Source organism: Gadus chalcogrammus, chromosome 13, assembly GCF_026213295.1.
Source record: "Gadus chalcogrammus isolate NIFS_2021 chromosome 13, NIFS_Gcha_1.0, whole genome shotgun sequence".
NCBI lineage: Eukaryota > Metazoa > Chordata > Actinopteri > Gadiformes > Gadidae > Gadus > Gadus chalcogrammus.
Window position 1 is genome coordinate 21591643 of NC_079424.1, and position 72089 is coordinate 21663731.

General features: G+C 45.8%; 2 protein-coding genes across 8 annotated transcripts; one reads left to right on the plus strand and one right to left on the minus strand.

The window, feature by feature from the left end:
• Positions 1-20280: 20280 nt before the first annotated feature.
• LOC130401824 (uncharacterized) lies at positions 20281-25226 on the minus strand. The gene is made up of 2 exons (XM_056605812.1): positions 21444-25226; positions 20281-21313 (listed from the first exon to the last, which is right to left on the minus strand). The coding sequence occupies exon 1, from the start codon at positions 23788-23790 to the stop codon at positions 22147-22149; it is 1644 nt and encodes a 547-aa protein (XP_056461787.1). The 5' UTR covers positions 23791-25226; the 3' UTR covers positions 20281-21313; positions 21444-22146.
• Positions 25227-40761: 15535 nt separating this feature from the next.
• Positions 40762-54527, plus strand: LOC130402403 (G2/M phase-specific E3 ubiquitin-protein ligase-like). Of its 7 annotated transcripts, none has more exons than XM_056606551.1 (13): positions 40762-46580; positions 46866-49366; positions 49773-49891; positions 49990-50293; positions 50451-50517; positions 50701-50749; positions 50851-50915; positions 51081-51167; positions 51529-51845; positions 51921-52102; positions 52409-52581; positions 52742-52956; positions 53052-54527. In XM_056606551.1, the coding sequence occupies exons 2-13, from the start codon at positions 49279-49281 to the stop codon at positions 53285-53287; spliced, it is 1902 nt and encodes a 633-aa protein (XP_056462526.1). In that variant the 5' UTR covers positions 40762-46580; positions 46866-49278; the 3' UTR covers positions 53288-54527. The 7 variants fall into 7 exon arrangements, with proteins under 7 accessions (XP_056462526.1, XP_056462529.1, XP_056462528.1 ...); XM_056606554.1 differs by having other exon boundaries at positions 40762-45721; positions 46479-49366; XM_056606553.1 differs by having other exon boundaries at positions 40762-45597; positions 46479-49366.
• The last annotated feature ends 17562 nt before the right edge of the window (positions 54528-72089 follow it).

Genomic DNA, 72089 nt, shown 5'->3' on the forward strand with positions numbered 1-72089 from the left:
ACAGGCGTCTCTCCAGAGACAGAGGGTTTTACGGGACAGAACCGATCCCTTGGCATTGTCTGACGATATTCCGATTTCAGACTTTATTGTCATTGTGCAAACAACGAAATTGGGGTTCTTCATGAGAGATACAGATTCTCATCAGAGGGTGTTCGTTATTTGATCGTCCTTTTGGACCTTATGTAGACAATGCTTACTGTTGCGCATTATGTCCCTGTGACAGAGTGCTAGAGTGGAGGTTGCGCGTCAGTCGTGAATTTCTGCGCGGGGGGTTCGACTCCCTAGTGACGCGAATTTATGTGAAGCTATGTTAAAAAGTCCCAATTCTCATGCATATGGAATACTTATTCACTAAAGCTTATGAAATTATATTTTTGTGCTTATTTCAAATTTCAACCCATATTTTCAAGGCCGTGCTGGCACCACATCTATGGGGGTAAAATGCATGATAGACCGGCGAATTTGAACCCCCGGTCGCTGACGTTCGGGTCTTATACTAATCCACTACGCTACAGCCGCTAACTCTCAGCGGTTGAAAACATGCCACATGCCACATGCTACATTTCTTACATAGGGTGTATTTAAAGTGAATTCCCTAAATGATAGAATAAGGCAGGATGGACGTTGCTTATGCATTTTTAAATCATCATCATTCTATTTGGATTAATGGCGAACAATTCTGAATTTGGCATAGTTATTTTATAGACAATATGCATAATCTTTTCACTTATACGCATATAGACTGCTTGATCTATCGTAAAGGTGAGAAAAATGACGCAAAAAATGCCCCTTTCAAGTGAACGCGCACTGAACCTAAAGCAGAAAACCTGGTTCAACTAATTGAATCCAAAGTGAGCTTCGTGGTACCATTTAACTCTGATTGTGAGTTGCGGCTCTGTCGAGCCAGGTTTTCCCAAGAAAGCCTGGGTATGTTCAGCGAGGTTCGTGGTATACCCCCCTGGCAATGTTCAGCGAATAATGCTGCGTGATTGATTCGGACAAATACACGATTTCAACCCGTATGTAACTGTTGCCATGCAGTTCTGACAGGTACGGTTCGAAACATCGCCATAACCAAAATTGATTGGAGTAGTAGTGAGTGGAGAACTCTATATTTCTGAATGCCGGTATTTAGTGAAGTTATTTTTCTTTAGATACAGGCACCGTGGCAACTCTTCAAAGGACAATTCGGTGGACCACCATCATTCTGTTTGATTCCCACGCATAGGCGTCTTGTATTTTCACATTTGTTCGAGGCTGATTTTAGGGATAATTCCTTCCCCTCCACAATCATACCACAACGAGGGAAAATGGACTTGCCTCAGCCTTACCTTTCCCGCAAAGACGACAAGACTAGTGCCCTTGGGGAGAAGCACACGCCAGAACAAGCGGAGGTATGTTCATCATTATACTTGAGTTGATGTAACTATGCAAGCAATACATTGGTCCAATATTTCGTCACCTCAACCGCAATCTGTATGTATTACCGCGTTGCCGGATTAAAGTTTAATTAAATTTCACAATGTACCAGCTCTCGTTGTGAAGTATAGTCACCGCGCCATTCGTTTCAATGGGAATCTCGACGTTCTATACTTTCAACATAGAGTGTACATATTTATCATTTGAAATTCGTCCCAGCCTTTATACCAAAAATACTATTGGGTATATAGCATATAACCGCGTTTTCTGATTACAGTTTAATGTAACAGTAAGCTGATAACATCGCTGAAAACCGCAACTGCAAATTAACCACACGGAGATAACCATGGCAACCGGTCAAACAAACAATGTTGACGGTCCAAATATTAAAAATCGACTTTGATTCTGGAAAGAATAATCTAATATTCTTTCTGACCCATCCCTAATTAATATAAGGTTAAATTAAGTTTTATTTAAAAGCGCACAAGGTGATATTACTCATTGACAGTGATGGACTGGAGGGTCTGGCATTCGGGCAAATGCCAGAGGGGCCGCGGCCTCTCGTGGGCCGTTTGGGCCGGCCAATCACGGGGCAGCATGCTTGTCGGGCAATAATGCAGCCGCTTCGTCGCAACGCGGCCCCACTTTATCTCTTGGCCCACTATCAAGCATCTATAGTGTTAAAAGCTGCAAATTAGCCATTTGTCTCTAAACCCCTATTCATTTTATGTAACAGGAAACTAATCAGTATTTATACCAGATATGAGTGTCTATATACTACAGTCATGGTTGCCCTTAATATTTACATCGGTCTACATTATTTTGTAGCCTTATTCAATCAGATGTTTAAAAAGTGCGTTGTTTGACATTGAAATTCAACAAATCTGCCTGTATTTTTTATTTTATTATTGGTTTACAAAAGTTATCTGAAGCAATGACTTCTGGGAATTTCTAAATCGAATCAGACCGCGTCTGCGTATTGGGGGTTGTTGGAAGTAGAAAGTTACCAGAGTCTGCTGAGGTTAGACAGACAGTATGAACTATGAATCGAGGAATTAAGCGACAGAAGGGAGGAGCGGAGAAAAAGAGAGCGAAATACTGGAAATTACTGTTGGCTGACAGTGAAAAATGCATCAGTTGTCCGTTGCCAGGCAACGGACAACAGATTACGTAAGGGGTTGTCTATTTTCAGGCAGGTTTCAATCGCCCTCATGTTGCCAAAGACGAAATAATATAATACAGATAACAGATCGCTAGATAACACTTGTTTTTACCTTATATTTGTATTGCATTTAATTGTTTAATCTAATTTAGCTAGTAAACTGAGTGTTGAATGTGTATCATAGTCTAGCTAGCTTGTGTTAATTTAATTTCCTTAATTAAATTTAGAGGATAGATAGATAGATAGATAGATAGATAGATAGATAGACGTTAATAAATGTAATTTGTAAAATAAGTGTCTTGTCGCGCTCAATGAACGAGTTCGCGAATGTTCAAGAACCTTCCACGTCATTCGACGCGATCGACTGTTGCCAGGCAGGTTTGGAATGGATTACTATGGATGACGTAGGGCGGTACAATTTTCGCCCACTGTACAATTTTAACGTGACACCGCCAAGTGCAGCTTCAGCTAGTAGCACCAGCTCTAGCACTAATTTTCAAGACACTGAACAAACAGACCAGGGGCAGGGAGTAAGACAGGAGGACAATGAGGACAGTCAGTCTTTATGCATATTAAAGTTAGAGAGTTCATCACCAATGGGGCTACAAAACTGTGTGTTATTTCCGTGCATGTGAAGTTATATCTGTGTGTTGCGGGCACGCACGTCCCCGTGTGGGCCGCTGGTGGGTGAAAATGCCAGGGCCGTTTTTTAATCCCAGTCCGTTACTGCTCATTGATGAGCTTTTGAGTTACTAGTGTATTTATTATTGAACTGAGTATTTGCTGTTTGAATAGTTGGTGTGTACTCCCTTAATTGGATTCATCTTTTTCTAAATAGATTGCAAGCTCCCCTCTTCTTCCAGCCAACAGCAAGGTTGGAGAGGAGCATCGTACATCTTTTTGGGAAGTGGTTAGCACACCACACATCATGAAAGTACAGGTAAGGATTGATTTGAGAATGGTGGTTCTGTGGTTTGAATGCCATTTTGAAACTTGGTCCATATTTAGGGTAAGGAAATGTACTTCCTTATCTATTCACAGGGTCCCAAATTTTACCCTTATGTCCCAACATTGTTTAAACGAGGATAGTGTGAGTGTGTGAGATATGTATGTTTATGTCCTGAAATTGTTTTGCAATGAAATGTCTATGGCATGGAGTCCTAGTTATTCACAATGGTCTGACTAGTACTATTGCTACTATTACTACTACTATAATACTTCTACTATACTAAACTAATATTGCTACTACTCCACTTCCATATCCCAATATTGTTCAACCGAGTATTGTGTGAGTGTGAGGTATGCAAGTTTGTGCCTTGAAATCATTTGGGCATTAAATGTATATGGCATAGAGTCCTAGTTATTCACGTTGTCCTGACTACTACTACTGTGAATAACTAGTAGTGTAGTACTTCTACTACTTTGCTATTACTACTTCTACTGTTCCTACCACTACTACTACTTCTACTAGATTTTATGTTACTACTACTACGGCTACCGGTGCCGAATTTGATTCTGATGTCCAAATATTGTTACCTCAAGGATTGTGTGAAGTATGCAAGTTTATGTCCTGAAATTGTTTTGCCATGAAATGTCTATGGCATGGAGTCCTAGTTATTCACGTTGGTCTGACTTCAAGTTTAAAAGTGTATTTATTATTGAACTGAGTATTTGCTGTTTGAATGGTTGGTGTGTACTCCCTTAATTGGATTCATCTTTTTCTAAATAGATTGCAAGCTCCCCTCTTCTTCCAGCCAACAGCAAGGTTGGAGAGGAGCATCGTACATATTTTTGTGAAGTGGTTAGCACACCACACATCATGAAAGTACAGGTAAGGATTGATTTGAGAATGGTGGTTCTGTGGTTTGAATGCCATTTTGAAACTTGGTCCATATTAAGGGTATGGAAATGTACTTCCTTATCTATTCACAGGGTCCCAAATTTTACCCTTATGTCCCAACATTGTTTAACCAAGGATAGTGTGAGATATGTATGTTTATGTCCTGAAATGTCTATGGCATGGAGTCCTAGTTATTCACAATGGTCTGACTAGTACTATTGCTACCATTACTACTACTATAATACTTCCACTATTGTTACGTATTTTAAGAATCTAAGCTACCCACACATAGACCCAATGAAGCAGGACCAAACATATAAGCCGTAAATATTATACATAGCCACAAGGGGAGCAAGACCTTATTGAAGGCTGCTCCACCACAGAAGGCATCACCTGAAGAAGCCAAAGCCATTACGTCACCCCGGCCACGCCCACTAGGCCACGCCCACTTGACGGTCTCTACCTGTGGACTAGAGGTAGAGAGCGTCAGAGATTTTCAGCGACAGCCGCGGACAGTCACGGGCCTCTGCCCGTGGCTGGAAGTAGCTAGAGTTATTATCTCTCACACGTGTTCAACACGACTCCTAGACTTTCGTTCCATAGTCGGTTACCATACCGAAACATGCCTACTTTAACATACCTACCCGTGGTTAAATGTTGTATGGTGTATGTGATGTCTTTATGGGATTGTTGATAGACTGTATCCAATCCCGTCTAGATCAATGTTTGTACCACGTGGGAGACATTACCTGTGGTATGGTGAATGTACGGATGTAAAGCCAGTACAGGCCAAGATATTATTTATTACCGGCCACAAACGTTCCAAACTCTTACGGTGGGGTGAAGGATAGGTCAGGTTTTTAACGTTAATCTAGCTTAGTTGCATATTAAACCGGAGGCTAGGCCTTTGTTTGACCTGGAGTTAGAATGGGATTGATTCCTTCCGGCCCGGTTCATGTGAAAATCAAATGTGCAATTTCGTATAGTGTAAAACGCAGCCGTGAGGCAAATTTACGCAGTTTTAAACCAACTGTTTTGTATGCAACTGTTTTGTATCTCCCCCCCCTCTCTCTCCCCCTCCTCTCTCTCTCTCCCTCCCCCTCTCCCTCTCTCTCTCGCTCCCTCTCTCTCCCTCTCGAACTCACTCGCTCACTCACCCACACTCTCTCTCTCTCTCTTTTCTGCAAATAGGTAGGGACTGCAAAGGTAAATCTTTTGTTAAGACTGCATGATCTCTGACCTGGGCAATAGCAGATCTCTCTCTCCCCCTCTCCCTCGGTCTCTCTCCCTCTCCCTCCCTCTCTCTCGCTCCCTCTCTCACCTTGACACTCACTCACTCACACTCTCTCTCTCTCTCTCTCTCTCTCTCTCTCTCTCTTCTGCAAATAGGTAGGGACTGCAATGGTAAATCTTTTGTTAAGACTGCACGATCTCTGACCTGGGCAATGGCAGATCTCTCTCGCTCTCTCTCCCCCTCTCCCTCGCTCTCTCTCCCTCTCCCTCCCTCTCTCTCCCTCTCGCTCCCTCTTCCTCTCCCTCTCTCTCTCTCGCTCACTCTCTCTCACTTTGACACTCACTCACACTCTTGCCATCTCCCCCTCTCTCTCTCCCTCCCTCCCTCTTCCTCTCTCTCTCTCTCTCGCTCTCTCTCACTTTGACACTCACTCACTCACACTCTCTCTCTCTTTTCTGCAAATAGGTAGGGACTGCAATGGTAAATCACCTCTCCCTCTCTCTCCCCCTCGCTCCCTCTTCCTCTCTCTCTCCCTCCCTCTTCCTCTCTCTCTCTCTCTCACTCCCTCTTCCTCCCTCTCTCTCTCTCTCTCTCTCTCTCGCTCCCTCTCTCTCTCTCTCTCTCTCTCTCTCTCTCTCTCTCTCTCTCTCTCTCTCTCTCAATTTGACACTCACTCACTCACTCACACTCTCTTCTGCAAATAGGTAGGGACTGCAAAGGTATAAATCTTTTGTTAAGACTGCACGATCTCTGACTTGGGCAATAGCAGATCGCTCTCTCTCCCCCTCTCCCCCTCGTTCTCTCTCCCTCCCCCTCTCCCTCTCTCTCTCCCTCTAGCTCACAGACTCTCTCTCTCTAGCTCACACTCTTCCTAGCTGACACTCTCTCTCTCTTGCTCTCTCTACCTCTCTCTCTCTAGAGATATGTTCTCTCTATCTCTCTGCAAGCACAAACTTATTGAAGGCAACAAGTATAATATTGACCTGGGTGCTCCTGGCTGTTTTGATTAAGGCAATGGTAGCCTGCACAAAGGGACCCCCGGGGGGTGGGTGGGTGGGTCGGTCCATAAATATATTCCCTTAAAGATCCATCTGTTTCAAATGATAACAATGTTTTGGCAGCTACTTATTCAGCCAATGGTGCACGTATAATTGTCACATTTCACTAGTCAATAGCTGGAAGTATTATATTGTATATTTCATTCCAATATTTGAAGTATTTAGTTTGATTTTGATTTAAATATCAATATCTAGATCATAACTACAGTTTCCGCACGCTCATTAAAGTGCCCTCATCCTCTAAGAATCAATAAATCCATAGCAATAAGTTGAAAACCATCGGTAAAGCAATAGTTTCTAGACACATAATATTTTGGCTATAATTTTGGAACTAATAGCATTCAACATCTATGGGAGAACAATATTTATGTATACATGTGATAATATCTGTAAATCCACTTTATTTGTACAGACATATTACTTTTGGGCAACCAGGAAGGTTCAATATGGAATACTGAAAAGTAATTAACAGTTGTACAATCTTGTAACTCTCCCACTCTTTCTCTCTCTGTCTGCCTGCCTGTCTAAAGGTAGGCCCTCCCTCACCCCCTCATGAAGACACCTTCCCATCTGCGTTACAATGCCCCCCCCCCCCCCCCACAGAATAGCTTTGCCTTTAATGCCCCACTCTGGCGTCGTTTTGAGTACTCGTCGTTAACGATTGTTCATGGTTATAGGTGGGAGGCAAGGTCCTCCACTATCGGTCTCTGTGAAATAGTTCGTTGCTCCGTCTCGTCTGTTCCGCTCGGTGGGGCCCAGCCAAGATGGCCCTGTCTGCTGCAGTGTAGAAAACTGGTGCTGTTGCGCGAGCAAGCGCGTGCGCAGCGCCCGCTTCTGTTTCGGCGGTGGGGCCAGAAGTTTAGTGCCCCAAAGCTCTTCTCATTGGCTGATTTGTAGAAAGGGCGGGGTTTACGGCGGGAGCCGATCAGATCTTGCTAGCTAGCTAACGTAGTTACTGATACAGTTACAGTAAATAACAACAAATGGACGTTTTATTCATTAAATGATGAATCGTGTTGAGTATCTGTCTCATGTGAGATTTAGCACTTGAACAGAAGTTGGAGATAAAACGTTTGGGACCACATCGCCTGACAGATTTAATCATTATTCAAGAGGGAAAGGACAAGAATAGATTGTTCAACCAGGAGTGGTTCAAGCGGAAAAAAATGCTTGTGTTTCACCTCAGCCACACAAAGGAGACCAGACAGCACTGTCCTTAAAGCACAGGTAATTACCATCTTAGCCCAAACGTACTTAAATTTTCACCCAGGATTATCCAGGTCTGAATAGGCAACCACTCTATCAGGCTAGATTCATTGTTAATTGTACAGTATGGTGGCCTGCAAACAATACAACTTAAACCATACTTCTTTTTTTGGTATATTGTGAGTGGTGGCTTTGTATATTGATTGCTGTGTAAAGGGTGTGCGCCGTTGTGTTTTTATTGTTGCCACGTTGTTGTTTTCTTGAGTTTTGATATTGTGAGATCTAATATATGTCTTCAGATTCGCGTTTGAGTTATGACTTGCTACTGTTTTTGTTGTGATGGTAGTAATATGTGGTATTTCTGGATTGCGTTATAATATTTTCCTGCATGGGCCTCACCAGAGTTTCCAAACCAAAATCGCCACTGGTAAACTGCCAGTTTACAGATTCATTCAGGGTCCCAGACTCTGAATTTTCTGAGTCGAATCAGATCTGCCTTTTCAGTCCAGAGATTTGACTATTCGGCGGGGTTTGTTTACCGGCGTTGCTATGGTGACCTAAATTATTATAAGCAACTGAAAACGACGCCGGTTTGAAACTAAAACTGTGATTCTGAAAAAAGTATAAATGCTATCAAAATTCCGTTTGGATAGTATTGAAGATACAAGTGTGTATATTTGTTTAATGGTTTGAACGATGGTAAACGGTTGAAAAAGGAATGAGTTACGATGTCTAGAAGTAGGTGTATCAGAATGGGCTGACGTCTTCAATGAAAACAGCTGAAAACGAAGCGTAAGTGCCCGTCTCGGGAATAAATGCAGAGACCTTGTTAATTGTCACCGGCTGCCGTTGTATTCCCTGTGCACGAGGGCTACTGCATCTGCTGATCACCACAGCAGTGGGCGCTACAGAAGCGCCAAGTGCCATTCAGGCTTACATGGGGATCAGATATGATCCGATGGAAGTAAACGATACATCACCTGAGGGGCCCGACCCTATCCAGCTGTAATATGTAAAATAGTCAACACCTATACTGTTCTAGTAGAATCGCCTGTATATAATGTGGGATCCCGCTCTCCCGTGGGTCAGAATCTCGGAATAAATCACTGGGTCTTGTATAGGGTAAGCCGCACTCGGCATTTAATTGTTCACAAAACAGAATAACGCATGCATACGACTTTTAGGGTCTCCGTGAGCCTCTAAATGGTGCGCTGGTTCGGCTATGCTCTCCAGGTCGCTGTCGCTCGTCTTCTGCCCCCGGATGCCGCATGTCGGCTCCTTATATGGTGGCTTCCGGGTCTCGTCCTCTCCACCGCCGGCTGTTTGCACTCACGTCCATTAGCGTGCCCTAAGGGAGGCTCTTTGTCGCCGGCTAGTGGATGGCGGTGGTATATGCCATCCAGCACGAACCCTCGGGCCCGTCCGGGCCGAGGTTTGAGGGGCGGGATGCCACACTCCCCCACCGTTTGTTCAGGCCTCCGGTAGCCGGGGAATCCACCCAGGCAAGCGTCCCGTCGTGACAGGGCGTCGGCGTTGGCGTGCTCTCGGCCCGGTCGGTGGTCCACCTTGAATCTAAAGTCCTGAAGGGCCAGGAACCATCGGGTCACTCGGGCATTCGTGTTCTTGGCGCCTGCCATCCACTTTAGTGGCGCGTGGTCGGTGACCAGAGTGAACTCCCGCCCTAGGAGGTAGTACCTCAGCTTATCGAGGCTCCACTTGATGGCGAGGGCCTCTTTTTCTACTGTCGAGTAGTTTCGCTCGTTCGGCAGTAGTTTCCGGCTGATGTACATGATTGGGTGCTCCTCTCCTACCCGGACCTGGGACAGGACACCCCCCAACCCGACCTCAGAGGCGTCCGTGTGCACTAACAGAGGGGAAGCAAAGTCAGGGGTTATGAGTAGTGGCTCCGCGCATAAAGCTTCGCGGAGCGTCCCAAAGGCCTGGTCAGCCGCCTCGGACCAGGTGATCCGATCCGGCAGGGCCTTCCGGGTCAGGTCGTTCAGGGGGCTGGCCAGCGTGGCGAACCCGGGTATAAATCGCTGGTAGTATCCCACCAGCCCTAGAAACGACTTCACCTGTTTCTTGGTGCGGGGTTCGGGCCATCCCCTGATGGCGGCCACCTTACTCTCCTGGGGCCTGATGGTCCCCCGTCCCACCTGGTACCCCAGGTACGCAGTCTCCTCCTGTCCGAGCCTGCACTTGGCCGGGTTGGCCGTGAGGCCCGCCTTCCGCAGCTCCCCTAGCACCGCCCTCAGCTGGCGGAGGTGGACATCCCAGCTGTGGCTATATATAATGATGTCATCTATGTAGGCCGCCGCGTAGTCCCGGTGGGGCCTCAGGATCTGGTCCATCATGCGTTGGAAGGTGGCTGGCGCTCCATGTACTCCAAAGGGGAGGACGGTGTACTGGTAGAGCCCCCCTGGAGTTGAGAACGCCGTTTTCTCCCGGGCCGCCCGGGTCAACGGTACCTGCCAATATCCCTTGGTTAGGTCCAGGGTCGAAAGATACCGGGCTGGACCCAGGCGTTCGATCAACTCGTCCACCCGGGGCATGGGGTAGGCGTCGAACTCGGACGCCTCATTCAGCCTCCGGAAGTCGTTGCAGAACCGGTGCGATCCATCTGGCTTTGGTACGAGGACCACCGGGCTGGACCAGGCACTGCGCGACTCTTCGATGACGCTGAGCTGTAGCATTCGGCGGACTTCGGCCTGGATGGCCTCTCTCCGGGCCTCCGGTATCCTGTAGGGTGGAACTCTCACTTTCACCCCCGGCGCCGTCCGGATGTCATGATGGGCGACTGTGGTCCTCCCTGGAAGCTCGGAAAACACGTCCCGGTGCTGCATGACGAGGTCGTCCAGGTCTCGCTTTTGGGCTGGGCTGAGGTCCTCACCCATCGGAACCTCCGGGATCTCCTGTCGGGCCGCCAGCGCCAGGGGGGCGGGGTCAGGGGGTTCCCTTCCCCCTCGCCACTGTTTCAATATGTTGATATGATAGAGCTGGGTGGGCTTCCGCCTCCCCGGTTGTCTAACCCGGTAGTTCACTTCTCCCACCCGTTCAACCACCTCATAAGGTCCCTGCCATTTGGCCAGGAATTTGCATTCAGCTGTGGGGACCAGGACCAGGACCAACTCTCCAGGATGGAGGGTACGCAGCTGGGCTCCCCGGTTGTAGACCCTCGCTTGGACCTGCTGGGCTTGCCGGAGGTGTTCTCGGACGATGGGCCATGGGCCATGCGGTCCCTCACCTGCTCTACGTGGTCCAGGGTGGTGCGGTGGGGTGACGGCTGGCTCTCCCATGCTTCCTTGGCGATGTCCAAGATGCCGCGGGGCCTCCGTCCGTACAGCAGCTCAAACGGTGAAAATCCGATGGATGCCTGGGTCACCTCCCGGACTGCGAAAAGCACATGGGGTAATAGCTGGTCCCAGTTCTTACCATCTATAGCCATGGCCTTCTTCAGCATTTGTTTTAATGTCCGGTTAAAGCGTTCCACCAAGCCATCGGTCTGGGGGTGGTAGACGGAGGTCCGGAGCTGCTTCACCTGCAGGAAACTGAGTAATTCCTTCATTACCCGGGACATGAAGCATGAGCCTTGATCGGTTAATACCTCCTTGGCTATCCCCACCCGGCTAAACAGGAGCATCAGCTCCCGGGCGACTGCCTTCGCGGTGGCTGCGCGCAGGGGTAGGGCCTCGGGGTACCGGGTGGCGTAGTCCACTAGGACCAGGATATATCGATGACCCCGGCTGGTCTTGGGGAGGGGCCCCACAATGTCCATAGCTATCCGCTCAAAAGGAGTCTCTATTATTGGCATGGGAATAAGGGGGCTTCTGACTGTGGCCCTAGGTGCTACCCTCTGACACTCGGGGCACCCCAGACAATGGCGCTCCACGTCCCTTTTTACCCCCGGCCAATAAAACCGCGCGAGGACCCGCTCTTGGGTCTTGTCCATGCCCAGATGGGCTCCTAGGAGGTGGGTGTGGGCCATAAACAGTACCTTGCTCACATACGCCCGGGGAACCACCAATTGCTCCCTTACTCCCTCCTCTCCTTCCACTACTCTATATAATAGCCCCCTCCTCGTGCTAAAATGTGGGTGCAACGTGTGACTCACCGAGTCCCGGGCCTGACCGTCGTGGGCCACCACATGGCTCCAAGCGTGTTTCAGGGCCTCGTCTTGGAGCTGGGCGCTGGCGCCTACCTCCTTCTCCGGAAGGAAATCGGAAAACTCGGTGAGGGGGGAGCTCTCCGGGTCCTCCGGGGGGTTGGTTTGCTCGGACGCTGTAAGGGTGTCCTGGGTGCCGGGTTGGGGTCCCGGTGATCCGGGTTGGGAGGGTCCGTCCCCCTCGGACTCCTGGTCCTCTGCCGTCGATTCCCTGAGGGACGACGGGCGCCGTGTGGCCCCGTACGCCTGCCGAGCTCTCCTCGCCCCCCGGCGGGGAGGTTCTCTCCTGTTCCGGAGTTCTCGCGTTGGGTCCCACAGCCGGTTAAATATTGGGCAGTCCCTCCCAATCAAGAGCGGAACCGGGAGGTGGGGTACAATCCCCGCCCGTGCTGTAAACACACCCTGTGGTGTACGTACGACCACATGGCATGTTTTATAGGTCCGTACATCCCCATGCACGCAGGCCACGTCCATGGGATCCCCCTCCCTCCCTCCCGCCAAGTCGGGACGGAGGAGGGTGACCACGCTGCCGGTGTCCAATATGGCCTGCGTGTCTAGGTTCATCACCCTTGCCGGTATGGTCGGGCTCTGGGGCGTCGTCTGTGTCCAGCAGGTGGCCAGCAAGCAGGGCCGGTCCCCCCCCCCGGTCCGCGTAGGCCGACGGCATTGACACGTCCTGCTTTCCAGGGCAGTAGCGCGCTATATGTCCGGGCTGATCACACTCGTAACAGCGTCTCCGTTCGCGACTCTCCGGGGTTACGAGCGGTGCAGCTGCGGGAGGCCCGGTCGTGGGTCCCCGTCGGTCTCGGCGGGTCTCAGCGGGTCGTGGGGTGGTGTAGGTCCGGTTGCTCAGCCGCTGGGCCACCTGCCAGTTCTCCAGCTGCCTGACCAGGTCATCTATGGTGACGGGGTGGTGGTGGGCCAGTACCCTGCAGGCATCCGGCGGTAGATGGCGTATGGAGTGGTCTATAATTACCCTATCTATAGGGCTGGGTCCTTCTCCGGAGGTTAGCCACCTCTTCACCAACCACAAATCGAATCGCCAGTCGTGGATACGTTGCGCGCGGGCCGCGAGGTTATGTCCGTAGTACGCCAGGATTGCCTGTTTGAGGGCGGGGTACTGCCTGGCGGCCTCCGCTGACAGGTCTTGGCTCGCCTGCTGGGCAGGACCAGTGAGAAAGGGAGCCACGATGTGGGCCCACTGCTCCACTGGCCAGTTCTCCCTCTGGGCCGTCCGCTCAAAGGTCTCGAGATAAGCCTCCACGTCATCGTCGGGCCCGAGCTTGGTGAGTCGGCTGGTCGGGGCGTCCCGGACTGCGTGTTGCGTGAGCCGTAACACGGCTTCGCGGAGCAGGGCGAAGTTCTCCGCCGTCTCCCGCTGTGTAGCCGCAGCAGCCGCCGCGGCTCCATCCGGGTTCTGCATTCCGGTTGGGTAGTTCGCCTTACCGGGGGTTCGTAGTGGGTTCTTCTTAGGCTTGTATTCTCCACCATATGTGGGATCCCGCTCTCCCGTGGGTCAGAATCTCGGAATAAATCACTGGGTCTTGTATAGGGTAAGCCGCACTCGGCATTTAATTGTTCACAAAACAGAATAACGCATGCATACGACTTTTAGGGTCTCCGTGAGCCTCTAAATGGTGCGCTGGTTCGGCTATGCTCTCCAGGTCGCTGTCGCTCGTCTTCTGCCCCCGGATGCCGCATGCCGGCTCCTTATATGGTGGCTTCCGGGTCTCGTCCTCTCCACCGCCGGCTGTTTGCACTCACGTCCATTAGCGTGCCCTAAGGGAGGCTCTTTGTCGCCGGCTAGTGGATGGCGGTGGTATATGCCATCCAGCACGAACCCTCGGGCCCGTCCGGGCCGAGGTTTGAGGGGCGGGATGCCACAATAAGATAATCAATATCCCGGATTTACTTGAATAACAAATTTTAAAACAACCATACCAGACTATGTTTGTTATTGTGTAGTGTTGCTTGGTTGCGAGTACAACCAGTTATTTCTGAATCGCTGCATTGATAATGGTACTGTTGATCTTCTTTGAGACGGTTGTTTACAGGCCACCTGTTGCTAACACGACGACGACGGAGAACCTGTTTGGAGGCTCCCATGATGTAAAAGTAACCTCTCTGTGAGCTGAGCCCTTGACAAGGAGGGACGAGTCTTGGGTTCATGAATTACAGGCCCGACGGCGACAGAATACACCAATACACGAAGATCACCTGAACCACCCAAATCCATGCTAGCCTATCAATAATTTTGAATTTTAAAAATGTTGTTATGACAACAAATTTTTTACTTTACTTTTGCACATGTTGAACATTTTATGACCTTGTTGCACATAGCCAAAAGTATTAGCTCAGGATTTTTTATGGATACTTTTGTTTGTGTGCTGATTGACCATATGATTGTATGATAACAAGATTATCTTCATTTATATGTTCATTGTTGTATTGTTAAATAATGACCTGTATTTCTAATGAGACCCACAATGTGAATACCGTTTCAGTATTATCGGGAACGCGTAGTGGTTTTTCTCTATTCGATAGAGTTTCTCCCACACGGTTGATGGTGTTGATGATTTTTCTTACTTTGATTATGTTTTCGGTGTGGTAAATGGTGTTTATGATTTAAAATATTATTGTATGGTCATCTGAGATGACCAAGGAGGGATTGTTACGTATTTTAAGAATCTAAGCTACCCACACATAGACCCAATTAAGCAGAACCAAACATTTAAGCCGTAAATACTATACATAGCCACAAGGGGAGCAAGACCTTATTGGAGGCTGCTCCAGCCAGGTTCTCACTCACTCACGGACACATACATGCAATGATATCACATAGAGCAGACGCATAGTGATCCAAGAGAAAAGCGCACCCAGAGGTCCCTTTCGGATTCTTTTTTTTTTTTTTATGAATTATGGGGCAAATGGAGCTGTAAAGGAATGATTTGTGCACACAACTAAGTAAAAAAACCCAAGCAATAAAAACAAAACATGCGACATGCAGTGAGGCGGTAATCATGGTGATGCTGATAAAGGAATGAATGGGTTACAGCCATAAATAACCAAGAGATAATGTTAGTCGACAGAGATGTTAGGGTCAGCGCAAGGGGTTAAAATGTAGGGTTATAATAAACTCCCTGGAACAATCAAAAAACCCAAGCAATAAACAGCACACAAAGAGAAAACAAAACATGCGGCATACAGAAAACCACCACCAAATAAAATAACATACTTACTATATACATACTCACAACTAAATGATTGGACCAGTCTGGGAAAAAAAATATTCTAATTAAATTTTTTGTAGCGTGACTGCTGGGCTAGATGGAGGCTGACGGCCTCCTCCTTGGGAATTTGTTGGAAGGATTTGGCGATGGGGGCGGGTGCACAGGCTGACAAATTTGCGCTAACCTCTTGAAGAGCCTTGGGTGAATCCATGTAACTCTCCCGAAGGGCCTCGATTAATGACGTTGCATAACCTGCAGACATAATAATGATAAAATACTGTATAAAGATCGATGTCACAGATGTCTTGTGCGCAAATGTCAAAATATGATAGAACTGCATGACACTGCCTACCGTATGAGGCCTTCTCTTTGATGGGAACAACTACCCAGGCACCTTTTCTGAAACGTGGATATCGCACGCTATACATCTCCAAACCATCGCTTCTTCGTGCGGTCTCTCTGTTCGCATTCCAGTTGTAATGCAGCGCCGCTAAGAGAAGCCTACAGAATAACACATTTGAGAACACTTTCGAAACCTGGTGTATGTATGATAAAATACGGCATTGTTATTCCATTGGACAGCACTGACATGCTAAACATGCCATGGTATGAAAACCCAGTGTGCTTGGGTGCGAAGTGCAGGATCAGGGAGTGGAAGGCTTCAAGGGAGTAAGTCTGGTGCTGCGGAGACAGCTGTCGAACATCCTTCAGTAAGGATGTCCTTGTGATGATACCCTCCAGTTTTACTGCTGCCATTGAGCCTGCAAGAGACCAAGATAGGTAGGCACTAGTGATGCACGGGTTACCCAATTACCCGCGGGCCCCCGCGGGCCGGGTGGGTTGGGTAGCAGTTTTCTCTAAGTATCGCGGGTTCGGGTGGGGCGGGTCAAAAAAGTCAAAACCCGCAACCCCGCATTTGTTAACAGTTCTTCAATAAATAATTGCGTAAAGCTGTCGTTGTTGTTGTTGTTTGATGTAGACCTGCCGTTGAAGTTTCACAATAATGCGAATTTAGCGCAAATCCTTCTCATTTAGTTACGTGTTAAATTAGGCAAAAAGGCAAATTTCCACCGGAATCGGCACGGAAGCGCCACGGCAGCGAAGCGGCTGTGTTCCGTACTGCAATCCCCACTGGAAGCGGCACGGCCACGTTCCGACAGATGGCTCAAGACGTGCATAATTATAATAAGTGTTCATACAATATTATTCACAAGTTATATTCAAACCATATATATTATAATATACATTATAATATATATATGTATACATAGGCCTACCTTATAATCAACCATACACATTACCCATTAAATACGGTAGACCTATGATTTGTAGATGTCATGGCAACGTCCACTCGCGACACTGGACTTGCGAGGTATCGACGCAGACTTTCAATTCTTCTTTGCCACTGATTAACTATTGATACCATACCATAGATAGACTGTATAATTTTACAATACCCTGTGAATTGCATAAGGATCGATGTGAGCGCAAAGGCAAACTGATTGGCTGTAGTCGTGTTCTGAGACACGGCAGCGAACCGGCAACTTTCAGAAATAGAAGAGGCAAGTATCGTAAACGAAGTGCCGGTTTGGGGACGGTTCCGTGCCGTGCCGGTGCCGTATCCAGTGGAATAGCCTACGTTCACTTTAATGGTTTCTATTATTTTCGGCGAGCGATTCGCTGCCGTGCCGCTTCCGTGCCGATTCCAGTGGAAATTGGCCTTTAGCCTCAGCCCCAGGCTTTTTATTTTATTTGTTGTTATTATTATTTTTATTTTTTTGCGGGTCAAATTGTGAGGGTCGGGCGGGCCGCTTCAGAATTCCCCACGGGTCGGGCGGGGCGGTTTGGAAAATGTATTGGGTCGGGTTGGGGCGGGTGTTAAAAAAACGCCCTCTCGCGCATCACTAGTAGGCACACACACAGTAGACATACAAATAGACCGATTTTTTTTCTCCAGTGGAAACACACGTGAAATTGTCCTGCATATGAATTATAGCAAACATATTTACAGTAAACAGAATGTTATGAGATCCCCAGAGTATGAAATAAAGATTTACCGTGAGACCTTCCAAGGGGCTTCAAAATACACTGTGTCCCAGTGTCACAAGTGTAGTAGGGCAAGGGGTCCTCTACCGTAGCAGCATTGACACTGTCCGTGGTCTCACACGGTGAGGCATCTGTCAACATCTTGCGTAAATAAATTAGCGTCAGCGACACGGTCAGGTCTAAATACATATGAAAGAGGACCGTAATAGTCACTTTCCATCAGGAAAAGGGCAATTAAATCCATCAACTAAATCAAACACACACACACTGTTGTGAAAGCCGCTTGATGAGCGCCAGTGATCCAAACACTAGCCATGGCGCTTTCTAGTTAGATATGACAAGCTTTTGGACATTTACTTCAGGACAATTTTGTTTTGGTTCATATTCATGAATCACGAAATATGCTTTTCTAATGTCAGACTGATCATGAGTCATGACTGTAGTGGAGGCGGTGTCAAAGGGAATACGGTATATAGTATACACAGGGCTAGCTAACGCACAGCTTGTAAACATTAGCATGAGGCTTACCATAGCCAGCTCTCGCTTGCGGCTGGGGCACTGATCTTGGTGCCTCTCGGTCTCGGGGCAGGGCAGGCAGAGAGATGCGTGTACACAGAAGGCACGGCGTTCGGAATAAGCTGTGCCAGCCTCTTTAACCCGAGAGATACCATCCTGACATCCCCTTGGTCGTAATCCTCCTCCGTGAAATGAGCGCTGCAGACCTTGGAGTTCTTTGTGACCGAGGGAATAGAAAAATCTGCCCGTCTAACGTGGACAAACTGTACCCACTGTCTGAGGGTTGCCTTGTCCTTTGGAAAGGCATGGTCCCTGTGTCCTGTTTTGCTAGAGTTATTACACCCAGCACAAACACAGTTGTACACCATTCTAAATCTACACCTACCTACCCACCTACCTAACTCGCTATGCTATGCTATGCTATCTGTCTGTCTGTCTCCCTATCTCTCGGTCTATATCTATATCGGTCTATATATCTATCTATGCTGTCTATCTATATGTCTATCCATCTAGGCTATCTATATATGTATCTATGTATTTATCTCTTACTTATCTCTCTCGTACTCTCTACTCTCAATGGGTCTCGAAGGGCTACGTCTGTCGTCTCCCTACCGTGACGTCATGCAACGTCTTCCGGGAGAAATTAGAAGCTATCGCAAACCGCTCCAATATGACCCACTTTTTCGTATTAAATTCCGTTTTGTGATACCCAACAACATTAAATACAATAGGTAACCATTAAAATGTTTATTACCAACAAGCAAATTGCGCAAATTCGAAAAAAATAAAACCTGCACCATGGCCTTTAAGTGTTCGATCCTGCTTCCTAGTGGCTATGTGAGGGTAATGCAGCTTGTGTGTTAGATCCTGCTTCCTAATGGCTATCTGGGGGCAGCTTATGTGCTTAAAATACGTAAAAATCCCTCCTTGGCCATCTCAGATGGCCATAATATAAGATTTTTAAGTCATAAGCACCATTTACCACACCGAGGACATAGTCAAAGTAGGAAAATCATCAACACCACCAACCGAAGTGGAAAAACTCCATAGGGGAGATAAACCACAACGCGTCCCCCTAATACTGAGACGGCATTCACCTTGGTGGGTCTCATAGGAAATACAGGTCATTGTCAACAATACAACAATAAGCATATGGATAAAAGGGGAGCTTGTCTATGTTCCCCGGGTCCTTTGTTTCCCGGGTCCTATGTTCCCCTCTTTGTATGAGACTGGGGAACATAGGACCCTTTTTTAAAAAAAAGGGTTTGCAGCATTCTTCAAGGAAAGTGGTCAAATCCGGATATCTTTTTAGGTTACTTTATTTGTTAAAGTATTTCGGTATGGTAACTATGGAGCAAAAGGAGAGGAAGCGTGTTGAACACGTGTGAGAGAGAGAGAGGGTGAGCTACTTCGAGCCACGGGCAAAGGCCCATGTCTCTCTGCGGGTGTGTACCTATCGTCTCTGGCCTCTCCACTTCGAATCACCCGCTAGAGGCAGTGTTGCCAACTCTTCAGGAAGGAAAGTAGCTATTGGCTCTCCTAAAAGTCGTTAGAAGTTGCTAGATGACGTCATCGCCTAATTTGCATAACTGGACGTATAAAAAAACAACTCAATTTTCTTTTTTTCTTGGTCCCAATTTTGTTTACCATGAATGGCAGCGTTGTTTGAGCTGACCTATAAGGCTTTGCCTTTTGAATATGCTTTTGTGTTGAACTGTGTTTCTTCACATCACTGAGTTTGGCACAGAAATCGACCTTGCAATAGCTACAGTATGCTCGTTTATCGTCTCCAATAAACAGCTTTAACCAGCCCTTAAAAGCAGTGTTTGCTTCCCACTCTTTCCAATATTTTTGTTGGTAAAGTTTTGACTGCGACATGGTAAAGACACAGGTGAAGTGAAGTGACTGAGCCTGAGGCAGTGAAGTGACTGAGCCTGAGGCAGTGTGAGTCAATGTAACACAGCGATTTATTATTTTATTTAGACAAAGAAAATATTACATTTTCCCGCCCTGACTGTACGTCAGGGTCCGGGATCAGTCGGCGGCGGCTTGCTGGCCAGGACACGGATTCATTTGCAGCCCGGATGCCGAGGCGTGAAAGTCTCCTGTTAGCTCCTGCTAACAGAGCAGCTGGGAGGGACTGCTGCACGAGGACCAGTGTTGCCAACTCTTCAGTAGGGAAAGTAGCTATTGGCTCTCCTAAAAGTCGCTAGAAGTCACTAGATGACGTCATCGCCTAATTTGCATAACCGGAAGTAAAAAAAAAAACACAAAAAAAGATATCAACCCTCCTCCTTTATCCGGGCTTGGGACCGGCAAAAGTGACCAAAAAGGGACACTATGGCGGAGTTACATTTTTTTATATATTTTTTTTATATTATTTTTGTTTTAATTAAGTTTGGTTTGGTTTTTAACTTTATGGTCCACTTAGGAGCCGAACAAGTCATAGTAAAACATTGACATTTTAAAACATAACATTTTTTGGTATACAATATACATTAACAATCTAAATGGACCCACTCTTGCAGAGATAGTCCTTCTAAAGTTATTTTTTTATTGTTTTTATTTTAATATGTTTTTATTATTTTATTTTTCTTAAGTCAACCTTATGGTCCGCGTAGGAGCCTAGAACAGGTCACATTTAAACATGAACATTTTTAAACATAACATATTTTTGTATACAATATATATTAACAATCTAAATGGCAGAGTTAGGCCTACTCCAGACCTCCCTCCACACACAGACAGGCTGTGCTAGCTCACAGAACCAGTGAGTCATCGTCACTCTGGTCAAGGCTCTCTACTGCAGGTTCAGCTGTAGGAGCTACCTTGAATGAATAAGCAGATGATGTTCCAAAAAGCTTCAAAACATGATCAGGCAGCTGGTGCTCAATAGGGTTGGGCATCGTTTGAATTTGAACGATTCCGGTTCCGATTCCTCGTTTCGATTCCGGTTCCTAACGATTCCGATTCTCTTAAGAGGCAGGGTCAAAAAAGTTTACATGTTTTAAATGAGCTAGCTAACCAGAGGTCTTTCTGGATGAAATAGTCTGAACTTCTCCATGAATTTGAATAGTCACATCCATATTGGCAGCATTATCTACAGTGACTGCTTTAATTTTGCCGGAAATGCCAAACTCTTGACAGAACATCACTTATTTCCTCTGCCACAACACAGCCAGTCTGTGCTTTGTACACAGCTTTTGTTTTTAGCACTTTTTGCTGCATTTTGCCCTCCACTATATAGTGTGCTGTGATGGTGAGGTAATGGTCCTGTGTGATGCTACTCCAGCCATCACATGAGTGCAACAGAGCAGACGTCACTGAGCTCTGTAATGACATTTGACTTCTCGACCTCATACCAAGATGGTATTAATTTATTTGCCAAGTAGTCCCTGGTAGGTGGTGTGTACTTGGGGTTGATGGCTTTCACCATGTCCCTGCAAACATAAACAAATTAAAAACATAAACAAACTAAAAAAATAAATAATAATAATATCACTGTTACTTTAACTTTAGCTCTGTGTGGACTATTAATTAAGTTAGCTCTATTGATGCTGTTTAACTAACCTAAATGTTGGTGATTCCACATCTGAAAAGGGATGCAACCTTTTTACAATAAAGGCTGTAACCTTTCTGTGGCACTCTTGCACTTGTTGCACCGACATCTTTCCCTTGGACGCTATGCTGAACGGAGTAACTGCCTGGCTAACGGTTGCAATTTCAGGTCGTATGGCTATGAAAAAATACATGGGCTAATGTTAGCTTGGTATTTACATTTGAGTTGACCAACCGTTTACGTATTTGTTGCTAACCCGATAGTGCAGTGCTAGGGTGAGGGTCGGAGCCGGAGGTAGAGGCAGCGGAGGTAGAGGCAGTGGAGGAAGTGGCAACGGAGGATGGCCGGCGCAGCGCGTCAAAGACGGGGCAATCAGTTATCTGTGCACCATGACCCCGGAGATGTTTGATCATGTTGGTGGTACACCCGCCTTTGCACGATATAATTGTTTTGCAAATGTTGCACCGAGCCGACTTGTCATTTATTTTAGTGAAGTTAAGCCACACTTTCGAGCGCCGCCGCACAGTTTCCATGTTTACGCGCGCACACACAGTTTGGCGGGTTCTCCGGAAGCTTCTTCTTTACTGTTCGGCGGCTTCTTCTTCCGGTCAGCGGACTGGGCATCGAAACTATGAATCGAAATTTTAAAATTTGAACGAATCCGGGAGAACCGGAATGTTAGTCCAGGTTCCATTCGATGCTCGATGCCCAACCCTAGTGCTCAAAGCAAGCATCACCTGACAGCTTTAATCCATATCGGATGTATAGGATGGAGTTTAAGGTCTGCAAGGACATCCGGTTCCTGAGTTTGCTTTTTACCACACTCATCTGGCTGAACACTCTCTCAACTTCAGCATTCAAGTGTGGCAATGACAACACAGACACAGCAGCCATGGCAAGTTCCTGAAATGGGTTGATACCAGCTGCGTCCCTGAACTTCCAGATCTCACTCCAGAAGCCCAGTGTGTTTTTTTTCTCCATCCAGTCACTGAGATGAATGGCACGCCATTGTTGGACAATCTTGTCGATTACTTCAGGTGCGTAGCCAAGGAGCTTGGCTATTTTCACCATTTCTCCAGGGCTCTTGCTGCATTTAAGAGTTTTCTCTACATTGAAAACTGACATGTATTTCAATGTCTCAATGTTGTCCAGCAGTCTCATCCTCAACTCATTTGTGAGGGAGATGGTGAAGGCGACACACCGTTTTCGGACATTGTGTTCATTGTCAGGCGCGAGGTGGAGCTCAGCTGCCTTTGAGTCAAAAAGGTAACCAAGGTATGGTATTGGACTGATGTATCCATCTATTGGCCCTTTAAGAACATCAACCTTTGCCAATGGATTCAGGACCCTGCTGCTCACAGACTTGATGAGGCCTACCAAGCTGTCAAGTAGCTTAAGAGGATCTACCTGCTCTCCTTCAAAAGCCTTCATGGCCAACTGTACCTCACCCAGCACTGACTTCAAAAAAGTCAAGTACAAGACATTTTGAGGATCACTGTACATGGAGTGTAAAACCTCAGCCATGTAGCAGTGTTCACTGGACTTGGTGACCTCAAAATGCAGCTTAAGCTCCTCCCACTGGTCCAAAATGCGTGACACTGCGGGTTCAATGGAGAGCCAACATGTGGCACACACCTTTGTAATTTGTAAGGGTTTCTCCCCACAGTTAATAGTCTCGTAAATGGCCTTGTAGGCCTCCCTGCGTTTGGGAGACACTGAAAACCATTTATATGTCTCCCTTACCAGATACTCCACACTGCGTGGCATTGTGTCATTGGATGCAGGAGTAACCGCAAGCTGCAGGGAGTGACACACACATCGAATGAGGACAAGGTCTTTAAGGCCATACTCCTGTTTGAGAACTGTATGGACACCATTATTTATCCCTGTCATTACAGAGGCATTGTCAGTGCCTATCCCTAGGAGTTTCTCTTTAACAAGAGAGCACTTTTCCAAAAAAGCCAACAAAGCACGGGCAATAGAATGGGCATCTCCTCCGTCCAACTCAACAAGCCCCAGATATGTTGAAACCACTGTCCCTTTAGTTTCACTGAAGTATCTGATGACAACACCCAGGTACTTAGACACACTGATGTCTGTGGCCTCATCGAGGAGGCTAAAATGCTGCTCACCCACATCTGCCACCAACTTTTTCAAAAAGTAAGGTGCTAGGACACCATTGATCATTTCAGTGCACTTAGTCCTGTGCATTCTGAAATGCGTAGCAGCAGCAGAGTCGGAAAAAGCTGACCTACATGCTTCCCCAATGTGGTCGCATGCAAGGAGGGAGCAGTGTTCAGCAATTGCTAACGCTATAGTAGCCTCAGCCTTTTTGGAGACATCAATTTTGCTTACCATAAATGGCAGCGTTGTTTGAGCCGATTTGTGCCTTTTGAATATGCTTTTGGGTTGAACTGTGTTTCTTCACATCACTGAGTTTGGCACAGAAATCGACTTTGCAATAGCAACGGTATGCTCGTTTATCGTCTCCAATAAACGGCTTTAACCAGCCCTTAAAAGCAGTGTTTGCTTCCCACTCTTTCCTATATTTTTGTTGATAAAGTTTTGACTGCGACATGGTAAAGACACACACACACTCACGCAGTGGACGAGGTGAGGTGAAGTGACTGAACCTACCTGAGGGCTGAGGCAGTGTGAGTCAATGCGATTTATTATTTTATTTAGACAAAGAAAATATTACATTTTCCCGCCCTGGCGGGAATTACGTCAGGGGGCGGGATCAGTCGGCGGCGGCTTGCTGGCCGAGACGCGTCACGTGGTGACGCGGATTCATTTGCAGCCCGGATGCCGAGGCGTGAACGTCTCCAGAGCAGCTGGGAGGGACTGATGCACAAGGACTGGGCTGCCTGTAAGTGCTTTGAGATGGGGGAGGGGCCGCGCAGGCACCCGGTGCTCGTTGTGAAGAGGTAATAGCGATAGTGCTTTCACTTCAAAAAGTCGCTAAAAGTCACCAATAACAGCTGAAAAAGGAGCTAGATTTGTCGCTTGTCGCTGTTTTGAAAAAAAGTCGCCAAAGGGGTCTGAAAAGTAGCTAAATATAGCGACAAAATCGCTAAGTTGGCAACACTGACGAGGACTGGGCTGCCTGTAAGTGCTTTGAGACGGGGGAGGGGCCGCGCAGGCACCCGGTGCTCGTTGTGAAGAGGTAATAGCGATAGTGCTTCCACCTCAAAAAGTCGCCAAAAGTCACCAATAACAGCTGAAAAAGGAGCTAGATTTGTCGCTTGTCGCTGTTTTGAAAAAAAGTCGCCAAAGGGGTCTGAAAAGTAGCTAAATATAGCGATAAAATCGCTAAGTTGGCAACACTGGCTAGAGGACGTCAAGTGGGCGTGGCCGGGGTGACGTAATGGCTACGCCCCTGTCTAAAGGTGCTGCTATCTGTGGCTAAAGTAGTTGCTTAAGTGTTCGATCCTGCTTCCTAGTGGCTATGTGAGGGTAATGCAGCTTGTGTGTTTGAATCTGCTTCCTAGAGGCTACGTGGAGGCAGCTTATGTTCCTAAAATACGTAACAGGTTCAATGTTCCCCGGTCTGTTTTCCACCATTACTGCCAAATTCCGGCCGAGATAACTACCATTGCATGTCTTTACCTTTTGTGGAAGAGGGAGAGACATCGGAGAACCTGACGCAGTCTATTCATACGCCGGTAAACAAACCCAGAGAAGCCCAAACGGCAAACGGCAACCATCACCAATGTTCCCCGCTTTTCCCAAAAAGGGTCCTATGCTCCCCGGTATTTATGGCTACAGGGGAACATAGGACCCTTTTTGGGAAAAACGGGGAACATAGGACCTTCTTTTTTTTTTTTAAAAAGGGTCCTATGTTCCCTGAGCGGGGAACATAGGGCCCGGGGAACATAGGGATGACCCCGATAAAAGCATTCATAAAAATCCAAACTAATACTTCTAGTTATATGTGACAAAGTTATACAATTTTCGTTAGCATAAAAGTGAAAGGTGACATATATTTGCAGCATGCATTGAAAGTAAAAAATACAAAATCATTTGACAAAATTAAAAAAATTTAGATTATCTGTGGGTCTCATGGATTTGGATGTGCAGCATTCTTCAAGGAAAGTGGTAAAATCCGGATATCTTTTTAGGTTACTTTATTTGTTAAAGTATTTCGGTATGGTAACTATGGAGCAAAAGGAGAGGAAGCGTGTCTAACACGTGTGAGAGAAATAACGTGAGCTACTTCGAGCCACGGGCAAAAGCCCATGGCCGTGTTCCAATACCCGTACTTCCATGAGTATACTTAAAGGAAGTACACTATCTGCACTATCCGTACTCACTTGAGTACGCTAATTTTTCAGATGTGAGTGCTGTTCCAAATCGAGTACTCTGTGGTGCACTTACCGGAAATGACGATCACGACTGCCGCTGTGGCTCCTCCCCCGCAATAAACATCCCACTTTGAACGGTGAACTCTTTACGCCTAGCAGCTATAAAAACTACAAAATGACTCTATTAATGCAGGCTATGTGGAAAATGCGCCGACTTTGGCTCAGCCTGGCTCCGCCTCTTCCGCTACGTAGCTAAGATGGCTGCCGTTGAGTACGGGGAGTGTCCTTCGATCCACACTTCACGATTAGCCCGTTTTGAGTACGGCATCCGGGTCTTTGAAGTATACTTCTTTTCGCCGGATCTGAATTGGAACGTACTGCATACTCAAATTTTGGCTAGTAAGTACGGACAGTACGGGTATTGGAACACGGCACATGTCTCTCCGCGGGTGTACCTAAGATCTCTGGCCTCTTCACTTCGAATCACCCGCTAGAGGCCGTCAAGTGGCCGTGGCCTATGTAGTGGGCGTGGCAATGGAGACGTAATGGCTCCGCCCCTGTCTAAAGGTGCTGCCATCTGTGGCTAAAGTAGTTATTGCAGCTTAAGTGTTCGATCCTGCTTCCTAGTGGCTATGTGAGGGTAATGCAGCTTGTGTGTTTGAATCTGCTTCCTAGAGGCTATGTGGCAACCAGGTCTCACAGGAATCTGTGTAATGACTACGGACGCTTAACTCGAAATCCCTGGCCACATCACGGAAACACGCCGATTTCCGTGATGTGGCCACGGAATTCGCTCCAATGCAAGTTAATGACACTGATGTTCCGTGGCTCACACACAGATCCCCGTTTCAACTTGCGAGTCGACCACGGGGGCTTAATTCAAAACCCGTGGTGGTCTCACTGAAACACTTAAATTGTCCTTGATGTGTCCTCGGAAGTTGCTCCAATGCAAGTAAATGACACTGTTATTCCGTGGCTCACACACAGATCCCCGTTTCAACGAGCGAGTTGACCACGGGTGCTTAACTCACAGTCCGTGGTGGTCTCACGGAATCACTTAAATTGTCAGAGAGAGAGAGAGAGAGAGAGAGAGAGCGCTTCAGAAGGGGTGTGGCAGAAAGTACAGTGCACCCTAGGTAGGCTATGCGTCAAAACCACAAATGCAACAAAGGGTCCATGCTTTGTATTATCGAATATGGATACTACAATTTTGGCAGCAGATAGTGTGGTACACACTCTATTATGTATCGTGCTCATGCTCACGAAAATAATCAATTGAACTGTGTCCCAGAGCACGGTTGTCTGACTTATTTTGTGCTACACAGAACACAAACCATAGCCTTTCAATTGGGATATTTTATTTTACTATAGAAGGGGTGTGCGCTGGTACAGGGCACCCTCTTATGTATGTGTCAAAACAACATATGCACCAAAGGGTAAATTAAGTATTAGAGATACTCTGATATCCCCTTTTTTTTCAGCAGACCTCCTCAAATACATTTCGTGCTCATGCTCAGGAAGATTAATCAATTGAATCGTGTCCCAGAGCATGATTGTCCGACTTTATTCGTACTGCAGAACGAAATGTAAACCCATGCCTTTTGGATGGGAGCATTTCTCAGAATATAAACAGGTAGCTATATAATAATTAATTAAATACGTCACTCTGAGAGATGCGCACGGACATTGACGCAGCGAAAGCAAAACACCAGGTTCATTGATTGAACGAGGCAGGGTTATTTAATTCCTGGTGATTTAAATGCTCATTGCAAGCTTCCTATTTATGTCTAGTGTAGGCTATACTGTCAATAAGCACCCTCCCCGCCCGATATGGACATGGAGAATTGTTCCCACGCCCCAGTGATGGTGGTGTCATATCTATGAAAGAGGGCATTCAAATATGTAACGGATAATGTATAGAATAACATATTAATTAAATAATTAATTAAATTAAGGGTGGTTCATTTTGTTTGTTAATCTCAAAATATATATTTTATTTTTGTTAGAGGACTTTTGGTGTAAACCGAAATCGTATGATTGGCCCCAAAACCAATTTAAATATCCAAAAAATAACTATTTTGTTGCTTGTCCATTCACAAACCCTTCCTATCGACTTTGGTTAGGCCTACAATGTTAAATGTTAAACTGATATTGCCTCATAAAATGTAGCCTAGGCCTATGTCTTATTTTTATTATGCAAACAAACGCAGAGTTACGTATGTAACTCCGGTTCAATGAATCCTGGATGACCGCCAGAGGCGGTGCATTAAGCACTGGATTTATCAGTCTCGCGCATGCGCAGTTCGAGTACCTATACCAACAAGGTCACATGTGACCCTCGTGACACCGGATTGGCTATATAGCCCGGTATCGACAGAGGATCTGTTCCCAGAATCTTCTCGCGAACCACGAGACTTCTGAGTGACCTGTAACTCTGGCGGTCATCCAGGATTCATAGAACCGGAGTTACATACGTAACTCTGCGTTCTATTTCATCCTTACTGACTGCCAGAGGCGGTGCATTAAGCACTGGATGGCCAATACCAACAACGTCACAAAGAATCAAGGCGCTCACCTACTGACCAGAGACAGCAGAGCTTGGCATCAGGGCCACGCCCATTGGATGGGGAGTGGCAACGTTGACCCGTAGAACCTGGAGAATGTGCTAGGCGACGCCCATGACGCCGCGGCAGATAGTCCCCAGGGGCACCCCTCTCAGGGCAGCCCATGATGTTGAGACGCTCCTGGTTGAGTGACACCTCACCCTGGATGGCGGGGGGCGGCCACTGGCCCCGTAGGCATGCGTTATGGTCTCCACAATCCAGTGGGACAGCCTCTGCTTTGTTAAAGCACGACCCCTGTTAGGGCCACCATGGCAAACAAAAAGCTGCTCTGACTGGCGAATACCGGCGGTAGCAGAAATATAAGCCCTAAGGGCCCGCACCGGGCACAGCAGCTCAGACCCACCCTCCCCAGAAGGGGGGTCAAAGCGTGCTAACTGGATGGGCTGGTTAAGGTGATTGCGTGGCAGCACCTTTGGCAGGAACGCAACATTCGGCCATAGAGTGACACCCGAGCCATCAGAGTTCCACCTCAGGCATGTATCACTCACTGATAGGGCATGCAACTCCCCGACCCGCTTGGCAGATGTTATGGCGAGTAAAAAGGCAGCCTTCATGGACAGCCACTTCAACCCCCCTTGACCCAAAGGCTCGAAGGGAGGCGATGACAAGGCTTCCAGCACCAGCGGCAGGTCCCATGCTGGAGACCGCATGGCTGTAGGGGGACGCAGCCTCAAAGCCCCTCTAAGAAAGAGGGACACTAATCTGTGGCACCCTACCGTGGCGCTGTCAACCCTATCATGTAGGGAGGAGATGGCAGCGACATAGACCCTCAAGGTAGAGTGCGACCGGCCACTATCCAGGAGGGACTGCAGAAATTCCAGCACCATGGTCACAGCGCAGTGCACTGGATCCACGGCCCTAGCCGCACACCAGTTGGAGAACAGCTTCCACTTGTTTCCGTACTGCAACCTGGTCGATGGTGCCCTGGCACTCATGACCGTACCCCTGAGAGCCGCAGTGCACTCCCTCAGCAGTGGGTCGGGCCCTGCAGTGGCCAAGCCCAGAGCTGTAGGCGAGAGGGGTCGGGATGCCAGATCTGACCCCCCAGCTGGGACAGGAGATCCCTCCTGTCGGGGAGGCGCCATGGCGAGCTGCAGCAGAGCCTGAGCAGCAGTGGATACCAGAGCCTCCCCGGCCAAAAGGGGGCCACCAGAAGGAGCCGGTGGCCCTGTAAAAGGACCCTCTGGAGTGTCGGCAGAACCAGAGGCAATGGTGGATACGCATAAAGAGGCCTGTCCGGCCAATCGTGCACCAGCGCGTCCTGCCCTAAAGGGCTGGACGCTTCTGCCCAGGAGAACCAGAGGGGGCAATGCGCCGACTCCTCCAAGGCAAAGAGGTCCACAGGGTGTCCGCGGAGGTCTTAAAAGTCTTAAAAAGTCTTAAATTCATTTTTCTAAATTTAAGGCCTTAAAAAGTCTTAAATTCGTCAAAAATGTCATATGCTGGTCTTAAATTTATAACTCGGTCTTAAATTTGTCGGGGCAGGGTTATTTTATTTTATTTTTTTCTCGCGGGACTTTTCGGGAAGGAGATGTACGAGGGGCTACTTTCTTGCTAGCTGCATATATAAACGGATGTCTGCGCGCTTGCTAGCTAGTCTGCAACAATGGGTAAATGCAAGTTCAACGTCAGTTGGCTGGAAGAACAGGCCAGATGCATTCCGTGCAAAAGTAGCCTACATTCAAGCTCGGCACCATGGGGATTAAGGCTGTCGTCAGCCATATGCAGAGCCAAAAACATAAAACCTCTGCCAGGAGCCACACACAGACCCCAGCCATTTCTACGTTTTGCATCTCTGCCCCGGCGCCACCGCCGCAGACGGTCCGCGCTGCTAGCACTGACCTGAGGGTAGCATTTGGTGCGACACCAACACTGAAAGCGGAGGTGTTGTGGATTCTAAACACAGTGGTCAACCACCAGTCCTACAACTCGAATGAGGGGATAGGAGTTCTCTTCGGTTTGATGTTCCCTGACTCTCAAATCGCGAGCACCTTTACTGCTGGAAGGGACAAAACGGCGTATATAACTCGCTTCGGACTAGCGCCTTTCATCCAAAATGAGCCCCCCCCTCTCAACAACTCACAACTTGGGTGCACCATAAATACCCAAATTAAAAATGTAGGCGCACCAGTGCACCCAAGGAAAAAGTTAGTCTGGAGCCCTGGAGTATCACTTTATGTTCAATAAACAGACAGAAAGTAAACTTGAATGAGTCTCATTGAGTGACACACATGCTATGCTTGGGTTGTAATACAGCGGGATCCCCCCCACCATCGCGGGTTTAAGGTCTTAAATTTCATTCAAGGTGGTATTAAAAAGGTCTTAAAAGGTCTTAAATTTGACTTGCTGAAACCTGCAGATACCCTGTTAATGGGAACATGTCAGACAGCTCTGAAGGCTCTAGCACTTTCACAGTGCTTGTTTTCTCAAGGATAAAGCTCCTGAGATGTTCAACCGACCAAGCAATCAAGCTTTTCACAATGAATAGAAGTGTGCCCTTCACAACAACTATTTGGATTAACTCCAAAATCGGTGAGACCACCTGTTGATCCATTAGTCAGAACCATTCCAACTGCATACTTTAGCCAATGTACACCTCATTGTTGGCTATTTGGATATGCATATCAGTTGGGAATTTATCTTGTAGTGCTTTCTGGATCTCTTCTCTTAGCACAGCAACATCTACTATAGATCAAATCAAATCAAAATCAAATCAAATCAAATCGATTGTCATTTTGTTGATTGAACAACAAAACGAGAAGGCGTTTCTCACGGATCAAGATCAAACATACATTTCAAACAAACAAACAAACAAACAAACAAACAAACGTCCCAATGATGAATAAATAAATAAATAATAAATAAAGTCCAGTGAGAAGATCTGGGACGCTGGTGCATTGAGCATCCTGACAGTTTGAGGTAGGAAGCTGTTCCGCAGCCTGGTGGTGGAGCATCTTAAGCTGCGATGTGTGGCCTGCAACACAGGTCTCACAACACTGGGATCATGTTGGTTGTATGCTATCAGCTGATGCTTCATAGCCATTGATAGAAGAATGTTTAAAAAGCTATGATTGTGCCGGACAATACGCTTAAAAAGGCTATGTTTAGCCTGTTACGTATTTTAAGCACAAAAGCTGCACACACATAGCCACTAGGAAGCAGGATCGAACACACAAGCTGCATTACCCCCACATAGCCACTAGGAAGCAGGATCGAACACACAAGCTGCATGACCCCCACATAGCCACATGGGAGCAAGATCGAACACACGAGTTGCATTACCTCCACATAGCCAAATGGGAACAGGATCGAACGATAGTTATGATATTATAACTCTAGTTCTACGATTGTAGGCGTACCCGTCTAGGCTTCGCCATATGGGCTTGTCCTGTGCGCGTGCTTGCGCGCACTGAACATTTCAACTGTACCAATCAACGTGGGCACCGCCCACATTTCCCACGGCACCGTGTATATAAGGCGGCGCATATCGCAGCCCATCCTCCACGCTATTCTTTCAGCATTTGGAGGGTACAGCAGGTGGGAAACTAGACAGCTACGCCTACAATCGTTCTATTTCATGCATTGTTAGTTATGACGTCTAGGTTTCGCCTCATGGGCTAAGGCAGGGGTGTCCAAACAGGGATCGCCACCACTACATTCCCCTCATCTAGATGTTTATTTTTATAAGTAATCAACAAGTTGTTTAGCAACAGTTTTCTCAAAAACTTTTGAGGGTGCAGGTAACATAGAAATTGGCAGAAAATTAGAGACCTGGGGGGTATACCCCAAACCTTGCTGAACATACCCAGGCTTCCTTGGGAAAGCCTGGCTCGACAGAAGCAACTCGCAATCAGAGTTAAATGGTACCACGACGCTAACTTTAGATTAAATTAGTTGAACCAGGTTTTCCACTTTAGGTTCAATGCGCGTTCACACAAAAGGGGCGTTTATCGCATCATTTGACTCACCCTTTTGAAAAATGTATCGAGCGAGAGCGGTGTATTTCACCCAAGGCGAGCAGTGTATTATTATGAACTCCTACGAGGAATTCAAATTTCAAATCACAGCCAAGGGGAACACCGTTGCCCATAATATGACTAGGGTGCTGGCAAAAAATAGCCGACCGTGTTAATTCGTAAGTGAAAAGATTCTGCATATTGTCTAAAGAATATCATGTAGCTATCATCATGCCATTTACCCCCATAGATGTGGTGCCAGCACGCTCCTACGAACATGGGGCCAAGTCAAAAATAAATATAAAAATATTATTCAATGTGGTAAGTTGTAAGCATCCATTTGAATAATTGCAGGTGAATCTAGCCTATGATTTGCAATGGCCTAGGCTCCAACCTTTAATCTCATGTTGATTACTTGTAGCAAATAAAAAGAAAACCCAAATTAATACGACTGGGAGGGGGACTTCTCCACCGCCCTTCACCACTTCGGAGGAGCTGGCTCTCGCCAATTAATAACGAAGGTCGGCCGATGATGGTAGGAGTGGAAGGGGGGGATGTCCTCTGAACCCACTGCCTCGACATCCAAGGCATTTGAAATGAGAATGTATTCATGTATTGGCAATGGACATAAATAATTGTCTTGCTAATCAAATGTGAAATGATGAAGTGTAAATTAATGGTGTCATTTTTAGTTGAAGGTACAAACCGCCGGAGGAGCCGCCGACAATCAATCTCCAATCAGAGGTATATAAGTATCAAAGCAAAGTGTCACGTATCTTCTAAATGTTTAATCTTTGGAAAGAATGTCTAGGTTTCCCTAGATTCTTGCAGGAGACTCTGTCGGCCTGTGACTCCAGGGCGACTATGGAGGAGATTTTTCTTTAACAATTCTCCCAGCTATAATATGAATTTGGAGAATAAAAAAATGCCTAGGCCTAATTGTGTCACTGACATAGCGGTTATGTAAGGGATAATGGACAACACGGCACTTGACTATACAAGGTTAATGTACGTTGAACGTTGGGCCACCTTTGAACTTGAAACACAGACACACTGCGCAACAGTAAGTGCACGGCTTCTTTGTGTAGCATTACCTACATACGGGCCAACAAGGACGATCAAATAACGAATACCCTCTGATGAGAATCTGTATCTCTAAAGAATATCGTCAGACAATGCCAGGGGATCGGTTCTGACTCTCCAGAGAGACGCCTGTACGAATAGTGCACAGAGGTCCACGGGAACAACCAAAAATGGCGACGCCATTGTCGGAGGAGGGGCTAGGAAGCTGCGCACACCGATTTAAGTAGCGGATCTCCAGGTAGACTAAGCTGAAAAGCTGCTCCCGACCAGGTTTGGTTGCGAGCATAAGTCACCATGGTGATACAGCGACGCTTAAAGAGATTTAAGTGGTACAGCTAACCCAGGCTTTCAGCTCAACATATCTCGCTAACCCTCTAATCGAGCTTCGTAGTACAGGCCCCAGGTCCGCTGAACCAGACTTGTGAATGGAAGTTATAATTGCCTTTTTCCGGGGCACAGGAAATTCATTACTTCTGATGGAGCAGTTGACAACATGAGTCACTGGCACTTGAACAACAGAACTGTGTTTAATAATTTAAGAATCCTATCCAAAATAATCCTTGGCCTTTGCCGTAACTCCATTATATCTTTACCAATCTCGCTTTGATATAAATCTTTAATATGTTTGTATTTTAAGCACATAAGCTGCCCCCACATAGCCATTAGGAAGCAGGACCGAACATATAAGCCGTAAATACTGTACATAGCCACAAGGGGAGCAGGACCTTACTGAAGGCTGCAATAGCTACTCCATCCACAGAAGGCAGCACCTCAGACAGGTGAGGAAGCCGAGGCTAATACGTCACATAGGCCACGCCCACTTGACATAGGCCACGCCCACTTGACGGGCAATAGCGCGTGATTCAGTTGTAGAGGCCAGAGATCAATAGGTAACCGCGGAGTGAACCGGGCTTAAGCCCGGGGCTCATTGCTTTCCCCTTTTGAGTCAGCAATTAGTTGCATAAAGTAACAGGTTTTTGCCGTACGCAACTTGGGGGGGACGATTCATGGCAGAGGCAGCCACTTATTTCACATAGCCATATTATGGGCAACCGTGTTCCCCTTGGCTGTGATTTGAACTTTGAATTCCTTGTAGGAGTTCATAATAATACACTGCTCGCCTTGGATGAAATACACCGCTCTCGCGCGATTTATTTTGCATAAGGGTTAGTCAAATGATGCGAGAAACGCCCCTTTTATGTGAACGCGCATTGAACCTAAAGCGGAAAACCTGGTTCAACTTATTGAATCTAAAGTGAGCGTTGTGGTACCATTTAACTCTGATTGCGAGTTGCGGCTCTGTCGAGCCAGGTTTTCCCAAGAAAGCCTGGGTATGTTCAGCGAGGTTTGTGGTATACCCCCCTGATTCATTCATTCACACATACTGTGGCAACCCGGCTCGGGGACTGGACCGCCTCCTCAAACAGCACACGATTCTCTTTAGTTCTTAAGCCACAAAGACCCTTTTAATAATACAAAACAAGGATCTTTTACTTAAAATAACAAAAAGATAATTGGCGGGATCCACTGCCTGGTTCCAACGGCTGGTCTCTCCTCACACCCAAGCCAAGAGAGCCCTGAATGCGCCTTCGAGCATGCTGTTTCAGGCCACGTTTATACGTCGCAGGGTATTTATAGAAACGAATATTCCCCCCCCCCCTTCGTTTTCCAAAATAACACATTTTCAAAAAGTTTTCAAAAAAGTTGTCGTTTACATCAAAACGCATAAATACGCCGTCGAGCGCCATTATAACTGCCAAACCTATGGGCGGTGTCACGTTAAAATTGTACCGGGGGCGAAAATTGTACCGGCCTACGTCATCCATACTAATCCATTCCAAACCTGCCTGGCAACAGACAATCGTGTCGAATGACGTTGAAGGTTCTTGAACATTCGCGAACTCGTTCATTGAGCGCGACAAGACAGATAACACTTATTTTACAAATTACATTTATTAGCGTTCCTAACTTTATATTTCTATTGTATTGCATTGTATTTATCTATTTCCCTACACAGTAATAGCTAAATGTTATGGGGATAACGTGAATAATAATAATAAAAAACATTTACCAGTTAGTAAATGCCTGCTCATCTATCTATCTCTCTCTCGCTCTCGCTCTCGCTCTCCTATGATCTATTCTCTAAATTTAATTAAGGAAATTAAATTAACACAAGCTAGCTAGACTATGATACACATTAAACACTCAGTTGACTAGCTAAATTCGATTAAACAATTAAATGCAATACAAATATAAAGTAAAAACAAGTGTTATCTAGCGATCCGTTATCTGTATTATATTATTTCGTCTTCGGCAACATGAGCGCGAATGAAACCTGCCTGGCAACGACAACCCCTTACGTAATCTGTTGTCCGTTGCCTGGCAACGGACAATTTATGACTTAGGCCGGTACAATTTTCACCCCCGGTACAATTTTAACGTGACAGAGGCAGTGTAGGGAGAAGGATAAAGCCATGCAAGCCAATATGAATCCTCAGAATCAACAACAACGAATAATGCGAGCGTCTTCCTGTAACAAACAAACTAAACATAGGGTGCTCATATGACGTTAAGCATTTCCTGGCGCATAATGTGACGCTTCAGAACCTAAAACCCTGTTTCTCCCTGTTGACACGACAACACATAACCAGCGTTTTCAGAAATCCCCACTTTGGCCGGAGTTTTTAGAAATGATCGTCTTCTGTGATAGAAATGGCGTTTTCGTGTAAATGAGGCCAAACCGCGTGGAAATGTCTGCGTTTTCCCTTTGTGTAAACGGGGCCTAAGGTCTGCTCTCTCACTGGCCCTCAGGTGCTCTGCATCAAGTTAATTGGCAAGGCCTGGGTTGCCACAATACCTACTATCTAGAGTGCTATGAACACATAAGTAAATTATATAAATTACAATTATATACGTTCACAAATTCCATTCCTTGGTCTGTTATAATTCTGTCAACAAGACCGAAGTCGAGGAGAATGTTTCCAATATTTCTGGACACCTCAACGGCTGTTTTGGTGCACAGGGGTTTTGCCATAACCCACTTAGTAAAAAGGTCTGTTGCTGTCAGAATAAATCTGCAACATAAAATGCATGCTATAAATGTAGTAAGAATCGTTAATAGACATTCCATCCCTGTCAGACATTCCATCCCTAGTTTTCCTTTAGACCAAATCTTTTGCAATGACTATCTTCAAATGTGGTTATACATACATCAGCCATGCATAAGAGCTACCTTTTGCCCTTTGCGGTAGTGGGAAGGGGACCAATTAGGTCAACCCCAAGGACACTCGATGCCTTGCTAACATCAATTGAATGAAGGACAGGTGCCACAGTCTTCATCACCTCATGACGCTGACAGCAGGGACATTCATCAACCTTTAAAGCAGTCAAGTAAAGTTCCATCAAGATCTACTCATGAGCAGTGTTGGGAGTAACGCCTTACAAAAGTAATGTGATTACTGTAATGTATTACTTTTTGCGGCAATGTAAGGCATTACAAAAAAAGGTAATATTTTTCTCTGTACAAATCTCAGTAACAATGCATTTGTAATCCGAAATTAACTGGTGTTAATGTTCAATGGTGACACTGACAAAAAATCCAACTTCCAAATCAACACATGTTCAATGCTGAGACTAATTCTTTAGTAAACAAATAAACTAAACTATAAACGAATTATAAATAAACTACAAGTATTTATAATTTGTCAAAATCAAAACATTGTCACAAACACACCAACATCTACAGGGTTTTATGTATATTCTATATATAATATGTGTTGAGATTGATTTGGCCATAATTATTCCTAATTAAAAATGTCACTTAATCACTAAACAAGACGATGAGACGGTCAACAATAAAGCATTTATTTATTAATACTGTAACATTGGAACATTTAAACATATCAACAATAGAATATATAACCGCGGCCTGCAGATGACTTACTAATAACTCCAACCCTTCCACTCTCTTCTCCAGTGCACTGCATGACATGCAGGAGTAGTAGACCGGATGGATGGCAGGTGTGGATGGGGAGGAAGCCAGAAATCCAGCGGCAACTGGTCCTGGAGAAGGTGGGGGAGGGGCCAATGGAGAGCACTTGGGGGTTGAGCGGGGTAGATCCAACCAAGACACCATCGAGCAAGTGGGCCTTGTTGCCCTCAGCTCCCCAAGCTTCACCACAACAAGCCGCACCAGGGATACTGGTGCGGCCTGTCTTTGCTGCCATGAATCGTCCCCCCCAAGCTGCCCCGTCCGGGTAGCGGGGTGGGTAAACTACTCGGACCCTGTCTAACGGGGACAGGTCCTCGTAAAGGCCGATGAGCTCGTCTACCCTCCCCTCGGACAGGGCATGTTCGTTGCGCAGCCCCACTAAGGCCATGGCCAAGCGGACCACGGCCAGGTACCCTGGCTGGTTGTCTGGTCCTCGATACTCCTGCGAACACACGCTGACACGGAAAACAAGTCAGACGGACGCCACAGAGCTCAGCGTTTGATCGAGCAAGTGAGTCGCACTCACCTCAGCGGCCTGCTGAGGCTCTGGCGAGGACCGGCCGGGGGAGCGGGGCTCGGGGGGATCGGTCGGACGGGATGGCTTGGGCGCGGGTGCGTCAGCTGGATGCCCTGACCGCGGGTCCGTCCGAGAAGCGGTGAACTCGCCAGGCACGTGGAGGGTGAGGTCCTCCAACTCCTGCCGGCCTTCGGCGAGCTCGTCGTCCTCCTCGGTAGGTAGGACGTGGAACCGCGTCCGGAACGTCAGGGTCCAAGCTGACGTCTGGGAGTACAGGTACTCGATGCCGATGAGTTCCCCTGAAGCACAAGGGCATCGTCACTCAATCCGGCACAAACATCGCTCGGCGCGGACACGTGTAAGCGTGGTGACGGCGGCTCAAACGTTCTTTCCCGTGTACTCCCTGACCAAACTCGAGCCAAGCACCCGTTGGCTGAGCCGGTCAAGGGAGTGCTGCAGGGGGCCACTGTGGGTGCGGAGCAGCGGACGACCCTCCTAGGCCGCGGACGCCGCCCTGTCCTCGTTCCATCTCATCAACCCCTCCAGGAGAAAAGCCTGGAAGTGCCACGGGTTGGCACTTTCTCCTGAGGAGGAACACGGACGCGTTTAGCGGTTCAGCCAGCGTGCACAACGTGAACGACAACGAGGGCGGCGGCAGTGAAAGATAGACACGACGGTGAAACCCGTGGTTTACCTGGAATGAAGCGGTTGAGATTAAGATGGAACGACTCCAGGGACGTGGAGCCGCACGCACAACGGTACGTCGGCAGGCTGATCCCCCCCTTGGTCAGCCTGCCTTTCTCAGCTCCACGCCCGGCGGGTCCTGGATGCACTCGAGGTGCCGTCGCTGCTCCGCACGGATTGCCTGGATGCGGTCTCGGTCCAGCAGGGGAATCCCCATGGTGTCTCGCCCGTTGGCACCGCTGAAGGTTTGGAGGAGGTCATCGATCAGCCGCTCTGTCGCCGCAGCTCCACGCGTGCGGCGACGGCAATGGAGAGCCATCTCCCTGCGGCTGACGTGCCTCCACACTCCGGCGTCGGACGAGAAAGTCAGCCCCTGCGCCTCTAGCGTCCTCCTCTTAGCGTTCAGCAACCGGGCTGTGTCCTCTGGGTCCCACAAGAAGATACAGGCAGACAGCTGCTGCAGGAAGGGCTTGTACAGCTGGTGGCTCTCGGTTGTGACACCTGATGCGTAGCGTCGCATCAGGTGCCAAATGTCCAACCGGACCACCAACTTGTCCCACTCCTGGAACGCAGCAGCTGCCTTGGACCCCCCGTGGGACGAACAGCAGTCCCGGTCGACATAGAGGACGCGAGGCTGCGCTACCCCAGCGTCCCGGTACCGCCGCATTAACCCCGCGGCCATGGGCAACAGGCCACCCCCCTCGGTGGCCGTGAGCACGGACATTAGCACCTGCCCGTGCTCGTTGCCCACGTTGGTCGCCCAGGCTGCGGTATGGGCGGCGGCACCGGCGAGCTTCCGGGTCACCTGTTTGAAGGCGAGGCGACAGACACAGACACACACACACACACACACACAAACACACAAGTCAATAAGGCTGCACGCACGTCGCAAGAGAGTAACGCTCGTGCTCCGACACCACATTCACCTTCTTGGTCGAATCCATCTTCAGGATGGATCCAAAGACTGAGGTGACCCGGGCCTTCACGTCCTCCAGGCGAGACAGGATGTCGTGGCAGTACACCACCAACAGCCAGCCGTACTGCGGCACGTCTGGCGATGGTTTCGGTGGTGGGGTGCACTGGCGCATGACACCCGTCGACGTGAAGGGCTCCATGACGCTGAGGGAGTGTATTGGACCGCCGCATCCAGGCCTCTGTGTGTGCCTCACAGAGTTTTTTTTGCAGCTGCGTGGCGCTGTTCCCCCGAGTACACTCACGCAGCTGGATGATGACCCGCCGGTCGCAGGCAAGCCTACAGGGGAGCGCACGTGTTACAGAAGAGCCACACGCAGACACACCGACAGTTTTCAGACAGCTACTTGCTTGTAGGTGAGGATCGCCGGGAAGAGGGCGCGATGCCCCTCTCCCAGCTGCCACACGACCTCCTGCGACCAGGCGGCTACCTTCCTCCGACACCGACGGCACTCCAGGTACTCGGTGGCCATCAAGTACCAGCCATTGATGTCCAAGACCTTCCGGATGGTCTTGTACATCCCACACTTGGTGAGATGCTTCTCGCAGCATGTCGGCCGGGGACCCCACATGTGCAGGGGCGCCCAGAGGAACAACCGACACGCGAAGAAGGTAGCCGCCGAGGCGGGTGGCTGAGTGTAGTTCAGCCGGGGCTGGGGGGGGGTCCCACCACAGCTTGAGGTCCGTGGTGAGCTTGAGGGACCCCCCGCTGGTCTGCTGAAACAGCGCCCGGCCGATCCACTCCTGCTCCTCCCCGGTGAGGGCTGTCCTCCAGCCCTCAGGCAACCGGGTCTGTGAGGAGGATGAAAACAACACAGACAAACACACCGTGAGGAGGCCGAGTCGTACGCAGTCTGACGGTCGTCTCCCCCGAGTCGTGTGTCTGTGAGTACGACGGGCGTGTGTCTGTACCTCAGCCCGAGCAGGAGTGGGTGTTGCCGGCTGCTCCGCGTCGCCCGTCGTCGTCTTCCTCCTCTTCTTCTTGGGCTCCGGTGCCAGGGTGGCCTCCCCGCATGGCGTCTCCTCCACGGAGACGCCACGAGGCTCCACCCTGGTCTGCGCCGGAGCCCGAGCTGGAAGCCCGACCGTCGGCGGAGCAGCCGCAACCTGTGGTGGTGGTGGTGGTGGTGGTGGTGGTGGGGTGGAGGACGGTGCCGGGGGAGGTGGAGACGGAGGCGTCTCCAGCGGGAGCGGGAGGGCCTGAAGGACAAGGTCACGCACAACCAAATGGCATCAGCACAATGATAGTGACGGGGCAACAGACAGGCAAGCGAGACTAAGTGAGTCTGAGCATTCATGACGTGCAGCATGCCGTTGATTAGATAAAATGGTTTAGTGCTACAAGGCGACTGTTAAGAGGTGTGCTACAAGGCGAATGTTAGTTACAAGGCGAGGTTTGCTAGACTGGGAGTTTAATCAAATCCACATTACCACCACGTGAGTGAGGACGGCGGGTCTACCACCAACAAAGACGGCTACATCACCTGATAAACCTACCTTTGTCCTTCAGGCATCAGCTTTAGCGACCAGCAAATTAAAAAGTTACAGTTAATACAAACATACTGACTCAAGAATAGATATCCAAGGCAAATGTTACAGTGCGACACGTCCGGTGTGGTGCCAGTTACCCATTTCAGCGTCAGTGACCATCCGGACCAGCTCCTCGTCCGTCACCTCTGTGGTGGGGGGCGGCGGAACCGAGGGACGCTGGTCTCTGACGGAAGACACCGCTATGGGGGGGGGGGCAACGGTTAGTAAATCGTGTACACTCAACCTCTGTTGTGTGAAACAGAAAGAAAGAGCTACCGACCCGGAGCTGCAGGCCGTGCTGGGGTCATCAGTTTCCTGATCCGGGCCTGCAGCTCCCCTGGGCCCATCGGACGCCCGCGCACAAGGGCCGAGAAATTGGGAGCGGTCGGCTTGCGGGGCGGCAGCACGGTGGAAGCAGCGGGCTTGCTGGTGGTGGTGCTGAGGCCGCTGCTGGTGCTGCTGCTGGCGGGCGGAGGGGGTGTAGCAGCCGCCTCCGCCGACCGCTCCTTGTCTCGGCCCGAGAAGTACTTTATGGCGACGTCCATGGCGCTCCCAGGCTGCGGCCGCCGTAGCCACTTGACGTAGCTGCAAGACAATGATCGAAAATCAACACGCACGTAAACATGTCACAGCACCATCTCCACTGCCCTTCACCACAATATGACTTACGTCTGACGCTCCTTCTCCTTGGAGTCGTACAGGTCCTTCAGGGTGTCCTCCTTGAACAGCCCAAAGCCAACAAGCGCCTCGCCCCCCCGCCCGGGTAGAGTGGCACGAGCCCGGGCCTCCTCCTGCGCCCGGCGGAACTTGAGGTGCTCCGCAAAAGCGGGGTGGGCGCAGGAGTAGCGGGCGAGGCTGTCCTTGTTGGCCATGAACGGGCTGTCCGAGGCACTAGTCTCCCGCTCCCGCTGGTGACTGGCGACCAGGTGACAGGCGTAGCCGGCGTCGTTCTCCAGGAGCCACCGGAAGGTCTGACCCTGGTACTTGCCCAGCTGGATGCTGTGGCAGCCCAGCACCAGCATGGGGTTCCCAGGGTCACCACCCTCGGAGACGACGCGGGCTCGGGCCTCCTTCTCCACCTCCCCCGGCTTCTTGGCCCTGGTGGGAGCCGCGTGGCCCCATGGCGGCGGTGAAGGCTGCCGCCGCATCAGAGGCCCGCAGGACCAACTGATGCGACGGCGTCATTTTTAAATTTGCAAAAGACATCTACAATGACAACAAATAACATGACACAGCATTAAACGAGCATTGCATTAAACGAGCATTACAGTTTACTCCCTTAAAGTGACTTTTATGTTCATGGATGCTTACAGGAAAGATAACAGATGGTTTGACAGGTTGGAATGCTAACCGCCGCACAATCCGTTTCAATGGGAATCGCGACTCTCCGTAATTTCAACATTAATTTTAACATTTATAATTTGAAATTCGTCCCAGCCTTTATACCACATACACACTATGGTCTACAGCATATAACCGAGTCGTCCTCTCACATTTTAATGCATTTTTCACGGTTTACCAGTACTCGTTTTCAAGGCTAACTCCCGCGCAATCCGTTTCAATGGGAATCGCGACTCTCCGTAATTTGAACATAAATTTGAACATATTTATAATTCGAAATTGGTCCCAGCCTTCATACCACATACACACTAGGGTCTATATAGCATATAACTGAGTCGTCCTCTAACATTTTAACGCATTTTTCACGGTTTACCAGCTCTCGTTTTCAAGGCTAATCGCCACATCCTACCTTATCATCGAATGCAGAGATAATGGCTGACACACGTGGAAAGTTTTCCTGGAGTTGATGCTGATGCGGGTTGCTGATTGGGCGGGGCGCCCCTGGAGTTGAGGTCCCTGGAGTCGATGCGGGTTGCTGATTGGGCGGGGCGTCCCTGGAGTTGAGGTCCCTGGAGTCGATGCGGGTTGCTGATTGGGCGGGGCGTCCCTGGAGTTGAGGTCCCTGGAGTCGATGCGGGTTGCTGATTGATCGGGCGTCCCTGGAGTTGAGGTCCCTGGAGTTGATGCGGGGTTGCTGATTGGCTGAGAAACAGAGAGCATCGCTGGACAGATAGCGCAAGGATGACACGCAAATTCGTGAAGCGTTCTATCTTTTAAGTTTTAATTCAAAGTTTTGGAGTTCTAGCCAACTTCCTTCATATAGCTGCCATTGACCTCCCCCATGTAAAATCTTGTGAAAATTTGACCACGTGTGGAGTCAAAAAAAGTTCCCACAGAAAGTGTCTAGGAGCATGTTTTAGGCCATTTTGAGTCGTTTGCTAATGGGTTAAGGTTAGGTTAAGGGCAACTTACCACTTTTCAAAAACGTTTTTTTGGACCTAGCTCGGGCAAACAGCGGGGCGTGGGAATTCCGAGACCACCCTCGGATAGCTCTAGCCCCAGCGGACTTTTTTGGGTACTGCAATCTTGATTTTAAAAATTTGAAGTGAAGCGATTTAAAGGAACAGCGGAGCGTGGGAATTCTGAATGGTGCCCGTGGTAGCCCTGGGGCCCCTCTACATGCCCTAGTCCCTATTGTGGGCGATATTATTGAAATTGGCAAATTCCTGTGTTCCACACACCGCACAACCCCAGGAAATGCTGAAACGATTACAAAATAACCTGCACCTCATACACAGCATTGTACCATGAATTTTAACATTGTTTAGTTTTGAATAAAGCAAAAAAGACTTACCTTAGAGTAGTCCTCCGTCTTCGTTGGTTCATTTTGGTAGGGTAACTATGAAGCAGAAGGGAGGGAATTTGGCGCCCCTAGTGGCAACTTTTTTTATCATTCGAAAACACCTAAACGCGTTGCCATGGGAACAGGGAGAGGGGCGTGGGAATATGAACCCTATGGGGTGGTAGCTATGGATCAGGGCTACGTCTGTGCCAAGTTCTGGTATAGAAAATTGAATTTGAAATGTTCAAATTTGTGCTACTCGGCAAGGGAAAAAGGGGTATTAACGATATTTGGTGTGGAAGGTGCTCTAGGCTCCTTAGGCAGGTGTGTGAAGTTTTGGAGTTCTAGCTAACTTCCTTCACATAGCTGCCATTGACCCCCCCCCCCCCCCATGTACAATTTTGTGAAAATCTGACCAAGTGCAGAGTCAAAAAAAAGTTCCCACAGAAAGTGTCTAGGAGCACGTTTTAGGCCATTTTGAGTCGTTTGCTAATGTGTTAGGGTTAGGTTAAGGGCAACTTACCACTTTTCAAAAACGTTTTTTTGGACCTAGCTCGGGCAAACAGCGGGGCGTGGGAATTCCGAGACCACCCTCGGATAGTTCTAGCCCCAGCTGACTTTTTTTTGGTCCCGGTGAACCCTCGGCATAGCCACTAATGTAGGCTAGGGTGCGAGAAATTTGAAACTGGCTAAAAGGCGTAAATACTAGGTCCCGGTGCACCCTCGGCCTAGTCCCTAATGTGGGCGATATTTTTGAAATTGGCAAATTCCTGTGTTCCATACACCGCACAACCCCAGGAAATGCTGAAACAATTACAAAATAACCTGCACCTCATACACAGCATTGTACCATGAATTTTAACATTGTTTAGTTTTGAATAAAGCAAAAAAGACTTACCTTAGAGTAGTCCTCCGTCTTGTCTGTGCCAAGTTCTGGCCACCTGGTGGCTTGTTTTGGTATAGAAAATTGAATTTGAAATGTTCAAATTTGTGCCACTCGGCAAGGGAAGAATTTGTGCCACTCGGCGAGGGAAAAAGGGGTAAAGGGGTATTAACGATATTTGGTGTGGAAGGTGCTCTAGGCTCCTTAGACAGGTGTGCGAAGTTTTGGAGTTCTAGCTAACTTCCTTCATATAGCTGCCATTGACCCCCCCCCCCCCCCATGTACAATTTTGTGAAAATCGGACCTGCTTCCCAGCGGCTATGGGGGGGCAGCTTATGTGCTTAAAATACGTAACAATATCATTCTAAACAAATACAAAATGGTCACCAAGGTCAAGGCCACCCTCCCCACACCACACTCTACAAACATTATTCGAGAGTGCCCCCTATTGGACATAAAGTATAACTTGGCAACCGTTAAGTAAATACGATCTCATTCTAAATAAATACAAAACGGTTACCAAGACCCCCCTCCCCACACCACACTCTACAGACATTATTCAAGAGCGCCACCTATTGGACAAGGATGCAATTCAGGTCTATAAGTAACAAGACAAGAAAATAAAATTCACAATAAGTGCTTTTGGTCTGTCATATTTTGCATATTGTAATGTAATAATAATTATAACATAACACAGCTAAAACCAGGGGACGACACTATTCATCTCAAGGTATATATTCATTTATCTCAAAAGAAGTGTTTACTGTATGTGTTTCTCAATGTCCTGTAATCTTTGTCTTTGCCAGAAGAGACTCTTCCACTGACAGAAGAAGGAGGCCCCCCATTGACAGAGGAAGAAGGCCCCCCACCAACACGCAAGAGAGATACACCATCAGCAGCAGAAGATGACCGTGTCGGAGCCGCAACACCTGTTGAAGGTTGTTTTGTTTAATTCCTTCTTTGATTTTAGCAGAATAAGTACAATGGACACCTGAAAATTACAAAAAATATCTCAGACATGGCCTTCTCTTCATCAGAAAACCCAACCCAACTATCATAAAGGTGAATATAGCTTTGGCCACTGTAACTGTAAGCCTGAATGCATTAAACAATGGCTGGGTAGACAGTGAAAAATATCTGATACTGCTGGTTCTGTAATTCTGAACATCGACGTGTCCCTGAATCGAAATCGAGGGTCCATTTTCGATTAATTGCCCAGCCCTACTGGTACCTGGATGTACTTATTTTATTTTTTTTACCTGCTCCTTCAGGTTTCCACAAAAGCAGCCTCGTACTTTATAAAAAGTGACCTCGACACATTGCAGACACTGATTGGTTCCGAGATTTGTCACAGACAATAACCACGCACGGGGTAAAAGTGTCTAGGCGTCAGTTGCAGCAGCCAAAAAGGGCACGCCATGCTCTTTGGGGGAGCTACAAACCTTCATGTTGCTCACTCGCGAAACGACAGAAAGGCTGGATGACTCCACTCATATCTAGCAAGTGGACCAGCAGCTTTATGGAAGTCCTGTGCGTCATCCAGGGGGTACTATTTTTGCAGTGGAAACTGTCCCCCCAAAAGGTACCAGCTTCCAAAAGCGAGTAGAGCCAATACCGCGAGTGGGAACGTGGCTTAAAGGAGAGATTGAAAGGGATAAGATGTGACTTAAATAATAGAGAAATTACAACATCAGAAATTAAGTCCACATCTTTCAATCTCATCAAGCATACAATGAGTCCCGCTGCACAAAGGCATTTCCTCTCATGTTTGTTTCCTTGTCTGTATATCTAACAAATATATCATTCATCTATTTCATAGAATCATCAGCAGAGGTGAGGAATGCAGTCCCATCAGTGAGCAAGAGGAGCAAGCCACTTTCTGGAGAGGATGACCGGCTCACAGCTGTGATGTCTGTCAAAGGTGATTTAAAACTTTTTTTTTTTCATTACAAATCAGATCAACTCAAATGTGAATTGCAACAGCAGTACGCTCGCAGTGCCACTGCTTAAAGCTAATGGGTCTGGTGATGTTCCATGGTGGCATAAATCACTGGGTGCCAGAACACAGTAATAATCTCTGAACATCGATGATCTTGTGTGAAATGGTGACTGAACCATGTACAGTCCTTTGTGTGGTCAGGTAAACAAGATATGTACTACATAAGTGTAAGGTCTATGTGTTGACATTTTTTTCACCCACTCACAGGTAAAGCTCCCAGGAAAAGAAAACCATGGCAGGACGAAGAGGTAAAAGCCGTTGAAAAGCATATGAAGCGGTTCATCACTTCATGCATCATCCCTTCAAAGAGAGACTGTGAAAAGTGTCTAAGAGCTGAGCCAGCAGCTCTCAATAATCGGGATTGGCAAATGTTAAAATATTATGTATACAACCGCATCACAGCATACAAAAAGAAAGTCCAGCATTCCTAATGTTTAAAAAAGGCTGATTCTGCTAGTTTTGTGAGCAGTGCTTTGCTTATGTCTTATGTTATGGTTATTTTCACTGTTTTTCTTAGCTTAATACTTGAAAGGGAAGGCAAGGCAACTTTATTTATATAGCACTTTTCATACACAAGGCAGACTCAAAGTGCTTCACATATAAACATTGTCATACAATAAAATAAAATAATAGATAAGTAAAAGAAAACATATGCAAGAAATGAGAAATAGAAAGTTCAATGTATTTAAGAGAAAATTAAATTGAAAGTTAAAAAGGCTTTTTAGTAAGTAAAATTGAAAGTGCAATGTATTTAAGATCAGATCAACAGTCTCTCTGGAACCCAAGTCGGGACTACAACCCGACCTAAAGGACAATATTCTAGGACTCTAACCCAGCTTCTAGGACTCTAGCCCAGACCAAATGCCTTATTCAACAAAACTCAGGACTCTAACCCTTATACACAAACTCAGGACTCTAACCCTTATACAAACAAACTCAGGACTCTAACCCTTATACAAATACAAACTCAGGACTCTAACCCTTATATAACTGGTTGTTATGACTAACAACCAGTTGATGCCAGGAAGTGATTAAGTTGCTGGAGGACGACTTTCTCAATGATTTTACTTATGAAGGGCAGATTTGGTATTGGTCTGTAGTTGTTAATAATAGAGGTATCTAGGCTCCGCTTTTTTAAAAGGGGTTTAATAACTGCAGTTTTCAGGGCTTTTGGGAAGTTGCCTGACTGGAGAGAGTTGTTAACTATCTGCAATATGTCTATTGCTAGGCAGTCAAAAACATTCTTAAAGAGGTTGGTAGGTAAAGAATCAAGGCAACAGGTGGATGGCTTTAGTTGTGTAACAGTTTCCACAAGAGTTTTAGAGTCAATAACATTAAAGCATGCCATCCCTGCCACGTTACTTTTGCCTGAAAAGGGTGGTAGTCCAACATTTTTGTTTGAAGTGGAGATATTGATGGCGCGTCTGATGCCTTCAATTTTATCAGTACAAAAAGCTGCAAACACATTCCATTTCTGCGTGGAATGGAGATCAGGTGGAATTTGTGTTGGGGGGTTGGTCGGTCTGTTTGCAAATAGGGTTTTTGCATTATTATTATTGGAGAAAAATGTTTCTCTAGCACTTTTTAAGTCTGAATTGTAGGCATGGAGGCTCTCTTTGTAGATATCATGGTGAATATGAAGTTTTGTTTTACGCCAGATACGTTCAACCTTCCTGCATTCTTTTTTCTGTGCTGTTACAGAAGCAGCTTTTCTCCAGGGTGCCTTTTGCTTTCCAGAAATCGTTTTAACCTTATAAGGTGCAATGACATCCATGACTTTCAAAATTTTCAAATTAAAGTTTTCTACAAGATCATCAGCAGAACATGGGTTGAGAGGTGGTAGTAAGGAGATGGCCTTTCTAAAAAGTACATACGGTTCTTCATTGATATACCGTTTTTTGACAGTATTTGATTTTGTCTGTATGTTACGGTGGCCGAGAGGGGTCACAACACATGCAAACGCCGCAACGCCTGCATATACAGAAAACACCTGCAAATTCGGAAAACACTTGCATATTCAGAAAACACTTTCATCGATTACACAACACGTGCGCTGCAAATGCCAAAACACATGCAAATTCAGAAAAACACATGCAAACTCAGAAAACCCCTGCATCGACTTCATAACACGAGCAAATAGGGAAACGAACTGCAAGTTATGACAACGGAAATGTGTCCCGGGGGACCATAATCAGTGACGGACCCATATCCGGTTGGCGGTTCTTTTCAATTACGAAGGTGTTAAGTCGTTTGATTGTGCGGCAAGAGGTACGTGTTTCTTTTTTATTATAATATTGAAGTGGTTTTGTGTGTTTTCAACCATGACTAAATATGTTTTCAACATATTTAGTCATTGTCCCCATAACGTATTAGATAGTATTAGACAGATAATTGTTAAACGTTCTTCAAACGTTGTTAGCTGGAAGCTAGCTGGCTAGCTCGCTCCCGGTCACTAAATAGCATTATTTGTGGTCGTTTCTACATTGTTGTCATGACGTGGTAATGCAAGAGAAGGCCTGATATCTGAACTATTTTTTATTTATTTTTTTATCTTTCAGATTGACATGTTCTGCCCGTTCTGTGCGGTGCAACTGGGGGACGCTCCCAAGTTTTGCCCGTCATGTGGGCAGAATGTGGGGTTCCTTACACCGCTCCCATCAACTCCATCCACCTCGTCAAGCCTCACCGCGAAGGCTGTGGGCCTACAGGTAACATCCCTCACTGTGCTTCCATGGTGCTGCATAAAAATGTCCCATGGTTATAGCTGTCAGCAAGGCCACAATTTATCAACCCCCGCTAAATAACCATAGCTAAAATGCATCAGTGTGTGTGGGTGCCATTGGGGCATCGGTGATCTAGCCGTTAAGGGGCTGGACCAATAACCAGAGGATTGTAGTTTTGAATCCCACCCAAGACGCCGAATGAGGTCCCCCCCCCCCCCCCCGGCTGCACGCTGCTCCGGGTGTAGTAGTACTACTAGTAAATACTATTACTACTAGTAATAGTGGTATCCCTGGATGGGTTGAATGCAGAGAAAGAATCCCCCCAAGGGGATTAATAAAGTATACATTATTATTATTATTATTATTATTATTATGTGTGTGTGTGTGTTAGTGAATGAGACGAGGAAGGAAGGAAGAGCAGCTCAATTCTTGAGGTTCAGGGAGGTTAAAGAGGCTGAGAGGAGGACCTCCTTTTCAAAGCTTAAAAAGAAGCAGGCCATTACAGTGAAGGTAAGTTAATACAGAGGTTTTAGGTCGTAATGTGACTATTTAAGACCCAGTAGTCATGTTTGTTTTTCTTTTTTTCTCTTCTTTTCTGATTTCTGTAGATTTCGATTGGCATCATGTCAAGGACCAAGAATGGTTTAAAACCTCAAAGAGGGAAAACCATGCCGTTAAATGTTGAACCCCAGTGGTCAACAACCCAAATCTTGCCAGCTGCTTTAAAGAAGCACCAAGATTTTAATCAAAACGCAATGGTAGATGGAGAATATGTGCTTCTCTATCCTGATGGATCTCAGGTAGAAAATATACCTGGTACAGACAGACCTTTTGTTCTTGAACATTATAAAGAGGCAATTGGGAAATCTTACCAGAGGATTACGCTGTACATCTGCCTTCTTCAGGATTTGAGTAAGTATTGAAATGAACTACATGTATGTAAATAAATAAATAAATAATAATAATAGCTAGTTGGTGGTAATTGAGTGAGTCCTTAATGGGATTCAAAGAGGTTGTGAAATTGCCACATATTTTGGATATATCTAGCCTAATAATGATCTTTTCCAAGGTTATGGAGATGACTCATCTTCAGAATCCGATGATTGTGAAGCATTTGGTCGGCTTCCAATGAAAATGTAAGTTTCTCCTGCTATTTTGAGACATGTGCTAGCGATTTTTGAATATCCATGTATTTCACAGCATTCATTTTTGAAATTGCTCTAAGGAATAGATCAAGCATGTTGTCCTCTGTATAACATATGGACAATTACTTATATTCTGATTTAAATTAAGTGATTCAAATTATTTGTGTGTTTTAGGTCCCCAAAACAATCTCTGCCAACAACATCCAGGGCATCTGGTGGGCAAGTATGTATTATTTTCAAATGTTATTAAGTTCCATGTTACTGATGTGGTGATGTAATTATTGTTAATTTGTTTGGTGTTATCTCTATCTCTTTCATCAACAGGCCAATGGAGCAGGAGCAGGACCCAAAAAGACCACATCACCAAACACATCATGTGAATTCTACAAGTAAGTCATAATGGATTAAATTAGTTCTCTTCAGTGCAGTAATATCTTTTTTGGCTTTTGGTTTTGCATGAAATATTTGACTGCGGAAAGTAATTGATTACAGTACCAAAAATAACACATTTTCCAGTAATTTCACAGCAATTTCATTGTTCCTTTTATCCACAGTACATATACAAATGTATATGCACCAGTTGTCATTGACAGCAGTTCCTCAGATGTTGAGGAAGTCGACTACTCTCAGGTGGAAGACAGGTACTTTGATACAAATAATGCTGTTAGCCTTGTTATTTTTTTCTTTCCCTCAGATGAAATATTAATCGGCCCAATTACATTGGGCATTTTACCTGGTTTCTGTTGCCATATTAAAGTAAATATTTGAATTTCATATGTTTTTACTTAAATGACGCCTTAACAGAAAAACAATCTGGCAAAAATTATTGAAAGCTTGCAACGTGTGCTTCATGCTTATGCCCATCACATTTCCTCACACTCATATGGTGTACTTACTGTAATGGGCCCATAAAATACAAAAATATTAATATTTTAACCATGTTCATAACCAAGAGGAGGCAGCGTTAATGTTTCCTGCCTCACACATGTTCTTTTTTTGCAGAGAGCAAGTTTTTGGACTGACTGCTGCTGACGTTTTGTCCAATCTGTCAGAAGCTATTGACACGAGCAACTGCAGCAGGTTCAACATCAACCGTGCCAATGTCTGGGATGGGGCTCTGAGGGGATTTAAGCGGTCCTCGTTTGACCCCACCGGTAGCCTTTTGGTGAAATTCACCGACGACATCGGGCAGACTGAGGACGCCATTGACACAGGAGGGCCTACGCGGGAATTCCTCACACTGTTGATGGACGCCATTAAAAACAGGCGTTTTTTTGAAGGCAGGGAAGATGGCAAATACCTGTCATTTGACAGCAAAGGTAATTTGGTTTTTGCCACATTTTGACAGTATTATGAATCAATTTGAACTAACCCTGCAACATTGCCATCATTAGCTGCAGACGGTGATGAGTACTTCCATGTTGGAAGAATGGTGGCCATGTCCATTGTCCATGGTGGTCCAGGGCCTCGTTGCTTTTCCGAGAACTTCTACCACTACCTAGTGGGTAAGGTGAAGACTATTGAGGCCCCAATTGCAGACGTACCTGATCCTGATCTCAGGAATGTTCTCCTTGAGGTAATTGTTTTGTTTTTATAAGCATATTCAATAAAAAGAAAATATTATTTTGATGAACAATCAACAATATGGACACCCCAGTATCTTTACAACCAGTGTGATACTGGAATAAAGCCAGTGACTTCCATGTTTTGTTTCACTTCTATGTACATTCCAATACAAACCCCTGTCAAAGAGGAATTTAAAATATTCTATAGTCTCATCCTTGGTGATTTTTTTTGTGATTCTCAAGTATAACTATTTACAATATCAACACAAATTATATTTGTGCAGTTTTGTCTGTTCATTGCTCTTATTTTACTCTAGATTAAGAATGCAACAACCTTGGAAGAACTCTTGGAACTTAACGATAAGCACGCTAGCATGCTTCAGACAGCAGGATGCTATCGATGCCTGAGGACACTGGAGGATAAGGAACAAGTTGTAAATGATTACATCCAGTGGTATTTCACCTACCGCAACCATGTTTCCTTCCAGAGGTAGGTCACTCTGACTACTCTGTAGGAATTCCAAAGAGAATTTGAATGAAACTCAAATGAATGTCAGAAATGGTTAGAGTCCTACTGGCAGTGTGACTGGCAATAGCATTAAGAACTTACCATGATCTGCCTCTTCCCCTCACCCCCAACCTGGATATAGGTTCAAGGACGGCCTGGCTACCCTGAACCTTTTCAATGCTCTGGAACAACATCCCTCCCTGTTCCAGCCTTACATGGTTTACAGCGTGGAAGACCTGAAAGCAGAGACTCTAGAGGCGCTGTTCCGTCCACAAATGAGCCCAACTGGTAGCTCAAACCGCCAGGAGGAGGAGAGAGTGCTTGGCTACTGGCTGGACTACTTAATCGCTGTAAAAGGTATTTTTTGTATGTTATTTAAAGTGGCTGTTTAAAGTGAAGTCCACAAATGGATGATAAATCTTAATGTGTTTCATTACTCCCCACTCCCACAGAGGAAGCATCTGGGCTGTCCCTGCAGGACGTTCTGATGTTTGCAACAGGCCTAAAAGAAATCCCAGCAGCAAAATTAACACCACAGCCTCAACTCACGTTCCAGAAACACTCAAGGTTTCCTGAGGCTAATGTCTGCTCAAATACATTGAAACTCCCGATATTACCCTCATATGAGATGTTTGAGGAAGCCATGAGTTATGGAATTAGGAACTCCCCTGGATTTGGTCTCTTTTGAGACCTGCAACTGTTTTTTATCAGACATGCAACTGTTTTAACCTGCATTTCAAAGTTCATTGTGCAGTGGCTGTTAGTTTGTCACGGTCTGTACATATAAAGCTATATAACATTGTTTAAAGAAATTAAATTATTTTCATAAGGTGTACGACGTTTGTCTCTTCTGAAACATTGTGAGAATTTAGACTTGTTTTTCTTTGCATAAATTGGTCATGAAATGTAACCTGATCTTGCATGAAAGTCACTTTTAGCTTCAGTGTATTTGTTTATACTAGGTGAACCCCAAAAACAGTCATTGTGGTGGTGGAAAAGGTTTTAATTTAACCATGGGTCAAACTTTTTAAACATTGAAGATGTCCATAACAATACACACTGGAGGCAGTGCTGTCTGAAAGAAAAAGTGGCATAGCTACACTCATTGAGTCTAGCTTCCCTGCTTACTAAGCAGGTACTGCTTAATGTGCCGGAACGCTGATCCACTGTCGCCTAAAATAAATGGAACATGAACAAAATAACTGAATAGAAAAAAAACGATGTCCATATTATTGACATTTAGTCCAATGAACTACTGTCCAACACTGGGGGAATGTGCTGCTGGTCAAGCATGAGGAGGTGGGGCGTCCCAGTTCAAAGCGAGCACACCATCCAACAAGGCAATTCTAAAGTCCAGCCATCTCCTTAAGTGCAAGGTAATTGTCAACAGCAGCTGGCCAGTTGATGGGTGGAGCGAGCTGGCTCTGTCTCTCCAAGTTGGCAAAATATGCTTGGAGATCATCATCTCCACACAAACTGTTTGTAGGTGGCAGAAGGTCTTTGAACTCCTGTAACACTTGGGGATCCACTTGGAATCCACAATCCCTTCCACCAAACCTAAGGCCGCACAGAAAGCACAACAGTGAACTCATGAATAGTTATATTTCAATCTTGAAGGCTAGGGTATAGGCAGTCAATCATGATGGCTTTGGTAACGAATACAAAGACCTACACAGTGAAAATGCAACCTAGCATTTAATGAAAATGACAGTACAGGTGCTATATACAAACCTGTGAGGCAGGTGGTACATGGTCTCCGGTTTTCCAGATGGACAGAGAGACTGACGGACAGGCCTGATGGTGTGGTTGTTCCAAAGCTCTCGGTGCTCATCAAGCTCTTTCTGAAAAATGCCCAGGAAGACATACCGTACAAGGCACTTGTGTTCATGGGTGCCGTTGAAGTGGTGCCTGTCTCTCAGGTCACTAAATAGATCCATCCAGATAATAATGGAATGAGAGTATACAAAGTGATTTACCTCAGTGTTGTATAAATGTTTCTAACACAAACATAAATAATTAAATATTAAGAGAGCGCGTGCGTGTCTGCCTTCTTCCATTGACACCTTCAAACTTACCTCTGTTTCCTGAAAATGGACCACCAGCTTTCAATCCTTTGATTGGCAGTTGAAGTGCCATGCATGTGGCTGAGAGGTCCCGCAAATTCATCGGTGTGGTCCTCTCTTAATGAACTTTGGATGGCAGCCATGTCTCCGTTTTCTGTCCTACAGTCTGTCCGAAGTCGTGCTGGAACTACGCCACAGTTCGAAACACACTGCAGGTAATATTGTTGGTGCTGCCACTACTGAGCCACATAAGCCGCCTGGAATACCCATCGATGCAGCCACTGATGGCAATCCGAAAGGGCTTAAGTTTGTCGTATCCATCCGCGTGCCACACCTGATTGGGTCCTGCAGCGCAATAGGATCGCCTGAAAAATCGGCGCCTATGACGGAGAGATACTCTTTCTGGATTGAGGAATCTGAGTGCTTGCATAACATTATCTCGTCTGACGGTCAACGAATGCGTCTGTTGCAGGGTCTGCCACATAGCCCTGTAGCCCAAAAGCTGTCCTGAGCCATTCAGTTCAGTCCTGATGGCAGAGTTCAAAGTCTCCATCGGAGCATAACTTGCCCTCCGACTAAGGTTGAGCTGTTTCAGCCTTCTTTTGAGAGTTTTCAGGCTCATTACTATCCCGTGTTTTGTCTCCAAAAAATCGCAGATAACGGTGTAGGAGTGGCCCTTTCTGAAGAGGTCCCGGATAAGGTCTTCCTCTGAGGCCTCAACTAAAGTCATGGACACACAAAGACACACACAAACACACACACGGACGGGCACACACAAACACAGACAGCAGGCTGATTAATTGATATAACTAATATGATTTAATGGGTGTTGATAAATTGTGGCCTTGCTGACAGCTAAAACCATGGGACATTTTTATGCAGCACAGAGTAATGGAAGCACAGTGAGGGATGTTACCTGTAGGCCCACAGCCTTCGCTTGACCCCCACATTCTGCCCACATGACGGGCAAAACTTGGGAGCGTCCCCCAGTTGCACCGCACAGAACGGGCAGAACATGTCAATCTGAAAGATAAAAAAATAAATAAAAAATAGTTCAGATATCAGGCCTTCTCTTGCATTACCACGTCATGACAACAATGTAGAAACGACCACAAATAATGCTATTTAGTGACCGGGAGCGAGCTAGCCAGCTAGCTTCCAGCTAACAACGTTTGAAGAACGTTTAACAATTATCTGTCTAATACTATCTAATACGTTATGGGGACAATGACTAAATATGTTGAAAACATATTTAGTCATGGTTGAAAACACACAAAACCACTTCAATATTATAATAAAAAAGAAACACGTACCTCTTGCCGCACAATCAAACGACTTAACACCTTCGTAATTGAAAAGAACCGCCAACCGGATATGGGTCCGTCACTGATTATGGTCCCCCGGGACACATTTCCGTTGTCATAACTTGCAGTTCGTTTCCCTATTTGCTCGTGTTATGAAGTCGATGCAGGGGTTTTCTGAGTTTGCATGTGTTTTTCTGAATTTGCAGGTGTTTTTCTGAATTTGCATGTGTTTTGGCATTTGCAGCGCACGTGTTGTGTAATCGATGCAGGGGTTTTCTGAGTTTGCATGTGTTTTTCTGAATTTGCAGGTGTTTTTCTGAATTTGCATGTGTTTTGGCATTTGCAGCGCACCTGTTGTGTAATCGATGAAAGTGTTTTCTGAATTTGCAGGTGTTTTCTGAATTTGCAGGTGTTTTCTGTATATGCAGGCGTTGCGGCGTTTGCATGTGTTGTGACCCCTCTCGGCCACCGTAGTATGTCGGGAATAAAAGATATATTAAAGAAAACACAAAAGTGGTCAGACAAGGAAGGATCAGTCACAGAGAGATCAGAAACATTGAGGCCCTTTGTGATAACCAGGTCTAGAGTGTGGCCCTTACAATGAGTAGTCTCTTTCACATGTTGGGACAGTTCAAATGTGTCCAAAATGGTAAGAAGTTTTTTTGCACACTTGTCATTCAAATCATCAGTATGAAAATTGAAGACACCAGTTATAACTAGACAGTCAAAGTCTGTGGAGATGCTAGAAAATAATTCTGTGAATTCATCGAAAAAATTTGCAGAGAATGTGGGTGGCCTGTAAATAATTAATAGGAGAACTCTGGGGGAGCATTTCAATACAGCACAAAGGTATTCGAATGATGGAAAATCACCAAATAACATCTGTTTTCCCTGAAAATCATTTTTAAATATAACAGCAACCCCTCCACCTCTTTTTCCAGATCTACATGCATCAAAAAAGTTATAGTTGGGAGGAGCTGTCTCTATCAGAACGGTTGCACTGTTATTTTGTTCCAGCCATGTTTCAGTTAAAAACATAAAATCCAGTTTAGAGGTGGTAATAAAATCATTAACTAAAAATGATTTGTTATTAAGAGACCTAACATTAAGTAGACCCATCCTGATGGTGTTGTTGATAGGCTTTAAGGTTGTTTTTGGTTTGGAGGAAATATGTATGAGATTTGTGAGGTTAGCAGTGTGTCTAAATTTCCCTTTGTTTACTCTCTTAGTGGTTACAGCAGGAATGCAAAAGTTGCCATGTTTTGACATAGGCAACCTTGGGTGCATCAATTCAATTTAGTGCTTGCACAAATGTTGTTAATTTTTGTCTTGAGCGTCCCATTCACTCTTTCCACCATACCTTGTGGTTGAGGATTGGGGCGTAATCTAGTCTTTATTTGACATGCAAATGTTGAATCACTTGTTTGAGTGTTCTCTGAACAAACGTTTTTTCTGACGGAATTCCAAACCTTGGCATGACTTCTCTAGTCAGAAACCTGATTATTGTAGCCGCACTTTGGTCTTTTGATGGGACTGCTGAACCTGTCAATGACAACTGCATGTACAACATGTCAACATAGTCCCCGACCAAATGTCAAAATGGTCCTACAGGTGTGGGAATGTGTCCCATTGGGGTAGTGATTGTTTTTCTTGCATTGTTTTTTTCAAATATTTCACACTCATTTAGCTGGATGTCACTCAATGTTTGCAAGTATGGTGAAGAAAAACCTTGTTTTCTATTTTTTTTTCTAATTCTCCTCAATACCCCCCCCCCTTGCGCAATGGTCAAAACCATGCGCATTAAATGATAAGCAAATCTAAGAACTCCGTTGGTGCAACCAACGTCGAAACGTCTAACCTTAACCATCAGTAAACTAAAACCAATCTATTGGGAAGGGAAATCTAAGCCAGTATATCCAAAACCAAAGGTTGATATAGGTGGGTTTACCATCAGCCGCCTTGAATCCACGCTGTTCCATTGAGTCATGCACTAAACCGAAAACCATTCATGCGTTAGTAGGCTTCATACCACAAAGTTTAAACAGAATAAAACGCGACTTGCCCCATTCCAAGAACACCACCTCTGCTGCCAGAGCTGACATATGACTCCTCTTCCCCCTCCACCTTTCACCAGCCGGCTCTTCCTATGATGGTTGCAGTTCGTCACTTCATGATCAAGTGAGCCAGTGCTCACAGTGACCCTGCCAAGTAATCGTGACTGTGCCTGTTTTAGGTTGTCGCAGGCTTCAAGGTGGGATCTTACCCGTCGTTGGCTAACCAGCCTTCCATACTGGCTCGCTGCAGGATGCCGTACCTGGAATACAATCAACCCCCACCCATATGGTAGTATAGATTGCAATGTGGAGGGATGGAGACAGAGTCTTCAGTCCCATTTGCCCATGCAGCCAAGTGTGTGCGTAATGGATACACATCAGGGAGACTATAAAACAAAAGGTAATTTATCAGAGTTAAAATTATAAAAGTGTTGCAGCAGCAGTAGTGGCATTTGAAAGGTAAACCCACTACTTCCGAATCCAAATTGAGAACAAAGCATGGAGGACCCCTTCCCAGCAGATGTGGCGTCAATCCACCTACTGTCGTGGAAATATCAATCATAACTATAAATATACAATCACATACAAATTATATTAACCTTGTTTATATAATTATTACATTAGAAGAAACTGTATACATTCTCCCTGTAACTTAAAACAAATCCCTTCCTCTCTTAAAACTGAGAGAGGTTAAGTTAATTCGTATTCAAGTTCCCACTGGAACCAGTAAGTCTGGTTTTGTGACCAGGCCAATCGACTGACTTCTTTGTTGTGTAAACTATTTACAGCCACCATGTCTTGCAAACCTGCAGACATGTCCAATAACCACCCGTTGTATTGCAAATTAACTTGGCCTTAGGTCACTCCCACTCCCTACCCACAATGGAAACGTTCCCTATAAGAATGTTGTTCACCTATTGTTTCATCGAATGTGTTCTTGGTAACTTTTGCTGCCAGTACTTTTCCCATGATCATGCTTTAAGATTAAATCAAATATTTCGCTGTCCGACGTGTCCGTGAGAGAACTTTCTCTTCATCAAATGGCGTTGTCGGCAGGATCCCAATATGAGATCATCAGACTGGTAAGTTATGTTTCTTTTGAATGACTATCTTGCCATTCTGACCCTCTGACGGGATCCGGAATTTGGAAAATAGATAAACACATGTGATTAGGATCTGACCTGGACCTTTGGAGGCGATTAGCACTAAAACAACTATTCAGCTAAAGAGTGGATAAGTGGACATAGTTGCCTGCCTTTGGTATGATGAATAGATAGAGATCTATTTCAAATAGGGCTGATAATTGCACCCACGGGAAGAAGTTATTTAATTTTGACCCGGACCTTTGCACCGTTTCTGCACTGACAGAAACGGTTCAAAGGTATGATGAATAGACAGAGATCTATTTCAAATAGGGCTGATGATTGCACCCACGGGAAAATCGATCTAAAAGCATGAGGTTTCATTTAAATTCTTATTTAGGCGGAGGCTCTGTCTGATATTTTTTGCTAAAATATCCAAGAATTAGGAATCCCTACGAATTGATAATCCGTACTACGTAGGCATCAATGATCGGCCAGTAGTAGACTGTTACTACGAATGGAAAGCTTGTGCCGTGCGAATCGTTAGCAAGATTTCGCTCTGCAGATTAACTCTTGTTATGTGACGAATGCAGGAATGTTGGCGGAGAACGTTTTGATTACTCTCAGTAAGGGTAGCAACCCTCCTAAGAACTACGTACATTACAAGAGTTACGTTGGTGTGTTACAAATGAATGTGCATCCCAAGTAGAACCCATTCAGTAAGCCCAGTAATAAAACAGTTTGGGACCCCACATACGGCCAACCAGTGAATGCATTTGCTTGGACCTCACATGAATGGGTAATGTACGTCCCTCGGAAGTTATGCAATTCTGACCTCGGACCTTTGAACGTTTCTGTACTGACAGACCTTTCACTGGTATGATGAATAGATAGAGATCTATTTCAAATAGGGCTGATAATTGCACCCACGGGAAGAAGTTATTTAATTTTGACCCGGACCTTTGCACCGTTTCTGCACTGACAGAAACGGTTCAAAGGTATGATGAATAGACAGAGATCTATTTCAAATAGGGCTGATGATTGCACCCGCAGGAAAACCAAGTAGGATGAATTGAGTGGCCTCATGTTGTTTGAACCTGAATGAAATGTACATAAAATAGAGGAGCCTCCCAACCTAAAGACACCAACGACGGCGAAAAATTTGATTTAACCACTGTTCAACTTTTCTTGTCATGTTACTAAACTTATCTTTTTTCAGAAAAGTGGACGAGTGGTAAAACTAAATATAATAGAAAAATAACGTCCGGCCTTTACGGACGCAAACAGTGCCAGCAGGTAAGTATGGCACTGAAACAACTGAGGGAATAGGCCCCCCTCGGTTGTGAAAAGAAAAAATATATAAAGAACATCGTTGTGTCTCATCCCAATTGTTATGTTATGTATTTTTCGCGCCGTATTTCTATCCTTTCTTTCCATGCTTTGCTTTCATGTTGTCTACAACCTCTTGTAGACCATTCTTCTTTCCACAGCGCTGGAGAAGCAGTTTTACGCCGTCCCGAAATTCGAAATGTATTTGAATGCGATTGTAATAGATTTACTGCTGAGTTGTATTAATATGATCTGAGAGATCGTATAGATTTTTTTTCAGATAAATAGCAATGCCCAAGGAACGAATACCCGAAAAACGTAGCAGTTCAGGACACTGATCCAGAACCAGAGGACAATTCAACTCCACAGAAGTTTATTCTTCAAACAGGTTTGATTGACAAACCACGAGTGAGTACCCTGAAACTAACATAGAAATAAATAAATCGGGCTCCTTTGAGACATTGACTTTACTCTGATTTACAAATTTGTACAAAATATATTAATATCATTCAGTTAGGTAACAATTCTTTGTTTCTTTATCAAACAGATCTGTGGTCTCCATTTACGTTGAGTCCCACATGTTTTAAAATTATTAAATAACATTAACATAGCCTACTTTTAGCATTAAAGAATTCATGACGTAAAACTATAACCCAAGTGATTGTGTTTTGTTTCGTATATCCCTATCTGTTGTATCAGCTGTGTGTGTATTCCTTTATTCGTATTAATTTGTTTGTGTTTTCTTTCCAAAAGAACGTCTGACTCCCACAGTCATAAAGAGTAAAATGGGCGCCAATTCATCAAAACGGGACGCTAAGGTGACAATAACGGTATCTAAGCAAATTAAAAAACGAGCGGAGGTGGTAAGAACTCGCTATGGTAAGAAAAAAAAACGATCCTATAGTGCCACCAAGATCCCCCGCAGATATAGTCTTGAGGGAAGAAGGCATATACTCGGTCTTTCCATTTACTTATGATGTGTACGAATGGACAGATGGCTGTTGGCCAATAGGTGGTTCTTTTGATTCTTGCAAACTACAAGAATTAAAAGAAACAATAACGTCTGGACCAGATCCGAAATGGGATTTTAATTACACACAGAATTGTTTAGATGCATGGATTCGCACTGCAAAACGACACCCAATACCGAAACCAGTTAAACAAGAAGTAACTCCAGAAATCGCGTCTAACATTTTAAAAAAAACTATGCAAATCAACCCAGATTGGCCAGAAGTGTATAGAACAGCTCTGTTGAACATAACAGCAACTAGTAATGCAGAACATGTTGATAAATTAATGACTGAAATAGAGTTAACAGCCGCCGAAGTAGACGCTATTAAAACAGCGCAAAACAACAGAAAAGACAAAACCGTCCTCGCTACACTTTGTGTATGGAGCCAACGTCAACTCGTTATAGACCTAAACAGATTGCAGAAACTAGCGCGTAAAGTAGGACTTTCCGTTAACCAAGACTGTACAGGATTGTTTCCCAAACTGCCCACAGATAACGGACTAGACGACACCGAACTCGCCGCAATAGCAATCGCCACCCGAAAATCCATAGAATCGAATCAACTCGGTGCTTCAGGTACAGTGTCAAACGCTGCACCAACAATACCCATTACAACCTCTTCACAGCCGTGTCAAATTGAGCAATTTCCGAAAATAACAATAGGCGACACCGCGATATTGAAACCTTGGTCACCAAGTGAAGCGCAATCAATGGCCAAAGATGCTCCAGATCCCCTTCGCGCGCCAACACCTTTTTTACATTGGTTGAATCAAATGTGTACAATTTACAGTCCATTACCAGGAGACCTGTTAATCATTCTAAAATTGGCATATGGTTCAAAATGGCAGTTAGTTCGAGAATTGTTTCATGTCCCTCAAAGAGCCGAATGGGGATCAGAAGAAAGGGGAAACAACATCTCCCTAGACATTTGGTTGGACACAGTCTGTGAAAGAGTGGTAAAAGCCGAAGCATCAAGTCAAGCTGACTTTTCCATTGTTACTCAGACCATACAGAAACCAGATGAAGCCCCCGTAGATTTTTCTCAACGTTTTAGACACATATGGGAGGAAAGCGCTGGAATAACAATGGACTCAAATATGATGTTTACTGTACAAACGTTTATAAACTGCCTTAACCCACAAACTCGCTCTCTTCTCATTCTAACTGATTTGCAATGGCAGGAAAAAACACTAACTCAACTAACCACCCAATTGGCTAATATGGAACGCTTAGGCATGTTTAAAGATAAAAAGAAAACTAACCAAAGTAACCATCAATCAGGAATGTTTGTACAGCACAACTACAAAGAACGGAACAAAAGACAGTTCCAAAAACAAACCCAGGAGTACGGAGAGCGTACTAATGAGAAGGACCAAGACCAACACAACTTTAATTCGAAAGAAAGTCACGTTAAAGATTTTAATAAAACAGAAAACCATAACCACAGCGACTGGTATGGAAATGACACACGTGACGAACCCCCCAGATGTTTTTACTGAAAAAAGATAGGTCATCAGGAGAAATATTGCAGAAAGAAACACAGCGACGAGACCAAACCGTCGGCCCCGCCCACGGAACCAGTCAGCGCCCCCCACACCATGAAGAACCCGCTACAACGCCCAGGTGAGTATAATCATTACTAGGACCCCTTGGAGAAGGAAACAAGGATCCAGGCAACGCTTCTTCAACTGTCTTCCACCCCCACCGAAAATCCAAAATGCTCCGTGCAGATGGCAAGGACCAATCCAGGTGTAACTGACCACGAGGGCTGCAGTCAAACTCCAAGGAAAACCAGAATGGATCCATGCAAGCCGATGCCGCCCAGCACCTCCAGAAGAGGAAAACACCAACACCTCGAATGGACCACCTCTACCGCGATCTGCATAATACTCCTGATGAGCCCAGCAGACCAATGCAACGCAACCACCAGCAACAACGACCGACTCCCAACCATAGCGGAACCCCAGCTAACCACATCATCACACAACCAGTTTGCAAGCCCACTTGCTGCAGCTCAAACCCACTTCAACACCACCAAGAATGGGCCACTTACTCCAATGAAGAGTTACCAAATGAAAAATGAGTGACCTAACAGCTCGACATAAATTTTACTAATGTACATATTGATCATTTACTTTTACTAATTTCTTTGAATTTGCAAAATTTTACAAATGTACATATTGATTACTTTATTAATGATTGATTTTTACTAATTTCTTTGAATTTTGTTCCTATTATTCTGTGTTTTAACTTGTTTCACCATCATTTGTAATCCTGTGCCATAATATACTACCTGTAATAAGTGTTGATCTTATGATCAAAAAGGGAGGAACTGTCGTGGAAATATCAATCATAACTATAAATATACAATCACATACAAATTATATTAACCTTGTTTATATAATTATTACATTAGAAGAAACTGTATACATTCTCCCTGTAACTTAAAACAAATCCCTTCCTCTCTTAAAACTGAGAGAGGTTAAGTTAATTCGTATTCAAGTTCCCACTGGAACCAGTAAGTCTGGTTTTGTGACCAGGCCAATCGACTGACTTCTTTGTTGTGTAAACTATTTACAGCCACCATGTCTTGCAAACCTGCAGACATGTCCAATAACCACCCGTTGTATTGCAAATTAACTTGGCCTTAGGTCACTCCCACTCCCTACCCACAATGGAAACGTTCCCTATAAGAATGTTGTTCACCTATTGTTTCATCGAATGTGTTCTTGGTAACTTTTGCTGCCAGTACTTTTCCCATGATCATGCTTTAAGATTAAATCAAATATTTCGCTGTCCGACGTGTCCGTGAGAGAACTTTCTCTTCATCACCTACCTAACCCTTAACTAGGGAGATGTGAAAGAAAACAAAAATCACAATATTAAAACTTGCATTTTCAATATTGGGCGACTCACTTCTGTCTTTTCCCTTCACAATTCCCTTCATAATCCTACCAGATTGCCCTACACTGTCTATCTAAATTGGAAGACCTAATTAAACCTTTTATTCTACCTATTGCTTGCATTTAGTGTTTTCCACATTTTGATTCACTACTATTTACCCAACATGTCTCTCTATGTTGTCCTTATCTTGTTTTCCGTTGGTCAATATCAAATCAATACATTATTTCCATTTTCTAATTAACCATATTGTTTTATCTGAAGTATGCTTTCAGTATCCCCTTGTGTATTCCATCACTGAGTAGGAGAGGGTTCTCCCCTACCTCGGCGGCCATGACACACACACGAGAACAGGCTCACACACACATCCTTTCATATTTTATTCACTTATTTATTTTAAATGACATTTGTCGTTGTGAATAACATTAATTAGAATTTTGGATAACATTTTATCGTACTTATTTCGTCTAGTTTGAAGTTACGCCGATTGTTTTTCTAAATTATAAGATTGTAATCTCTAAGGAAATATTTTATTTGTGTTGTTATCTTGGCACCTAGACCTCGTCAGGTCCAAGCACCAAAACAACATCCACCTATCCACCGCAGAGTCCAAGGGTTGGGTCAGCTCCTCTTTTGATGAGTGCAACTGTGTTTACCCTGGCGCCATTAAACCCCTGGACTCCTGTGGAGTGTGGTGTGCAGACACTTTTAATGCTAATTGTTTATGTTATGGAGTCTAGATAATTATTCCTAAATCCTGTGATCACCATGTAACTTGCTCAGGGACACATCAACACGCTAGGAGGAGATGGGTATCGAACTAGCAACCTTTCGGTTACAAGACAACTTCTCTACCAGAGCTAAACCGACCCCCAGCCGAAAGCAGGGCTCTCCGCTGATTTATTACCTCTGGGTCGGTCCGCACCCGCCCTTTTTTGCTTTTTCTTTTTTACAGTCCTCTCCCTTCTCCAAACACCTCCTTGTCCAACCCGTTGTCTCACCAGTGATCTGACCTATACCACATGGCGCTTCGACGCGATCTCTCTCTCTCTCTCTCTCTCTCTCTCTCTCTCTCTCTCTCTCTCTCTCTCTCTCTCTCTCTCTCTCTCTCTCTCTCTGTGTGTGTGTGTTCAGCCCCCACCGACGGTTTTTCCTCTTACTCACCTTCCTGCTCGCGCTGTCTCTCTCTTACTCACTCACTCACATATATACCTTAAAATAAGAATTCTCAGATTGTCATGCTGTAACACATGACAACTTCATCCGAATCTAATGACCTGGCCAATCAGGATTCACTTTTAGGACACACTATCAACCACACACACACACACACACATACCTATACATACACCAAGTATACACACACGCACACCAAATATAGCACAAAAATTTAGAACAAAAGCAAAGATAAAGTTGTTTTCCGCTTCTGTTGGCTTTGTAATTTCTTATTATTAATAAAATCGAATTTAATTGGATTAATACCGCTATGTCCCTACACATCACTATATCAAAAGTCCCTCCCATGGGCCATATAGTGCTTAATCCTTCTGTCATTTCCTCTTATTTCTCAGAGATCTTTTTCATCTCACCTTTGAGCAATAGACGGATTCTACTCAAAATCTCTACCGCTGTTGGTGCCATATTACATTTTTGGTGAAATGCACTATTTATTAATACATTTATTTGAGTTTATTTTATTATCTCTAAGGCTACAAATGTGAACTCTTCCCCGGTGCTTGTCTCCCTCCGGAAGATTGGAATGTGGCCCCCACCCTTCACTGTTTTCTATTTTTAACCCTGCTTTGCAGGCTCCTGCTCGTCCCCTGTGTTTGCTCGTGCACATGCAGTTAGAGTCAGCGCGATTATGTTTAAGTCAAAGAAGATTTACACATTTATTCATTACTTCAACAAATTAACTATTCTCAATCCGTCAAATTTATTTATGATTATCAATTACTTCAAACAAATTAACTATTCTCTGTCCGCCTAATTTATTTATGACAGAATCAACAAAAAATAAACCGGGTCGTAAAAATCTCCGAGGTAACTTAACTCATTGGCTGCCAGCCATTTTCAGTGCTGAGAGCCCCATACTGCCAAGCGTTTTACAGCATTTTGACTGATTTCCAAAGACCCACGGAACAGTGAGTTCTATGACTATGTAAAACACTGAAACCACCAAAAGACAGAGTAGACTCTCTTCTTTCATCAGGAACAAACCGTTTGTTTCTACCTTTTTCCGTTCTTTAGTAATCGGCAGTAGAACATACGTTGGTTTCACCAAAAACACCTGTTTTTGACCAAAAATTGAGAAAACAAGCTTTTTGCTTTAGTGACCCCTTCAACACCTGAAAAGTGGTTTCCCTCCATAAAACAGCAAAAACAACATTGAGACAGGTATTTTGACAGGACAATAATAATTTATTTTCAAATATATAACCAATATATAACCAATATATACAAAATGTCAGTTGTACAATTCTATCCAGGTATGTATTTCTGTATGTTGTCACAGCTATATCGAATCCTGTGTCTGTGTCTGTGTCTGTGTCTGTGTGTGTGTGTGTGTGTGTGTGTCTGTGTGTGTGTGTGTGTGTGTGTGTGTGTGTGTGTGTGTGTGTGTGTCCACCCCTACACAAAATAGTTCAGCTTAGTGTGGTAAGCTGTCAAACACTCCCCTGCGTGCAAGGGGAAACGACAGGACTGACACCACATTTTGTGTTGCTGCGCAGACCCCTGCGAGCACAGACCCTACACCTCCTTGCTGGTCTCCCCTTCTTGCTGGTGGGCATCAGATGTCTGAGTTTGTGTTTGCTTAGCCCTCCGTCTAGCCTGCTCTCTGGGTCAGTTTTATATGGTGCTCTCGGAGTACGTCGGCCTTCCTCCAAGTCCCCAGACCCCTCAGCCCCCACACCTGCCCTTTCCTCCTCCTCCACCTCCTCCTCCTCACACCCCCACACATGTCGCTTTACTGTCCAGGACTTCACTACCCTGCGAATGAACTCCAAGAGGGTCTTACACTCCCCTGGGTTTCTGGCTCGGTAGAGCACATAGGCGTTAAACATGCATAGTTGGAAGAGATAGGCTACAAACTTCTTTGACCAGTTCAGCGATCTTCGATGAAGGGATAGTATGCAATATTTTGGTCCAACTTGTCTACCCCATTCATGGATGCATTGTACGCAACAACACACTCTGGCTTGAGCTGAGCAACCTTGTGTCTGTTTCCCCTCCTCCACACTTCAACCCACTGCATGCTATCTTGGTGGCAGGTAGTCACCATCCTCACCAACCGTTTGTCCTGCCATGCTACTACCATCACCCTCTCATTGTGCCGCACAACTTTTTCCCCCACCCCCAAGTCGGTCTTTGTCATCTCGCTGATGATCTGAGGTTCCCCCCTATGTTTCCTCAGTGTTCCACAGACGTTGGTTTGCACTCCCAGTAAACGTTCACACAGTGCTACAGAATTGTAGAAGTTATCCATGAACAATGTATAACCATGACCTGGTAGACGATCAAGGAGAGAGAACACTATCTCTGGCAGAGTACTAGCTTCCCCAACATAAGGACGCATATTGAAGCAGTACCCTGTGGCAGAGTCACACAGTATGTAGGATTTGATTCCATACTTCACAGGCTTTTGTGGGTTATACACCCTGAAAGACAGGCGCCCCCGCCACTGCATCATACCCTCATCAATGCAAATGTTTTGGCCTGGTTGATACATCTCCTTGAACTTTTCCACAATGTAATCCAACACTGGGCGAACTTTGTACATTTTGTCAGATGCATCCTGTGATGCATTATTGTTGAAATGAAGGAACCTCCATATTATCTGAAATCTGTTCCTTGGCATAGTCTTGCCGAAATGGGGCGTGGCATCTACCTCATCAACACTCCAGTACATTTCAAGGCTAGGCTTTTTGATGTAACCAGTGAGAAAACTGAGTCCAAAGAAAGTTTTCAATTCTGGGATTGACACTGGTTTCCATGCATGTCCTCTGCTATATGGCAGATTGTCAGGGTGTGCTTCAAAATATTGACTTGCGTATAGATTGGTCTGATCCACAATATTTTGGTGCAGCTCGTCCGTCAGGAAGAGCATCAGGAAGTCAGCTGGCAGGTCGCTATCCAGCTCCGCAGCAGCCCTCCGGGGTCCAGGGGTTGCAGTGAAGGGGAAAGTGTTTGGTTGCCAGCCAGCTTGATGCCAATCATCCCCGCAACCTCTGCTTGATGCACGACCTGTAAATTATAGAAATATATAAAATTACCATAAAACAATCTATTTTTATTGCTGCGGTGTGATGTGAAGAATACTATCTTTTACCTTTCTTCTTCGCTTTGCCAATAGGAGTCGGAGCTCTGCTGGATGCACGACCTGTAAATTATAGAAAAATACACAATTAGCCAACAATAAAAAAATATTTTTTTATTGCTGCGGGCAATAAGAAAGTGAAGAATATTATTTTTTTACCTTTCTTCGCTTTGCCAACAGGATTGGGAGCAGTGGGAGGGGGAGGGGGAGTGGGAGTGCGAGCTCTGCTGGACGCACGATCTGTAAATTGCAACATTGTATCAGTAGGCTACTGGCAACACATATTAGCTACAGTAACGAACTACTGGGACTAAATTGCGTTCATGTAACGGACTGAAGGAGGAGAGAAGGGGAAAAGTTAAATCTTACCTCCCTCACGTCTTCCTGGAGACGCGTCAGGGGATGAGGCTCTGCTGTTCCCGGTTGACGGCAACCACTCATCCGACGAATCCGGGTCAGGTTCGCTTTATTCATCACCTGATGATTCGGAGGTGTCTGCTGAAATACGCCGTGTAGGCCTACTCTCTGTACTTGGCCCGGGTTTTTTCGTCAGAGGCTTTATCGCAACCAACCGCGACACTGAGACGCATACTCTGTTCGAGTGTTAGCTGTCTGAAATTTTGCTTACGTTTCGCGGACGCCATGCTCACTTACTTAACCCATTAGGCTACTGTTTCCTCATCTCTGATCCAATTTGGCACAGCGCCCCCGCCCACCTGGCGGCTCAGTTCAGTAGTACATTCTCTGTTTACAAGCCTGATTTTTTGTGACAAGGTGCTCCAGATCGCTCCCCAGCCCGCCCCGTTGAAAAACATAATTGACATCTATAGACGTCATTGGCAGTCAACGGTTGTATTTAAATTGACGTCTATAGACGTCATTGTCAGCCAATGAGTTAATCCTAACACGACTTAAATACAGACAACCGATTCATATTTTTTTTTATATTATATTGAAAAATGTCCGAATTTTTTGTAGTTCATTACAAATAAAAGGTTGACCGAGCGTATAAACTGGCCTTTTGATTAAAACATGAGCGGTCGGATGGATAATCAATCAACCAGAATTTCAAACAAGAACCTATTGCCACACAGCACCAAGATCTGAGTTAGGAGACTGGCCCTTATTTGGATCCAATACTGCAGCTTGATTGGAAGATTAGCGGGTCAAACTCATTCAAATGGAACGTCAAACAACAAGCCTATTCTTTTAAAATAATGGCTGAATACTAGAGCTGTCAAGCGATTAAAATATTGAATCGTGATTAATCGCGTTAATGTCATAGTTCACGATTAATCGCGATTAATCGCACATTTTCTATGCTAAATATCCCTTGATTTTTTTGTCACATGATTCTTCTCATTTTAATTCTCTTATCAACATGGTGAAGTGCATCGGCTTGCCTTGTGCAAATTATTTTTTATTGATAACAACATTGGCATATACTGATCAAAACAGGACGATACAAAAAAAGAGCCTATAGTGCAATTAAACGACTGCTTTGAACAAATCTCATTTGAACATAGCAGTCAGGCTACTGCAAAAAATGTTATTATTATTTTTTTTTAAATAAAATAATTGCGTTAATCGCGCGATAAAATTTTTAACGCTGTTAAAATTGGTTTGCGTTAACGCCGTTAATAACGCGTTTAACTGACAGCTCTACTGAATACATAACCAGTCGACCAGATCAAGAACAAACAAGAAATTTCTCAAAACACCAAGATCAGGATTAGCTAATCACCTGAAGCGGTATCCCAACCAAGAGACTTATCTATTCAAATAGTGCGAGAAGCCTGTTTTCTCAAAATGCCAAGATCGGAATTAGAAATTCACTATCATTGGTGCAGGATCTGCAGGTCAACTGCCCCAAGATGAGAATTGAAAATTCACTAGTCAGCATCCCAAGGAAGCTCCTCAAATAAAAACCACTGAATTCATTCCCAACTGACAACTCAACTCCAAATAGGATACTGTCAGAAACATTCCTACAGGTCTGTTTCTTTCGACCTGCGGGCCTGCTGGCCCTGTCCTTGGTAGAACTTTCCACTAATTCGTTCCTCCACAAGACAGTCACAGGACTTACAGTAGGCCTACTTAACCAATAACAACAACCCGTATCAATTTAGAACCACAAAGCGTCTTGGTTATTTAAAACCAAGAGTACCAGAGTACACTAGGCCAAAGATCGATGATCGATTTCGTGATCGTGTCATCTGATCTGAGGCCGCATGTTTTGGACACTCGGGTTAAGAAAGGGGCGGAACTGTCAACCGACCACCATCTGGTTGTGAGTTGGATCAGGGAATGGGGGAAATTTCCGGATAGACCTGGTAAGCCCAAACGAGTAGTGCGGGTGAATTGGGAACGTCTGGAGGAGGCCCCCGTCCTAGGTATCTTCAACTCACGCCTACGACTGAGTTTTTCTGGCATTCCTGTGGAGGTTGGGGGCATTGAGCCGGAGTGGGCGGTGTTCAAAGCCTCCATTGCTGAAGCTGCGGTGGCTAGCTGTGGCCTCAGGGTCTTAGGCTCCTCAAGGGGCGGTAACCCTCGGACACCGTGGTGGACACCGGTGGTCAGGGAAGCTGTCCGATTGAAGAAGGAGGTCTTCCGGGATATGATATCCTGTAGGACTCCTGACTCGGTTGCAGGGTACCGACAGGCTCGAAGGGCTGCAGCTGCTGCCGTGTCGGAGGCTAAGCAGCGGGTGTGGGAGAAATTCGGACTGGCCATGGAGAAGGACTTTCGGTCGACACCAAAGTGTTTCTGGAAGACTATCCGGCACCTCAGGAGGGGGAAACAGGGAACCATCCAAGCTGTGTATAGTAAGGATGGGACTCTGTTGACCTCAACTGAGGAGGTCGTCGGACGTTGGAAGGAACACTTTGAGGAACTCCTGAATCTGAATAACACGCCCTCTATGTTAGAGGCAGAGCTCGAGGTTGATTGTGTTTCGTCGTCAATTTCCCTGGTGGAGGTCACTGAGGTAGTCAAACATCTCCGCAGTGGCAAAGCCCCAGGGATTGATGAGATCCAGCCAGAAATGCTAAAGACTCTGGGTGTTGAGGGGCTGTCATGGTTGACCCGCCTATTCAACATCGCGTGGGAGTCGGGTACAGTGCCAAAGGAGTGGCAAACCGGGGTGGTGGTTCCCCTGTTCAAAAAGGGGGACCAGAGAGTGTGTGCCAATTACCGGGGTATCACACTTCTCAGCCTCCCTGGTAAAGTCTACTCCAAGGTGCTGGAAAGGAGGGTTCAGCCGATCGTCGAACCTCAGATTGAAGAGGAACAATGCGGTTTTCGCCCCGGGCATGGAACTACGGACCAGCTCTTCACTCTCGCAAGGATCCTGGAGGGGGCCTGGGAGTATGCCCATCTGGTCAATGTGCTTTGTGGATCTGGAGAAGGCGTATGACTGGGTCCCCCG

Excerpts from the sequence above, each read along its gene's own strand:
- LOC130401824 (XM_056605812.1), bottom strand. The coding sequence starts at position 23,790 with ATGGTAAGCAAAATTGATGTCTCCAAAAAGGCTGAGGCTACTATAGCG.
- LOC130402403 (XM_056606550.1), top strand. The coding sequence starts at position 49,279 with ATGTGGGCAGAATGTGGGGTTCCTTACACCGCTCCCATCAACTCCATC. Across the intron at positions 51,846-51,920 it reads CCTGTCATTTGACAGCAAAG|CTGCAGACGGTGATGAGTAC; the intron begins GTAATTTGGTTT and ends TGCCATCATTAG. Across the intron at positions 52,103-52,408 it reads TCAGGAATGTTCTCCTTGAG|ATTAAGAATGCAACAACCTT; the intron begins GTAATTGTTTTG and ends ATTTTACTCTAG.